The following is a 59,358-nucleotide window of genomic DNA, read 5'->3' on the forward strand; positions in this document are numbered from 1 at the left end:
TGCCCAGTATGACTCCTCAATTTCTAAATCAGGTCACTGGCTAGTGAGAGGCACATAGAGAATCACATGATAGCATAGAGTGAGATAAAATGAGTTATGCCTTGGATATGTTGAGGTTGAGGTGTCTGTGGGGGAATCCAGTGCTGTTAGCAGGCAGATGAATGTAAAAAGCAGGCTCAAGGGGCCCCTTGCTGGCTCAGTCATAGAGCATGTGACTTGATCTCGGGGTTTTGAGTTCAAGCCCCATCTTGGGCCTAGAGCTTATTTAAAAAATAAAAACTCTTAAAAAAAAAAAAAAAAAAGGAATAGGCTGTTGGATACCTAAGGTGGGAATTCAAAGGAGAAAGGTTTAGCCTGGAGAAATACATCTGGGAATTATCAGACTACTGCGATCTAGTATTTAAAGCCAGAAGACTACATGAAATCCTCAGGGGAATGTGTGTAGGCAGGACCAAGAACTGTGCCCTGGGGCATTCCAACATTAAGAAGTTTGGAGAAAAAGAGAACCAACTAGCAAAGAAGTCTGAAAAAGAACTGTGTGTGAAATGGGAGGAAATCAAAAGCCTGTGGTGTCCTGGAAGCCATGTGAAGAAAGTGGGCAAGAAAGCAATTAAATGGTCAAATGCCGCAGGTAGTTAAATAAGTTAAGGAATGAGAGTTCAGGGGTGCTTTGCTGGTTCAGCCCATAAAGCATGCAACTCTTGATATCAGGCTCAAGAGTTGGAGCCCCATGATAAGTGTAGCATTTACTTAAAAAAAAAAAAAAAAAGGAATGAGAGTTCGGTGTTAGATAAAGATGGACGTCATTGGAGATCTTGAAGAAAGCTGTTTCAGTAGTGCAACAGGCGCAAAAGCCTGATAAAAGTGGATTTAAGAGAGACTCAAAGAAAAGAAATTAAACAGAAAGCTCTTGAATTTTGCTGTAGCGATGAAGAGGAGCTCTGAAGAGATAAAGAGGGGCTCTGAAGTAGTAGATAGTAGCCAAAGAGAGTGGAAATCAAACGAGTTTTTTGTGTGTGGCAGGAAGGAGAAATAACAGCATGTTTGTGTGCTTGGGGAAACAACTCAGTAATGGGGGGTGGTGCAGAACTGAAGATGGAGGAGAGAGAGCACTGCTGGCATGGTGTCCTTCAGCAGGGGAAAATGTAAAGTTTATGCCCATAAGTTTAGGGATGTAAGTGTACGGACAGTGCAATTTATAGTAACAGAAGAGGAGGGCAGAGGATGCAGGTACTGATGAAGGCGGGTAGGGAAAGGAGGCAGTGGGGAAAATTCTCTTGATTTCATCAATTTTCTAAGTGAAAAAGCAAGCTGAAAGTGAGGAGGAGGAGAGAGGTGCTGCAGGTTAGAGAAGTTGTGAAATACTCATCTAGGACAGTAAGTGGACAAAGGAAACACAATGTGTTCGCTGGGTAGCAGTATGGACCTACTGGAAGTTTAGAATCATGATGGAGGTAGAGGAAGGTATGTCTGATAATTGTATATTTTTCTCCAGCCCTGTTCAGCTGCAGTCTTGGATTGATCAAATTTCTAGGTTTTACCAAAGCATAATGAAGAAAGAGCAAGCTAGGCAAAGGAGTAATTTAAATGGAATTTAAGCAGAGTAAGAAGGAAATCTCAATGAAATGGGGACAGTGAAAAGGTGGTAGAACAATGGTTCCTGGGTGGGATGGAGGGATTGCATTGCTAGAACTGGAGTCCTAGGAGCAAGCTGGAAAGATGAGGTGGTGGGGGTGGGGGGAGTGGTTAGAATAGGATCAATAAAACAGAATGATAGAGGGGCGCCTGGGTGGCTCAGTGGGTTAAGCCGCTGCCTTCGGCTCAGGTCATGATCTCAGGGTCCTGGGATCGAGTCCCACATCAGGCTCTCTGCTCTCTACTTGGCAGGAGCCTGCTTCCCTCTCTCTTTCTCTCTGCCTGCCTCTCGGCCTACTTGTGATCTCTCTCTCTCTCGCTGTCAAATAAAAATAAAATCTTTAAAAAAAAAAAAAACAATGATAGAGAAGGGTTGCATTCACTGGTGGTAACAAGAGTAACAGAACTGCTTAACAAACGTTGACTATCGAGGAAAAATCCTTTTCCCATGAAAATCAGCATTTTTCCCAGTACTGAGCATCTACTGTGCCCTAGATACCGGTAAAGCCACAGTATCTTACAAACATCCAGATCAGGGACGGAATGAAAGGCAAATTCCTTTCAGCATTTAGATAACCACAGCGAGTTGCATCAACGTTTTACTGAACGCACAGCGTTTCAGAACACCAGAATGCACGAATTCAGTATCTCTAAAAGATTCCAACACAAAAGATCTCCTTTCCCCAGTACTCGCCCTCTCCCCATCCCACGTGTCCCTGAAGGCCAGAAAGGGGACCAGCTAATGTACAGACCGCCACCCCGACGCAGAAAAGGGTGACCGCGAACCCGGAAGCCGGTAGAGGGCGCTCGGCCACCCGGACTCTCCGGACCTCGCCCCTCCCGGGAAGCTCAACCCCGCCGCCGGCGCCCGGGTTTTCAAAATGGAAACAAACCTGGCCCCGCCCCCTGCCCTGAGGACGCCGGGAAAAGGGTACCGCCCCCTGAGGGGATGTCCTAGCCGGCCAGGCTAAAGTTCCCGCAAGCAGAGTCGGTTCCCTCTGCCCCTTTGTCTTCTGGCTTCCTCCCTGTTCACTCTCGTTCTCCAACCAACTGACTGGAAGCCTCACAACGAACATACCCTCCTTCTCCGCAGGCTTCCTCACCTGTGCTTAACTCCATCCGCCCCGCCCCCGGAAGTGACGATGGCCGCCCGGCCTAGCTCGCGTCCCGTCGGGCCTTGCGGCGGCGGCGGGAAGATGGCGGCGGCGGGAGCCCTAGAACGGAGCTTCCTGGAGCTCAGCGGTGCTGAGCGCGAGAGGCCGAGGCACTTTCGGGAATTCACAGTTTCCGGCATCGGTACGAAAGCAGCCAAGGAGAACGCGATCCGATCCTTCCCCTCGGGCTCCTCTCATGGGTCCTTAAATCTCTGACCCCGGATTCATACTCCTCTAAGTCCACATGCCTCTAGCCCTGGGATCATAGCTTCCGTAGTGTCTTACTTCGTCCTGCTTTCTTCCCTTTCTCTTTGTGTGGATTGTCAGTCGTCACCCTCTGCTTTCTCAGCGCCCTCAGTCTCTGTCATCCCGAGAGAACCAGGTATGCAGGCTAACCACTCTCCTTTTGCAGGAACTGCAAATGCCTTGGCTGGAGCCGTGAAATACGGTGAGAGCGCGGGAGGCTTCTACTATATGGAAAGTGGCAAGTTGTTCTCCGTCACCAGAAACAGGTTCATTCATTGGTAAGTGCTGTGTTCGCCGAACCACCCTGGAAGGTCGGATTGTTCGGCTTTTGAATTTTCGCGGCTCTTGGCCAGAGTGTCCTTCTCTAAGGCAGTAATGGACAGTCAGGAAAAAAGAAACACTGTTTTCTTTTGATTTCTGAATCAGGAGAAAATTAAGGAGACACAAAGTTCTAGGAGAGGTGCCCTTCCAGGCGGCACTAAAAGCAGAGGAAATGAAGCTTATGGGATAAAGCCCCGAAGACGAGTTTTGTTGTTTTTTTTTTTTTTAAGATTTTATTTATTTATTTGACAGAGAGAGAGATCACAAGTAGGCAGAGAGGCAGGCAGAGAGAGAGGAGGAAGCAGTCTCCCTGCAGAGCAGAGAGCCCGATGCGGGGCTCGATCCCAGGACCCTGAGATCATGACCTGAGCCGAAGGCAGCGGCTTAATCCACAGAGCCACCCAGGCGCCCCCCGAAGACGAGTTTTAAACTTGAACTCAGTGTGTTCTCATTGTATTCTACAGCTTCTTCCATTCATGGAATACATTTGAGCTTCTTCATGTCATGCACTCTGCTGAGTTTACTAGAGATGAAGTGATGAACAAAAACAACCACTATTTCCATCATGGAAGATGTAGCTGCCTGACAATAGATATGGAGCCATCTTTCATGGGGCAGTTTTATGAAGGAAAAAAATCACGAAAGGGACCACAACATAGTTGTATAAACATGAAGTTTTCATACTTGGCTCAGAGAAAAAGTATAGAGGCTGTGAGAGGTTTATGAGAGGACCAGTGTTATTGGTGGGACAGGGAAGGTCTTCACCGATATCACATTTAACTTGAGATCTGTAGGATGAAAAGTTGCCGAGGCAGGTGGTTGGAGAGAGAGTGGTCCACATATAGGATCACCATATGCAAAATCTGTAGGATAGAAAGACCTGGGCAGATTTGAGGAACTGACTGGAAGTCTGTGTGGCTTAAGTGCAGTGGGTGAAATGGAAAGTGATGTGAGAGATGCTGAGCCTGGGGGATGGCAGGGGTGGTAAGCAGAACTCAGATCCTTCCTAAGGACTTTGGATTTTTTTTTCCCAAGTACCTTGAATAATCATTGAAAGGTCTTGAAGAGTTACTAACTCTTGGGGCACCTGGGTGGCTGAGTGGGTTAAAGCCTCTGCCTTTGGCTCAGGTCATAATCTCAGGGTCCTGGGATGGAGCCCCACATGGGGGGGGGGTCTCTGCTCAGCGGGGAGCCTGCTTCCTTCTTTCTCTCTGCCTGCCTTTCGGCATACTAGTGATCTCTGCCTGTCAAATAAATAAATAAAATCTTTAAAAAAAAAAGTTATTAACTCTTTACTAGCATAAACCAAATTTCATAAAGAAAAAATCTGTTTACTTCATGGAAAATGAATTTGAATTAGATAGATATTATACAAAAAAAGATCTTGCTCTTGCTCTTACCGAGTAAGAGATGCTGGTGGTTCAGTTGTGGGAGTAGTTAGGAAAGGAGAAATAGATGGATTTAAGATCCATTTAGAAGGTAGCTTTACTAGGGCTTGGTGATAGACTGAACGTGGGGTAAAAGATGGGAAGGGAAATGGAGGGAACAAAGACAGTTCCCTGGTTTCTGGTATCACCAACAAGATACTGAGTGGCGGGGTTGCATTTCACTAATATACAGAAGACAGAGGATGGATTTTGGAGAGATGTGAATAATTCTTTCAGATATATTAAATTTGAAGTACCCATTATAGCAGCCCTTCCAAAATGTCATGTAGGCATTGAAATTTATAGGTCCAAGGCTCAGAAGAGAGACTTATGTTAGACATACAAATCTCATTTAAGAAATACTTTTTAGGGTACCTGGTTGGCTCAGTTGATTAAACAGCTGCCTTCGGCTCAGGTTATGATCCCGGAGTCCCAGGATTGAATCCCATGTCAGGCTCCTGCTCCACGGGGAGTCTGCTTCTCCCTCTGACTTTCTCCCCTCTCATGCTCTCTCTCTCTCTCTGTCTCTCAAATAAATAAATAAAATCTTAAAGAAAAAAGAAAAAGAAATACTTTTTAGTGCCTGATATGTTCTAGTCAGTGCTTAGGGACTGAGAATACAGTAGGGAACAAAACAAATTCCATGCTCTCGAGGCAGATAGTAAACAAGAGGAATCCCCCAAAATAAGTAAGTTTGTCCAATGATAAGTGGAATAGAGAACAGGGATGGAAGGGAAGGGGGATGCCTGCAGGAGTTAATCTTTTATTTGGGAAAGACCCAGTGATAAGTTGGCATTTGAGCAGAGGAGGTAATCTGGGGAATAAGATTTTCAGGTAGAACCTTCCAAGAAAAAGGAACCAAAATGCAAAGAACCTTGAGACAGGAGCTTGTTTGTTATGTTAAAGAATGGCAAGGGGCCGCAGGAGTCTGCCCCTGAGTGATCAAAGGATAGATTATAATAAAGTAGCCAAGGGTCAAATCAGGGTTTTGTTGGTGATTTTAAGGCTTTGACTTTTACAGAGTTAGATGGCAAGAAGCCATTAAAGTTTTAAGTGGAGGAATGACATGATCTAAGTTGTGTTTTTAGCGGATTGCTGTGGCTGCTGTGGTGAGAACAGCATATAGCCGGGAAAGTTTGGGAGCAGAGAGACCGATTAGGTGGTTGGTGCCACATTCCAGACAAGAGATGATGGCAGCTTAGACCAGGGTGGTATTAGTAGAGGCAGTGAGAAATATTCTGGCTGTGGATATGCTTTAAAGATGACTTTGTTAGGGGGCACCTGGGTGGCTCAGTTGGTTAAGCATCTGCCTTTGGCTCAGATCATGATCCTGGGGCCCCAGGATCAAGCCCCTCGTTGGGGTCCTGGGATAGAGCCCCAAATTGGGCTCCCTGCTCAGCAGAGAGCCTCCTTCTCCCTCTGCCCCTCACCTGGCTCCTCGTGGACATGCATGCTCTCTCTCTCTCTCTCTCTCGAACAAATAAATAAAATCTTTAGAAAGAAAAAAGATGAGTTTGATAGAATTACCACCGGATCAGATTAGGGTATACAGAAAGAGAAGAGTCAAGGGTGACCTCAAGATTTTTGACTTGAGCAACTGGAAGTTACAGAGATGCCAATAATTGAGTTGGGAAAGAGTGCAGGTGACCAAGTGTTTTTCAGGTTTGCTAGTCTAGGCATTCTGTTTTGGACAGTTTTCATTTGAAATCCCTGTTAGATATCCAAATGGAAGTGTTAAAGCAGTAGCCAGTCCATTGGAAAGTTTGGGCTGAAGCTACAGATTTGGGAATTACTGGCATTAGATGGCATTTAAAGCTGTTACACTGAATGAGATCACCTGCTGTATTGGCATTTGGGGCCAGAAAAGTCTTCATTGTGGGGGGCTGTCCTATACATTGTAGGATATTGAGCAGCATCCCTGGTCTCGACCCACTTCAGACCAATAGCATCCCCCTCCCGGTTGTGACAAGCAAAAATATCTCCACGTAACTGTTAAATGTCCTTAGGGAGTAGGCTAGAAGAGCCCTCTGTTGAAAACTTGTGTGGATGAGAGAAAAGAGGTCTGAGGACTAACCACTGGGTCACTCCAGTATTTAAGAAGATAAGGAAACTGGGAAGAAATAGCTAGGGAAATAAAGAGTTGAAGGAAAAAGAGAGTGGTATCCCAGAAGCTAACGGATATATTTCAAGGAGAAGAATGAAAAACTGTTAAATACTGCATGTAAGTCAGAGAAGTGAAAATAGACCTTTGAATGGTGGAGATCATTGGTGACCATGCTAGAAACTGCTCCTATTGTGGTACAAACACCCGAAGTGGCTGAGCTCTGGAGAGAAGAAGAGGACAGGAATTGTGAGAACAGAACAGGTCTCTTAAGGAGCATTACTGTGAGAGAAGCAGAGGAATCAAATGGTAGCAGGAAGACAATGCCAGGGTGTGGGAGAAATATACCAGTGTATTTATATGCAGTCGAGGGCAATCACTAAAGGAGAGGAATTGAAGAAAGTGGGATATTTGAAAAAGTAAAGATATGGCAGTGGAAGTATGGGAGAGAGTGACTGAGCAGGAGCGAGGCTTCAAGGACTGAAAGAGGTCTATAGGGAACTGCAGTGGGCAAGGGTCACAGGTGGTTTCTAGTTGAACACACTTGAAAGCTGAGTGGTTTGGGCAGAGAGGGAGGAACAATGACCCAGTATGGCATTGGGGAGCAAGCAAGACAAATATGCCTGACCTTGAGGCCCCCCCCTAAAGGTACTGTGGTAGAGAAAGCTTACTACCATTAGGGAGGGCTCCAGGGGCTCAGGCAAGATCCAGGACCCAGCTTTAACCATAAGGCAGGAAGGTGAAGCAGTTGTTCAGAGATGAGGTTGAAGATCCAGAAACTTGTGCTAATGACATACCATGAGTTACCAGAAGAGAACCCTAGGAAATCATCAGAATTCACATGGCGGGCGCCTGGGTGGCTCAGTGGGTTAAGCCTCCGCCTTCAACTCAGGTCACGATCTCAGGGTCCTGGGATCGAGACCTGCATCGGGCTCTCTGCTCAGCAGGGAGCCTGCTTCCCCCCACCTCTCTCTGCCTGCCTCTCTGCCTACTTATGATATCTTTCTCTCTCTGTCAAATAAATAAATAAAATCTTAAAAAAGAAAAAATTCATATGGTGCATACAACTTTGGGAGTGGATAAGATGTGCTTCAAGAGAATGCATACAGTGAGCAAGTAAGATGACCCAGGATCAGGGTTTGAGAAATAAAAAGTAGGCACCCAGTCAAAGAAGAGAAGGAGTACCTAGAGATGGGGGAATAAAAGCAGAAGAGGGTGGTATCATAGAAGTCAGGAAAGAGACTTTTCAGGACAACATGGTCACGTGTGTGGAATGCTGCAAAGAGGTCAAGTGTAAGAGCAGAACTGAGGAATCCATTGATTGGAATTGGTGTGGTGACCTTAGTGAGAAGAGGGCGGGTTGAAGAGTATGAGGGAGGTGAGGAAATAGACAAGCTGTGGCCATGGAGGGGAAAGGAGAAATTGGAATGGCCGATAAAGGCAGGAACAGGGTGACAGAAAGAGAGAGGCCAGGGAAGAGCATATCTGAATGTAGAGAGGCGGCTTTGGAAGAAGGAGAGATGGAAGCAGGAGGAGTATACTTGGGAAAGTTAGAGATTGCCCTTGAATTACTGGAAGGAGACTTGCTCTTTGGAGGCAGATGCAGGTGGTATGGTAAACAGGTGATGAGAAGTTAGGGCTTTCCCAGCATGGTGTTTTCTATGATCCAAGGCTACCATATGGCAGAGATGTGCCTGAAGAAGTCTGCCCTGCATCCTGCCTAGCAGGAGCTAGTCACAGAAGTCACATTTATTAAGGTCACTATAGTATGATGCTGTGGTACTAATAGTGGAGGCCACATTCCACTGCAAGTAATGGGGGATGTGGTGTGAATTGTCTTTATAGTGGAGCCTAATTGTGTTGAATATCATTGTTCTAAATAAACGGGTCATCGAGTTTGGAAATGCCTCCATTGAACAGAGAATCATATAATAAGATTTGAATTTTATATTGTGCTGTGTTTTGTAAATGAACATACTGTGATGGTTTGGATTGTAAAATTGATCTGAATTTGTTTACCCAGAACCTTCAAATTGGGAAAGTTCACTTGGAAACTATTCCCATATATTTCAAAGCAAGAGTCAATTAGAAAGAAAAGCATAAACTTTGTAAACAAATGTCTCTTTTTTAATAGGAAGATCTCTGGAGATACATTGGAGCTGGTGGAAGAGTCACTGGACGTAAATCTGTTGAATAATACAGTTCGCCTCAAATTCCAAAATTGCATCGTCTTACCTGGAGGGGTTCATGTCTCTGAGACTCAGAATCATGTGATAATCTTGATACTAACCAATCAAACAGTGCACAGATTACTTTTACCACACCCTTCCCGGATGTATAGGAGTGTAAGTTGGTTAAGGGTAATATCCCTTATTTCTCAGACTACCCTGGCTATCAGAAATTTAATGTTGGAGCAGTGTCCTTTAGAAATTGAAGGAAAATTGGATTTGTTACCTCTCACCAAATGTACTTTGATAGTTACTATTTAAAATGATCAGACATATTTTTAAATTGAAGAAATAATTTTTACCTAAAAAGATAGCTTTCCTTTTAGGATCAGTCATTTCTTACTTTAAAAGACTTTTGTAGGGGCGCTTGGGTGACTGAGTGGGTTAAAGCCTCTGCCTTCGGCTCAGGTCATGATCCCAGGGTCCTGGGATCAGCCCCACATCCGGCTCTCTGCTCAGTGGGGAGCCTGCTTCCTCCTCCTCTCTCTCTGCCTGTCTTTCTGCCTACTTGTAATCTCTGTCTGTCAAATAAATAAATAAAAATCTAAAAAAAAAAAAAAGCCTTTTGTAGGGGCACCTGGGTGGCTTAGTCGATTAAGCATCTGACTTTGGCTCAGGTCATGATCTCGGGATCCTGGGATTAAGCCCTACCTCAGGCTTCACCCTCATTGGGGAGTCTGAGTCTGCTTCTCTGTTTCCCTCTGCCCTTCCCCCTGCTCCTGCTTGAGCTGCCTCTCTCTCTGCCTGTCTTTCTGCCTACTTGTAATCTCTGTCTGTCAAATAAATAAATAAAAATCTTAAAAAAAAAAAAAGCCTTTTGTAGGGGCACCTGGGTGGCTTAGTCGATTAAGCATCTGACTTTGGCTCAGGTCATGATCTCGGGATCCTGGGATTAAGCCCTACCTCAGGCTTCACCCTCATTGGGGAGTCTGAGTCTGCTTCTCTGTTTCCCTCTGCCCTTCCCCCTGCTCCTGCTTGAGCTTACGAGCTCGCTCTCGCTCTCTCTCTCAAATAAATAAAATCTTTAAAAAAAAAAAAAAAGGTTTTATAGCAATTGAAAGGAACTGAGCAAAATTCAGCTTATTTCGATTTAACAGGTTTTTCTTTTTCATTACCCCACAGGAGTTGGTAATTGAAAGTCAGATGCAGTCCATATTTACTGACATTGGAAAAGTTGATTTCAGGGATCCTTGCAACTCTCAATTAATTCCAGCTGTACCTGGACTCTCCCCTAATTCTACCACCTCAGCAGCCTGGCTTAGCCATGATGGAGAGGCTCTGTTTGCTCTACCATCTGCTTCTGGGGGAATCTTTGTTCTTAAACTACCTCCTTATGACATACCTGGTAAGAATGGGACCCGAACTTGGATGTAACTTTAAGCAAGGAATGTTGGCACTAAAACCTTAGAAGTCTATGCCCATCAGCCGTGGCAAGAACTGCTTCCCTACCACCCTGAAATGATCATTCAGTGTTGCTTGCCTAAGGAGTCTAATGCTTTTACTGGTTTTTTTCTTTTTCCTGAGAAAGTAAGATTTTATACAGTGGATGAGGAATTGTAAACCTTTTTGGAGCGTGGGAAGACAGATGACTACAAGATAGCCTATTCTAAGGTCTATAGTAGAGAGGTGTTGACTACTTAACCAACTTCAGGTTAAGGTTCTATTATTAAAATAAGTTAATTGATGCAAGGAAATTCAGCTGCTGATAACCTCCTCCAAGTCACCACTGTCTCTTGCCTGGATTATTGCATTAGCTTCCTGAGTACCTCTCAGACCTCTCCCTAACCTCTCTACAGAGACTTCTGGGACAGACTGGTACATTTAAAACCTTAGTAGAACCATGTCACTCCATTGCTCAAAGCCCTTGGGTGAGGGTTTTTTCTTCAGATGATTCTGAATAAACCCGAAGTCCTTACATTATCTTACAGTGACCCCCTGCTGCCTCTCTAACCTCAGCTTCTCCACCTACCCCCCCTTCACTTCTATGCACCAGTCTCCTGCCTTCTTGATGTTCCTTGAACATATTGGGCACACCCCCACGTTAGGGCTTTTGCCTGAGATAGTCTTTCTCCAGCTACTAACTTGGCTCATTCCCTCAACTCCTCTGTGTCTTTACTCAATGATCCATCAGTGTGAGGCCTTCCCTGACCGCCCTTTTCAAAATTGCACGTACACATGCACCACCCCCAACACAGCATTCACTGTACCCTTTCTGTTTTCACCTATTACCATTCTGCTTAATATAGTCTAATGTTTCGGCTTCTGCCCTCCTCCCTGTGGAATATAAATTCCATGCGGACTGGTATTTTTTATATTTTGTTTACTGCTACATCTTCAGCATCTGGAACTGTGCCTGGCATGCGAAAGGAAACCAGTGATTGTTTTGGAAAGAATGATTGTTCTGAGCACCAGTAGAGTTACTGTTGGTAAATGGCAGAGTTTTCCCTAGGAATGTGTTAGTGCCATTTTTAATTGATCCAAGAATGATTCCAAGTATTTTAAGAGGTATGTATGTGGATAGGCTGCATCCTAAAACTTCTTCACATAGAAATGCAGAAACCTGTCACCTGTTATAAGGACCTTATTCATGGCTACATCCTTGTTGTTGGGTTTCTCTGAGTCTAATCCAGAGGTGCCTTTGATCTCATTGGTCTGTTTTCAATCTCATAGGGATGGTGTCAGTTGTGGAGCTGAAACAGAGTTCAGTAATGCAACGACTGCTTATAGGCTGGATGCCAACAGCTATCAGGTAAGTGGTGTCTGGTGGGTAAATCAGAGGGCCCAAGAATGTAATTTTTGCACTGGTCAGCACCTATTAGTAATTCCAGTCTTACTCTAAGGCAGATAAGCATTATACTGAAAAGGAGAAGAGTCTGTAAAACATCACATTCTATCTGAGGAGAGCCACATCTTGGACACCTTGATTGCAGAACGTGATTTTCTGTAAATATTCTCACAATACTCCATTCGGTGCTCTTCCCTGACTTACCAAATCTGGTTTTATAGAATACTAGGAGTGGGAAATTTTTGATGATTAGAACTCTATTCCTGTCTTATGTAGAGCCTTTTAAAATGTATCATAGTGATTGATTGTAAATCACTGGAAAATACAATTATCTTATACCAGTATATAAATTCTTGGCTCCTTCTTTTAAGAGTGTACGTTTATAACTTCGTTTTATCTTTTTAATTACAAATTATAATCCAATATTTATAACACTGAAACCCAAAAATTGGGCCTTATGTTTTTAGAGGTGACCAGGGGCTTTCCGATCGTCCCTTCGCTCTTGCTGTTCATTGCGTTGAGCACGATGCCTTCATCTTTGCTCTGTGCCAGGATCATAAACTACGAATGTGGTCTTACAAGGTAAATGCTACATTTATAGTTACTATAAATTAAAATAGGACTGTGAATTGTAAGAAAATTGAAATCAATCTTGCTGTTTCTCTCAAAGATCATTAAGATCACTTATTTGGAAATCACAGGCCATTTCTAGACTCAGTTCCATTTAGCTTTATTTTTCACACATTTCTATGTATATATCTCTCTCCCTCTTTTAAATTACGAATCCTACAGAATTAAAATAGTGCAGAGAATGCTCTTCACTTAAGAGGAAAAAATGTTTTTAAAAAAGGATTAAATGTGTTTTTTAAATGCAGGTTGATAAGATAGTTTTGTTTATTTTTCTTTTTAAAAGGTGAAGTGAAAGTTTATTAAGTGAAGGTAAGAACAGAAAGGAAAGAAAAAAAGCTGTCTAGAGAGAGAGGGGTCCTGAATGGGTTGCCCAATAAAATAGTTTTTAAGATTCATAAAAAAGTTGATGGCTTTATTTATCAGACTGAATAGATATTTTCGTCTCAGAATTTAAAGAAAAACAAAACAAAAAACCTGTAGTGTCCTTCAGCAGATAAAAAAGAAAGAGTGGTAGATGTAATGGATATACCTCCTTTTGAAAGGGAAGGAGTTTGTTTTTCTAGCTTGGATTTTCTTTGACACTACTTGTTGATTCATCTTGGGCAGGACCAGATGTGCCTGATGGCAGCTGACATGCTAGAGTATGTTCCCACGTTTAAAGACCTTCGGCTCGCTGCTGGGACTGGATATAAACTACGACTTGCTTACTCCCCTTCCATGGGACTCTACATAGGGGTGTACATGCATGCGCCCAAACAAGGACAGGTAGGAGACAAATGAGACCTCCATCAAGCTATGCAGTAGGTACCAATATGGGGAGGGAGCTATAGATTCATTGTCTGTTTAAGCTCTTCATACCAGCATAGGTGTTTCAAGTGTTGTTTCCATGGAGATGATGGGTTTTGTGCTAATATGTGAATTTAAAGATCTTGAAGAAGTTAGGATTAAAGGGAATAGAGCGTTTAAAAACATCTAAAAGGAAAAGTTAACCAAAGCTGAACTAGAAAGAGCCAATTTGGACGTCTGGGTGGAAAAATGGAGTTATGAAAGGGAGGTAGGTGTTACTAAGTGGTTGGAGGGAAGTAAATTTTTAGAAATAATTTTGCTCATCTTCCAGGCACTAGTTGTTGTATGTAGATGAGGTATTTAGGGCATAATACAACTGTGTAATCGTAGAGTAAACAGCCATTTGTCGGATACTCTGTTTGGCATGATGCCAGGCCTCTTAAGTACATTAATAGCAAATGCTTGGACTGTGCTTACTCTGGGCTCACATACTTGACACATATTATCCATTTAATCCTGATAACATTCCGGTGAGGTAGGGTTTTTCCTCAGTGTGCTGGGTCGCCCATTTGGGTGCCCCTTTCACTTCTCTTGGGCTCTGATGCCCAACTACAGGTTGCTCCTCCATCTGGATGCCTTCTTTATCTGGGCTGATTCTCTGCCACCCCCATTCAGTGGACACCCTCCTCCCCTCCTTGGGCTCTAATCACCAACATAGACTGCTCTGTCTGGATACCCTCATCATACATCCCACCCTTCTACCTATGTGTGGAAGCCCTCACCCTGCTCATGCACCTAGACTCTAAGCCAAATGTGGATACTCTTTTTACTGCCTTTGGCTCTTTTTTTTTTTTTTTTAAGATTTATTTATTTATGATTTGAGAGAAGTTGGAGGGGGCTGTCAAGAGAGAGAGAATCCCAAACAGACTCCCTGCTGAGTGCAGAGCCCAATGCAGGGCTTGATCTCACCACCCTGAGATCATGACCTGAGCTGAAACCAAGAGTCAGACATTCAACCAGCTGAGCCACCCAGGTGCCCCTTTATCCCTTGGGCTCTTGATTCATCCCATGACCCTATCCTTGGTCTCAGTTTCCTGGAGTAGCCTACAGAACTCCGGGAAATACTAATTAACATTTGCCAGTTTACTGTATGATGAAGGATACAGATGAACAACTAGAAGAGGGAGTATAGAGGATGAGTCCAGAATGGTCCTGAGTTCAGGGTCCTCTGTCCCTGTCATGTTGGGGCGTGCCACCCTCCTGGCACATGGCTGTGTTCACGGCCATTAAGTCTAGAAGCTTTCCCTATACTGTACTTCAGGAATTTTTATGGAAGCATCATGACATAGACATGATCCATTATTAACTCGATCTCTAGCCTCTCTCCCCTCCCCAGAAAATGGGCTTGGGACTGAATGTTCCAGACTTCTAATCATGGCTTCATTTCCCTGGTGACCAGCCCTTATCCTGAAGCTATCCAGGAGGCACCTCATTAGAAAAAAGGTGTTTCCAGAGCGCCTGACTGGCTCATTCAGTAGAACATGTGACTCTTGATCTCTGGGTGAGTTGGAGCCCCATATTGGGTGTGGACCCTACTGTAAAAAAAAAAAAAAGGGCATCACCCAGGAAATTGGAAAGGATTTGGGGGCTCTGTATAAGATGCTCCTATCATTTCCATCACTTAGGAAAATACAAGCTTTTTTTTTTTTTAAAGATTTTATTTATTTATTTGACAGAGACATAACAAGAGAGGGAACACGAGCAGAGGGAGTGGGAGAGGGAGAAGCAGGCTTCAAGCTGAGTAGGGAGCCTGATGCGGGGCTCAATCCCAGGACCCTGGGATCATGACCTGAGCTGAAGACAAACACTTTATGACTGAGCCACCCAGCCACCCCAAATACAAGCTTTTTTAGCTCAGGATCAGGAGCTGGGACAGAGACCAATATATGTCTTATTTGACAGATTCTGAAAGAGATAACGTTGGTTCTATGGATAATATTGGACAGTATTTCCATCTTAGCAATATTAAGTCTTTTGGCCCATAAACAGGGGATGCTTTTCTATTTATTTAGATCTTTTTAAATTTCTTTTTACAATGCTCTGTAGTTTTCAGAGTATAAGTTTTGCAGTTCTTTTGATCTGTTTATTCCTAGGTATTTTATTCCTAGTCTAAATGCTAGTGTATTTTATTGCTAGTGTAAATGAAATTATTATTTTCTCAATTTTATTTTCAGATTGCACAATGCAAGTTTATAGAAATACATTTGATTTTTATATATTGATTTTGTATCTTGCAATTGTATCTTGTATCTTTTCTATTTTTTTTTCTTTTCTAATAGTATTACAGTGGAGTCCTTAGAATGTCTTATATACAAGATAACCTCATCTGCAAACAGTTTTATTACTTCCTTTCCAATTGAGTCAGTTGAATGCCTTTTTTTTTTCTTAATTGCGGGGGATAGATCCTCCAGTACAATATTCAATAGCAGTGCGAAGAGCTTATATCTTTGTCTTGTTGCTGTTCTAGGGGAAAAAGATTTCAATGTTTCACCATCGAGTATGGTGTTAGCTGTGAATTTTTCATAAGTGCCCTTTATCATGTTGAGGAAGTTCCTTTCTACTCCTAGTTTATTGAGTATTTTTATTATGAAAGAGTGTTCAGTTCGGTACCGTTGCCTTGATACATGTTAAAACACCAACAGTTTTACCCTCTATTTAGGCTTTTGCATCATCAGTGCAAAAATAACATGGTGAAAAAGGATAATGTAATATTATGAAAAGACTTTCAGGGATGCCTGGGTGGCTCAGTCAGTTAAGGGTCTGCCTTCAGCTCAGGCCATGATCTCAGCATCCTGGGATTGAATCCCAAATCGGGTTCCTTGCTCAGTGGGAAGGCTGCTTCTCCCTCTGCCTGCCACTCTCCCCGCTTATGCTCGCTCGCTCGCTCTCTCTCCCCAACAAGTAAATAAAGAAAAGCTTGAAAAAAGAAAAAAGATTTTCAGCCTCACGGTGGGGCTGGGTGGCTAGCTGGCTCAATGAATAGATGCATGCGACTCGATCTCAGGGGGGGTGAGTTTGAGCCCCACATTGAATGTAAAGATTACATAGAAAAAAAATTCTAAAGAGGAGGGTTTCAGCCTCACTGATGCCCTGAAAGAGCTGTGGCCTACATTTTGAGAAGCACTCCTCTAAAAGATTCAGAATTGAATGTAGGAGTAGTGTCAAAATGAGCAGAACTTCTTTTTTTTTTTAAGGTTTTATTTATTTCTTAGCATGAGCAGTGGAGATGGCAGAGGGAGAAGGACAAACAGATTCCCCGCTGAGCGTGGAGCCCCATTTGGGGCTGGATCCCAGGACCCTGAGATCATGACCTGAGCCACAGACAGCACTCAGCAAAGCTATTCCTTCATTTTAAGCATTGTGGTTCTATTAATGAAACCTAAAAATGCAGCTAGGCCTATTCGGGTCATAATGAACTTGTAATCCTTTCTTTCCCCTTCACAAAAACTGCTCTTCAGCCTGTTTTTTCCCTTAATCTGCACAGTCGATGTCTCTTTTTCTTTTTCTTTTTTTTTTTTTTTTCAAGATTTTATTTATTTATTTTACAGAGAGAGGCATAGCGAGAGAGGGAACACAAGCAGGGCAAGTGGGAGAGGGAGAAGCAGGCTTCCTGCTGAGCAGGGAGCCCGATGCAGGGCTCCATCCCAGGACCCTGGGATCATGACCGGAGCTGAAGGCAGGCACTTAATGACTGAGCCACCCAGGTGCCTTGACATCTGTTTTTCTTTTATCTGTGATATCTTATGTCCATTCCTATTAATTTCATTTGTGTCTTATTTTCATTTTGGTTCTTTGTATTCTAATTCTTAAGTAAGTATATTACTTTGGTCATTCCCAGCATCTTGTTCTCATTGATATCATCAGCTTGTTACCTGTATTCCAACTAAGACACTAAGACAGCTCTGTAACAGAAGTCCTGCAGACCTGTGGTGTGTGGTCTGTGGACTGGTCCTGGGCCAGGAATTCTTGGTTACTGGTTTTCAGTAAAATAACTACAGAAAGTGAAAGGAAGGCTTTTAGAGACATTTTTATTGGTTTGACATTGCTACAGGCATCATATTCAAGGTTTCTGTTTTTTATAAAAGTATCAATCTACAACAGGTTGGAAGTTTAAAAAAAAAAAACAACTGGCCCTTTACTACAGGTAGGTAATTTGAGAAGCACTATACTAGCCCATCATTTTTCCAACTTGTTTTTTGTTTTTTTTGGCTAGTATCTGTAATAAGAAATACCTTGCTTTACTGCCTACTATACACATATGTGATGATTTACACGTAACAAAAAATTTTCATGAAACATAACCTTTACTAGGAGTGATGAACTGATGAACTCTGATACTTTGGTTTTTTTGAATGATGACTGAGACCCGCTAAATTAATTTATATCCCATTAAGGGGTTGAGATCTACAGCTTGTAAAATATAGCTCTAGGTTAGGATGAATATGAACAATACATGTATTTTTCATATTTCATTTCATATTTCATTTTCATATTTCATATTTCATTTCATGCTATTTTTTTCCCCAAAAGGGACTCTCACTGTATATTTTCTTTTAGTACTTCCTTGTGGACAATTGCTTATGTTATAAAGATAGAATCATTGTCACACATCAATATATAGTGAATTTTCTTTATCCAAAAAAATTACTTAAAATATACATTAAATATCGTTTTTCAGTTTGAAATATTTTGTTTTGGCAGTAGAGTTAAATACTTCACTTCAAGGGTGCCTGGGTGGCTCAGTGGGTTAAAGCCTCTGCCTTCGGCTCGGTTCATGATCCCGGGGTCCTGGGATCGAGCCCCGCTTCGGGCTCTTCTCAGCGGGGAGCCTGATTCCCCCTATCTGCCTACCTCTCTGCTTACTTGTGATCTCTGTCCATCAAATAAATAAGTTGTTTTTTTTTTTTAAGATTTTATTATTTATTTGACAGAGATCACAAGTAGGCAGAAAGGTAGGCGGGGGTGGGGGGGAAGCAGGCACTCCGCCGAGCAGAGAGCCCAATGTGGGGCTCGATCCCAGGTCCCCGAGATCCTGACCTGAGCCAAAGACAGAGGCTCAACCCACTGAGCCACTCAGGCGCCCCAATAAATAAAATCTTCGAAAAAAATACTACACTTCAGTTACATAGTTGAATTTTTAGTTAAGGTTAACTAGTGTCGATTTGTATTGCACATATTTTTTTTTTTTAAGATTTTATTTATTTATTTATTTGACAGAGAGAGAGAGATCACAAGTAGGCAGAGAGGCAGGCAGAGAGAGAGAGGAGGAAGCAGGCTCCCCGCAGAGCAGAGAGCCTGATGCGGGGCTCGATCCCAGGACCGCGAGATCACAACCCGAGCTGAAGGCAGCGGCCCAATCCACTGAGCCACCCAGGCGCCCCTGCACATATGTTTTAAATTATCTCTAATAACAGGGCTCCTGGGTGTCTCAGTTGGTTGAGCGGCTAGCTCTTGGTTTTGGCTCAGGTCATGATCTCATGTGTCATGAGATCAAGCCCTCATCAGGCTCCACACTCAGTGGGAATTCTGCTTCAAGATTCTCTCCCTGGCTCCCTCTCTGCACTTGGGTACACAAGTGCTCTTTCTTTCTCTCTCTCTCTCTTTTAAATTAATTATCTCTGGTACTTTAGTAAAAATATAAACTTAAAAACAGTTTTCTGCCCATAATGAGATACTACCTCACACCCATGGGATGGCTACTATCCAAAAAAAACCCCAGATAATAGTGGGGTTGACAAGGATATGGAAAAACTGAAGCCCCTGTGCACTGCTGGTGGAAATGTAAAATATTGCAGCCACTGTAGAAAACAATATGGCAGTTCCTCAGGAAATTGATCATAGCATTACAGTGTTCTCCAGCAAATCCTACTTGTGGGTATATACTCCAAAGAATTCAAAGCAAGGTCTCAAAGACATATTTATACACCCATATGCATAGCATTATTTATAGTAGCCCAAACAGCCCATGTTCTTTGACAGATGAATGAATAAACAAAAATGACGTATACATAAAATGGAATATTATTTAACCTTAAAAAAGGACATTCTGACACATGCTACAACATGGATAGACCTTGAGGATCTTAAGCTAAGTGAAGTAAGCCAGTCACAAAAAAAGAAAATACTGTTAAGATTCTACTTATATTGCGGGTGGGAGGTTGGGGGAACCAGGTGGTGGGTATTAGGGAGGGCACGTATTGCATGGAGCACTGGGTGTGGTGCAAAAATAATGAATACTGTTACGCTGAAAGGAAATTTAAAAAAAAAGATCCACTTATATAAAAAGTGCCTAGAGTAGTCAAGTTCATAGCAACTGAAAGTAGAATGGTGGGCGCCCGGGACTGGGGGGAGATGGGAGTGTGGAGTTGTTTAATGAATATAGTTTCAGTTTTACAAGATGAGCAAAGATCTGGAGATAGGTTGCACAGCAATATGAATGTATTTAACACTACTGGATTATATCTTAAAAATGGTTAAGGGGGTGCCTGGGTGGCTCAGTGGGTTAAAGCTTTTGCCTTTGGCTCAGGTCATGGTTTCAGGGTCCTGGGATCGAGCCCCGCATCATGCTCTCTGCGTGGCGGGGAGCATGCTTCCCCCTCTCTCTCTGCCTGCCTCTCTGCCTACTTGTGATCTCTGTCTGTCAAATAAATAAATATAATTTTTTTTTAAATGGTTAAGATGTGGGGTGCCTGGATGGCTCAAGTGGGTTAAGCCTCTGTCTTCAGCTCAGATCATGATCTCAGCGTCTTGGGATCAACCCCCACATCTGGCTCTCTGCTCAGCAGGGAGCCTGCTTCCACCTCTCTGCCTGCCTCTCTGCCTACTTGTGCTCTCTGTCAAATAAATAAAATCTTGGGTGCCTGGGTGGCTCAGTGGGTTAAAGCCTCTGCCTTCGGCTCAGGTCATGATCCCAGAGTCCTGGGATCAAGCCCCGCATCAGGCTCTCAACTCAGCAGGGAGCCTGCTTCCGCCTCTCTCTCTGCCTGCCTCTCTGCCTACCTGTGATCTCTGTCTTATTTGTGATCTCTGTCTGTGAAATAAATAAATAAAATCTTTAAAAAATGGTAAGATGATAAATGTATGTGTATTTTACCACTTTTAAAAAATTGCTTTTTGGATGCTCATAACTCTTAGAAAAGTAGCATGTTGATTATTTCAAGTAATAAATGATTAATTTATGTTTCAACAGTTCTGCATCTTCCAGCTGGTGAGCACTGAGAATAACCGCTATAGTCTAGATCACATTGCCTCCCTATTCACTTCTCAGGTAGGTTGGATTATCCTTTGCATGTCACACTAGTACAGGAAAGAAGTATTGACTCACTCAGCTATGTTGTAAAGGGATGGAAATCTAAAAATGGAATATTTAATGATATATGCAAATAAAATTCCACTTGTGGTACTATCTTTTGTTTTTATGTTTTTGCCTCTCCTACTGATACAAATTTAAGTCACTCTAAACTATTGTCCTTTCTTATTTTAACCTCTTTTTCTCCACATTTCTCCCTAGGAGACACTGATTGACTTTGCCATAACCTCTACAGACATCTGGGCCTTGTGGCATGATGCTGAAAACCAAACTGTTGTGAAATACATCAACTATGAACAGTATGGATCACTTACCTCTGTCATCCTGCCTCACCCCAGGGAGTTTCATATTTAGAAAACAGAGCTTTTTATGTAGAACCAAAGTCAAGGGTTCACACTGAAAGGATTCAGCCCTGGATTTGCCTGTTATTAACTGTTTCCCAAAATTCCTCCTTTTGCATTTTGTGTCATTTCTTAATCTTTTGGTTTTAAAACAAAGGGTTCTTACGGTTTGAGGGAGATAAAGAAAATACCATATTTCTTGGAGAAATGGCACATACCTAAAATATTTCCAACTTGGGAGTTTTCTTTGCTTCTGAGCAGAATATTTCTGACAGCCACAACTTTCAAAACACACTCCAGACCCTTTGGGTTCTCAGTTTCCTCATCATAAGAAGAGACATTGATTGCACAAGTATAGTGTTTTTGAGACTTTTTAAAAATAGGAAACCCTTTTTTTCCAAAAATAATGAACTCCAGTATATAAAACTAGTGTTTTATGAGTATAAAATTTAACACAATTTAATATGTTGATAATCTCTAATATTAGGTATTAGGTCTCTACTACTTGTAATGTACATGATAATAGCATAAAATGTTTCAATAGTTAAAAAACACATTAAAAAATAATTTTGAATAAAACACTTGTTAACCCATGAAATAACCTGTGTAGGATTCCCTGGAATACAGCTTAATGTGAAATTAAACTAATTGAACTTTAGAGGTTCTTCATAACCTTCTCTTCTAGAACAGAATTAAAGAAATAGTTGCCCCAGACAGTTGAGTCACACCTCAAAAAATATGAGAGTACTCCTTATAGATAGAATTCCAGCAAAATGGTAAAAAGCAGAACTCTGTGTCAGATGAGAGTTTGAGTCCAGTTGTGAAACTGAGTAGCTATGAGATGCCCTAAGCCTCACTTTCTCCATCTGCAAAATGGGGGTAATACTTCCTTTAGAGTTACCATGGGCTTATAAGAGCAATACCCTTAACTGCACTTAGCATAATGTCTAATATATAGTAAATGCAGATAGCTATTGTTTGTAGATTTGTGGTTAGAGTTTTAATTTGTTTGTTAAACTGTTAAGAGTACTTCTCTAAAGCCAGACTGCTGAAAATAAATTTTATTTATTTATTTTTAAACTCTTAATAGATCAACAGCATAAGCTTTTAGTTATCATTTTAATGTAGACTGATGGTCTTTTTTTGTTTCTCTGTAGTAATGCTGCAGGTCAGTGGAATTCAGTTTTTATGCACTCTCTGCCAGAGGAAGAGATCATTCTCAGAGATGATCAAGACCCCAGAGTAAGCAACATTAAAATCTTATGTAATGGGATGATTTACTCTGATCATTAGTCTGAGAAGAATCAGTTATATTAGGCTGAATTCTTTCACCTGCAGGTGAAAGAAACCCACCTGAAACTGACTTAAGCTTAAAAGGAAAATGTATTGATTTGTGCAGCTGAGAAGCTGAGCGTTACCTGGCTTTAGCCATGTCTGGAACAATGCTTTCAGGGCTTGATTTCTCTTTTGTCTCTACTCTGCTTTCCTCCTTGTTCAGTTTATTCTCAGGCAGGCTCCCTGAGCCTGTGGGTTCTATGAAGTTACTAACTGCAATGGAAAGAGAGAACCTCTGTCCCTGGTCCTGAAGTAGCTCTCATTTACCTGGTTTGAACCATGTGCTGATTTCTGACATAGTCATTCTGAGCAGAAGGAATAGAATAATCTGACTTAGCATGAGCAACCTGACCAAGCTGCACCTTGCTTTTATGGAGGCTGTGAGGTCAGTTGATTATGGAAAGGTAGGGATTTGTTAGTAAAAGAAGGGAAATGGATCCTGGGCAGACATAAACACTATGTGTCCACTATACCAACCATGTTGGTACATGCATATAAACTAGAAGTCAGATAAATTTTGATACCAGTATATGCTATGAAGAAAATAACTTTAAATGGAAATACAATAGCGAGCAAAACAGGCCAGTCTCCCTCTTTTTCAGAGATACCATCAGGATAAGTAGAAGCAAAAGCTTTCGATGATACCTTCATGTTAAAATGCAATTGAAGATTATGGGCCCTAGGTCATTCCCCAGAACCTAGTAGGAGGAAGGAAAATTGAATGAAGGTCAGTCAGGTTTACTACTTCCTGGCAAATGTGATTTAAAAATTGGGACGGGGTGCCTGGGTGGCTCAGTTGTTAAGCGTCTGCCTTCAGCTCGGGTCATGATTCCAGGATCCTGGGGTCGAGCCCCACATCGGGTTCCCTGTTCTGCAGGAAGCCTGCTCCTCCCTCTCCCACTCCCCCTGCTTATGTTCCCTCTCTGGCTGTCTGTCTCTCTGTCAAATAAACTCTTTAAAAAAAATTGGGACCGAATAATTAGGCAGCATAAGACTTCCCATTTTTTTCCTCTCTACTTTATTTCCCTGCTAGTGACGACTTATTGCAGGCTTTTGTTTGTTTTTACATGTGTTGCCTATTCTTGGTTCCTTTTCTGTTGAGCCACTTTGTGGATGGTGTAGAAACCAGTTTAGTTTAGTTGTTCTCTTCCCAGTATGTATCATCAATAAATTGGGTTCGCCTTTTCCATTTAAGGTTGGCATTTGACAAGCTGCATTTTCCAGTGGAATGCTATGAAGTACTCCATGAGATACACACTGAGGGGCACCTGGGTGGCTCAGTGGATTAAAGCCTCTGCCTTTGGCTCAGGTCATGATCTCAGAGTCCTGGGATCGAGCCTCACATCAGGCTCTCTGCTCAGCGGGGAGCCTGCTTCCCCCTTCCCCCTCTCTCTGCCTACTTGTGATCTCTGTCTCTCTGTCAAATAAATAAATTAAATCTTTAAAAAAACAAAAAGAAAGAAACACTGCCTAGTTAATGCAGAGACACTACAATCTTCTCAATGTGAAAGGATAGAACTGCTCTAGTACTTGGTATTGCTCAAATATAGAAAGGCTATATTCATATAATGGAGACTCAAATGTTGGTGCTGATGTGGTGACTTCTTCCTTCAAATTTTCCCAAATTTTATCTATTTAGAATGACATTAATTTTTGTTTTCTATTCTAACAGGAGATGTATTTGCAGAATCTATTTACACCAGGACGATTCATAAAAGCAGCTTTATGTAAAGCTTTACAGGTCAGCAAGAAAAGAGTTAATGTTTATTTCAGACTATTTCTTATTTTGTCACTATCATTTTATAATTAATAATTACTATTTTTGTTGTTTTATGTACACTAAACACCAAATGTATTTTTGCAGTTGTAGGTACAAGTGCTCTTAGTGTAATTTTTTAAATGTTTTTTCCGTTAAGTGAGACTCCCAACAGGGAGATAGAGCTGTGAGTACTTTCCTAGTGACTAGTAGTAAAAAGAGAAATCTATGCCTACATTATTGTAAAAATATATCATAATATACTGCATGTAATCTCAGTACTTGAAAGAGATTTAAAATGTTTTCTTGGTTAGTCTTGATGGTACTCTATCTTTCTGTTAATACAATGAAGGTCTGGGGTGCCTGGGTGACTCAGTGGATTAAGCCTCTGCCTTTGGCTCAGGTCATGATCTCAGGGTCCTGGGATTGAGCCCCACATCTGGCTCTCTGCTCAGCAGGGAGCCTGCTTTCCCTCTCTCTCTGCCTGCCTCTCTGCCTACTTGTGATCCTCTGTCAAATAAATAAATAAAATCTTTAGAAAAAAAAATACAATGAAGGTCTGACTTAGTTCAGATTCCAAAAAAACCTTTAAAAATCTAATCTTCAAAGTCACATGCCTTAAGAGATAGTTAATGCTTTACAAAAGGATTCTCTACTTTTAAATCACTTTGGCTTACTTAAATTGCCATTAACTTTGTGGATTAAAAATAGAATAATACTCAGAGAATTGAAAGGTCCCTCAGAATCTCCTCACCTGACCTTCCACACAAAGAAATACCTTCTGAGGCTTTTCCAACAACTTCCAGTTGTCTCTACCTCCAGTGATCAGTTTCTCACTCGTCTTGTGTGAGTTATTTTTCCCAAGCTGTGTCATTAAAACCTCTTTCCAGGGGCACCTGGATGGCTCAGTCCATTAAGTCTGCTTTCGGCTCAGGTCATGTTCCCAGGGTCCTGGGGTTGAACCCCATGTGGGGTTCCCTGCTAAGCGGGGAGCATGCTTCTTCCTGTCCTCCCTGCTCGTGTTCTCTCTCTCTCTCACTATCCCTGTAAAAAATAAAAAATAAATGCTCTTTCCAGTATTGTATCAAATTTAGTCCCTGTCCTTTGGGCAGGTTCTCTCTTTTGGGACGTCATAGAACATGTCTCTCTTTTAGAAAGCAACTAGTCAAATATTTTAGGAATCTTTCCCTCTTGTCTTTCTCCAGATTAAATACACCCAGTTCCTTTCTGTCAGGTGATACCATTTCTAGACCCTTGACTTTTCTTTTACATACATTCTTAAATATCTGGATATTGCATGTTTCTGTTTTCTCTCTGCTAAAACTTCAGGGTGACATGGTCACTTTCTCCTAAGGTGTTTTTCTTTTCATCCCATGACTTCTTCCTTGTTAACAATTACATGTGTAAGTCTTATATTATCTCTTGCACACTGAAATGTTATATATTCACTAAGGCATTTATTAAATGCTCTCCTTGAGGAGTCATTCCTATTAGAGTAACCAGCCACAACACTACTCTAACTGGCTTTTGTGCCAGTCATGGGTGTGTATTTTTAGCATCATTTTATATCTTCCTTCTGGCTGAGTAGTAATAGCCTTTCAGGGTTTGGGGGATTTTTTTTTTTTTTTTGCTTTTTTGTAATCCAGCTTATCCTGTTATATACCCTATTATAATTCTGACAGATTCATAGATTTCTGTTGTTTTTTCTGGTCTACAGAAATAATTCTTTTAAAAAAAGAAAATTATTTCAAACTTGCTATGATTTTATATACAGTAATTTGCAATATTAGATATAGATGGGTTGTTCAAGCATGTTCAGTTTCTACTGTATTGGCCCAGTGCCTTCTACTCATGTATTTTTCATTTAGTTTTGGTTAGTATATAATGCTCTAAAATGTCTCTTTTAATTTTAGATTTTCTGCCGAGGAACTGAGAGGAATTTAGATCTTTCCTGGAGTGAACTTAAGAAAGAAGTCACTTTAGCTGTTGAAAGTGAGGTGAGGTCTGGGTAGAGAAAAAATGATAATCTCTTGGTACAAGGTAGATTGATACTGAGGAATTGTTCAGTTATTCACTGGACCTTGTTAGTAGGAAGTATAAATGTTTAAACCTTTTAATTTGAAAATTAAATATATAAAATATCTTTATATATATGTATATTGACTACAGATGTACACATATGTAGTCAATGGTGTGTAATGCATAAGGGATATTCATTGGATCTAACTTAGTAAGATGATATGAGACAGTTATGTTTCAAGGAAGAAAGATCCCAGTGTTATTAAGAATTTCTCTCTCTCTCTCTTTTCTTTTCCCACTTTTTCTTCTTTGCCAGCTCCAAGGAAGTGTAACAGAATATGAATTTTCCCAGGAGGAATTTCGAAGTTTACAACAGGAATTCTGGTGCAAGTTCTATGCCTGTTGTCTTCAGTACCAAGAAGCCCTCTCTCACCCTCTTGCCCTGCATTTGAATCCACAAACAAACATGGTGTGCCTACTGAAAAAAGTAAGGAGCTAAAGCATAGAGAACTCTTTTTTAGATGGTTCTGCAGATCTTTCAAACTATCAGTCTATCAAATGTTGTAGTTACTTTTTAGGACTTTGTATTTTTTTTTTCTTTTAGAATTATAGTTCATTTATATTTAGATAGTCTTCCTTAATATTTTTAATTTTCTTGCATTTTACTTTATTTACCTTATTATGTATTGAAGTGATTGTAAATTTTAAAGAGTTATAGGAGTAGCACAAAGAACGTTTGTATACCCTTCACCCAGATTTGTTAACTTCCATTTGCCTTCCTTCCTTTTATTATACATACATATTTTTCTTCTTAAGCCAGTTGAGAGTTAGTCATAGACATTATGCCCTTTTATTCTTAAATATTTTACTGTGTACCGTAAGAACAGTGTATTCTTACATAACCACATCACAATTTAAAGATCAAGTAATTCGTTATTTATATGATATTGTACTGTTACATTCTGATTCTACCACGTATGTCCATACTTTTTCCTCTTATCTAGGATCCAATCCAAGATCTTGGATATATTTGGTTGTCATGTTTATTTAGCTTAATCTTGAGCTTTTGTCAGCCTTTCTTTGTCTTTTGATGACACTGACATTTTTTGACGACCATACCTATTGTTTTATAGAGTGTCTCTTAGCTTGGATGTGTCTGGTGTTTCCTCGTCATAAGATTCAGGTCTCAATTTTTTTATACCTGTAAACATTCATTGAAAAAAGTGTAATTGGAAGATTTGTATTTCCAGGGGTACCTGTCTTTCCTTGTGCCTTCCTCCTTAGTGGATCACTTGTATCTCCTGCCGGATGAGAACCTTTTGGCAGAGGATGAGGCAGCTATATCTGATGGTAATAATACTTACTGTGTCCATATTTAAGTCCCTTCCTCCATGAGCCCTATGCTTTGTTTCAAGTGGATACAAAAAAAACTTCGATTGCCACTGTGACCTTTCCTAGTCAATTTACCACAGTATAGATATTGTGAGGAAAACTGAAGAGGCCTGAGCATCTCCAAGACCTCAGATAGATTCTTGGCGTTTAATAATTAATATTTTATTTTAGTATAATATTAATCGATGGCTCTTCATTGGCTTGAGTCATGAATGTTAACTCTCTCTTACTCGTAGATGTGGATGTTGCTCGGGATGTCATGTGTCTTATAAAATGCCTTCGGCTGATTGGAGAGTCAATAACTGTGGATATGTCAGCAGTGATGGAAATGAGCTGTTACAACCTACAGTCTCCAGAAAAGGCTGCAGAACAGATTCTGGAAGATTTGATCACTATTGATGTGTAAGGAGAATTTAGGGTAAAGTGCATTTCCTAATAGAAATTTAGCAAATTTTAGTGCCAGCATCAAGTTTTTAATTACATTCAAGTCCATGCAAAGTAGTGATTTGAAGTTAAAATGAGTTGCCGTAATTCTGAATAGGTGTCTCTGCTTTTAAACAAGAATTGTAACACATGAATTCAGATCTGGAAGCAGACTCATGGATTATGCTCTATTAACTACTAACTGAGCTATAAATTCTAAAACATATAAAAAAAATTAAAAAAAATTCTAAAACATAAAAGTATTTTCTCACATGCATTTTGTCTGTCATTTCTAAAAGAATGAGGAAAAATTTGCTATATGAAGTTAAAGTATCTTGTATGCCAGAGTGATTATGTCCACTCCCTTACTGCATATTTGGTCTTCCTGTTTCATAGAGCCCTTAGCTTATAGGATTTATAGAGTCTTTGTTACGTATTCTCAGTAGTAATAGTTTTCTGATTGTCCTTCCAGAGAAAATGTGATGGAGGATATTTGCAGTAAACTGCAAGAGATCAAGAACCCAATCCAGGCCATTGGGTTACTTGTGCGGGAAATGGACTATGAGACAGAAGTGGAAATGGAAAAGGGATTCAATCCAGGTGAATGACCACAAACGTGTCTCTTTGATTTAGAGAAAACGATTTAGCTCCTTTTAACTTCTTTTCCTTTTTTTCCCCCTCTTCATTATAGCTCAGCCTTTGAATATTCGAATGAATCTTTCCCAGCTGTATGGTAGCAACACAGCAGCGTGTATTGTGTGTAGAGGTGTGTGTAAAATTGCCAGTACTCGCTTCCTCATCTGCCGAGACCTTTTGATATTACAGCATCTATTAATGAGGCTGGGCGATGCTGTAAGTACTGCCTGAGGGAAACTTGTAAAACCTACTCACAAAGGGGCGCCTGGGTGGCTCAATGGGTTAAAGCCTCTGCCTTCGGATCGGGTCATGATCTCAGGGTCCTGGGATCGAGTCCCACATCAGGCTCTCTGCTCGGTGGGGAGCCTGCTTCCTTCTCCATCTCTCTCTCTGCCTGCCTCTCTGCCGACTTGTGATCTCTGTCAAATAAATAAATAAAATCATTAAAAAAAAAAAAAAAAACCTCACACAGAGCAGAATGTGCAGACTTTTGTCTTTGTTCACTGCTCTGTCACCTATATTTGACCTGTAATGAGTGTCTAAAATGCAGATTAAGAACATACATGCAGGGACGCTGGGGTGGCCCAGTCAGTTAAGTGTCTGCCTTCAGCTCAGGTCATGATCCTGGGGTCCTGGGATCGAGCCCCATGTTGAGCTCCCTGCTCTGCGGGAGCCTGCTTCTCCCTCTCTCTCTGCCTTCCTCTCCCCCTGCTTGTGTGGGCACACTCTCTCTGTCCAATAAATACATAAAATTAATAAATTAAGTAAAATCTTAAAAAAAATTAAAAAGAACATACATTACATGGGCCACCTGCTCACTCAGTCAGAAGAGCATGCAACACTTGAGTTTGAGTCCCATGTTGGGTATAGAGAGTACTTAAAAGTAAATAGGGGTACCTATTTACCTATTTACCTATTTACTGGTTCAGTTGGTTAAGTGTCAGACTCTTGATCTCAGCTCAGGTCTCGATTTCAGGGTCATGAGTTCAAGCCCTGCATTGCGCTCCACGCTGAGCATGGAGCCTACTTTTTAAAAAAATAATTAAGCTTTAAAAAAAAAAAAAGAACATACGTGAAGCAGGTTATTTTGCAATTAATCTTTGTATGTATAGCGGTGGGGAAATTTCCCAGGGTGGCTCTCCAAATTTTAGTATTGTTAGTAACTACTTTGCATGTGATAGTAGGGTACCATTTAGTGTGGAGGAGAAAGGAAGAAGAAAAGGAATTCTATTTCTGCATTACAAAATTTAGACTAAGCACATTCTTTTTTCGGATATATATATTTATTTGAGAAAGATAGTGTGCGTATGCACAGGTGGGGGGCTGGGAGGGAGAGAGAGAATCTCGAGGAGGCTCCATGCCCAGCCTGGAGCCCACCTCAGGGCTCCATGTCATGACCCTGGGATCACGACCTGATCAGACTCTTCAACCAACTGTGCCACCTTGGGGTCCTCCCAGCTCCATTCTGTGCTTCCTCTTCATCCTAATCTTAGGCCACCCAACTCTTGTCCCATACTACTAAATGTTCCATGTTTGGAGAATGCCTTTCTGGCAGAAGCTCCACTTGTCTCTCAGTTGATCATTTCATCCAAGTGTGACAAGGGAATAGTCTAGGTCACTAACTCATGTTAATGTAAAAAGAACTTCAAGGCCTTTGGAACTCCCAGAGCTATGTATATATTTCAAATCAGAATTTATTAACTCAAATATGTTGATAATGGTAGAATTTCAGGTAAAAATAAGGAGGACATTAGGAAGATGATTTGTTTAGGACCACTAGGGAGATACAGGGGCCTTTCCTGAAAGGCTGGTACTTAGGGCAGCCATTAGTGAGTTCTTTTCTGTCTTTGCAGTTGTACATTTCTTCAGGGGTTTTTATGGGGCTTTTTGTTTGTTTGTTAATTATAACCATTAGGATTTTTTTCTAAATATAGACTAGATGTTCATTATAGAACCCTTATATGTAAGCCTCTGTCTGTAAACAAGAAAAATTAAAACTCATCTGTAATCGACCCAGTGACAACTGGGATAACATTTTGGTGTAGACCCTTTTTTCTCAAACGTTTTCTTTATTTCTAGAATTAGGATATGCTACATGGTGTTTTTGTAATCTGATTGTTTTTATTCTACCTCACACAGCTAATCAGTATTTTCACACGTCATTAAGTATTCTACTACAAAATTATTTTTAATAGTTAACCTAGTACAGTTTTATTCAACCAGTCACATTTGTGGCCATCCAGGTTGTTGCCAGTTTCTTCCTCATACCTATAAATAACCATACACTTCTACGATATTTCTGAGATAAATTCTCAAAATTCTAATTGATTAGTCACAACCTATGCACATTTTTAAGGCTTTTGGTGGTATTTCCAAATTTTCCTGTAATGCTCATAACTATTTTTATCCACATAAGGAAGGGCTTAAATTTCCCTGTTCCTGTTCTTGAATTCTGAGCCCACGGATTCAGTGAAAGTTACACTTTCGTTTTCTCTTTCATCATCAGCATTTTTGTACTGTTAAATCTTTGGGTAGATATTTTTGCTACCCTAAAATTTAGGCGTGTGGCCTTTAGGTATATATGTTGCTTTTTGTTTGTGCCCTTTGTAACTGTGGTGTTTTTTTTTTTTTTTAATTTTACCTCCACCCAAACTTTAAGAGTTACCATCACTAATCGCTATGTATGGTTTCACCCACCCACCCGTCATGTACAGGTGATCTTGGGAGCTGGTCAGCTCATTCAAGACCAGCAAGACCTACTACACCGAACAACTCCTCTACTCTTGTCTTACTATCTCATTAAGTGGGGAAGTCAATGCTTGTCAACTGATGTTCCAGTTGACACACTGTGAGTTTCATTATTCTGGTTATTTTTAAAATAAAGTACGAGTTTGGTTATTTTTTTCATTGTCTTAAAAAAATTTGTAAACATTATGCAGTTCTATGATTTGCCTATAAAATTCAAAGCGTTTAGCTGCTTCAATTTCCAAAGGTTGAAGGCAGTTTATAAAAAGGATCAAAATACTAGAAATACACTATTATATTTGTGGTTTTCTGAAAAGAAAAAATGTTTATTCTTAAGTGGAAATTGAAAACATACACAATTTCTAAAATTTGTTTTTTCTAAGAAACTGTTAGAGTGTTTTTCACTAACCACCCATTTTTTAACGCTTTTTCTAAAATTGACGTAGAGTTGACACAAAAATGTTACATGAGTGTCAGGTGTACCATTATTATGTGTGCGTGTGTGTTTAATATAAAGATAAATCCTGTTGAAGGCCAAATAGATGAGGTCACAGGGCAAGTTGGACCACACACAAAAACATACTAGTTAGGAAAGGTAGGCCAAGCTGCTTTATAACCAAAAGAAAAAGGAGAATCCATTACCTACAAGAATTACACTTTCAATAAGATAAACTATCCTCTTTGGTAATAGGCTTTCCATAGAGCTTTTATGTGCAACTTACTAACAAAGTCATAGTAATATTTGTGTAGAACTGCTGTCTTTTTCTCTGTTCTCAACAGGGAGTCCAATCTCCAACACTTGTCAGTGCTGGAACTGACAGACTCTGGTGCTGTAATGGCAAATAAGTTTGGTAAGGACTAGACTGTATGCATTTGATTTTAAATTTGGCATTTATTGGGTATTCATTAAAGAGATCCTTTGCCACTTCTGCTGCTTTCATTTGGGGAGGTTCATAAGCAAGCTGTGGCCTGAGGGTTGCAAAAGGGAGTCCATGAAACCCCAGGCAGCCCAAATCAGGCATAAACTAAGGGTATTGCATATATAAATATATATATGGGGGCACCTGGGTGGCTCAGTCGTTAGTCTGCCTTTGGCTCAGGTCATGAACCCAGGGTCCTAGAATCAAGCCCCACATCAGACTCTCTGCTTGTCTGGAAGCCTGCTTCTCCCTCTCCCACTCTCCCTGCTTGTGTTCCCTCTATCACTATATCTCTCTCTGTCAAATAAATTAAGATCTTAAAAATATATATACATATGTATGTATGTATTGCTGCTTTCTATTGCATATTGAATGCTCTGGTGATTAATTCAACAAAATTATTTTTAAAATTTACTAAGTTCATGGTAGCTTTTGTAATCTTGTCTTAATAAATGTTTAAAAGGCATCGTCTCTCATATTTAAGAACCATTCTGGAGAATTTGCTTTGCATTATTTCGGTATATAAAACTTGGAATCTGGAGACCATATTTAGAGTAAATACTCCCAGAGACGCTTAGGTGTAGTAAAATCAGTGAAAAGAAAAAGAAATGCGTGTACTGTTGATTTAGATGGCTTTTTATTGCATTTGTATAGTACTTCATACTGTATAACTGCTTTTACTTATATTACTGTTGCTTACACATTTTATATTTTGAAATAATAATGTTATTTATTAGAAGTGTAAAATGAATTAGTAGATCATCTTAGTTGAAAATCGACTCCACTATCACAAATTGACGATTGTCATAACCTTTTCTTTTTAAGTGTCTAGCCCTCAGACAATTGTGGAATTATTCTTCCAAGAAGTTGCAAGAAAACATATCATATCTCATCTCTTCTCTCAACCAAAGGCACCTCTGAGCCAAACTGGGTTGAACTGGCCCGAGATGATTACTGCAACTACCAATTATTTACTGCAGCTTTTGTATCCTTTTATTTAAAAGCTAATTAGGGGCTTCTGGGTGGTTCCATAAGTTGGTTAAGTGGCCAGCTCTTGACTTTGCCTCAGGTCATGATGTCTGGGTCCTGGTATGAAGCCCTGCATCAGGCTCCGCCCTCAGCAGGGAGTCTACTTGAGGATTCGCTCATCCCTGCTCCTACCCTGACTCACTCTCTCTCTCTCTCTTATAAATAAATGAATCTTTAAAAAAAATCATAAAAGCCAGTTAAAACGTGTTTTCTGTCTAAATAGCCTAAGGCTCTTATTCTCCCTGTATAATGAAGATTCTTAATGAGATTGGGTGCTTAAAACCTAGATCTCTTTTGAAACATTTTATGTTCCTCAAGTATTTATGGAATGGCTCTGTATGTCAGACACTATGGTAGATGCTGGGCATCCAGTGGCGCCACCAGTATGTGCAGTGTATCAGAGTTGGAAGCGGTCGCCCAGGGATGAAATACATGGGTTAGCCCATAGTCAATTGAGTTCTGAGTTAGGTGACTAGGCTTCTAGTATATAACCTTCAAACCATATTTGTCTAATATAAGAACATGTGCTCTGCCACCTTATCTTTACCTTCTTTTTTAAAAATTAAGTCAATTTAGGGAGGATATGTACTATGGTGAGTGCTGTGAAATGTGTAAACCTGGCAACTCACTGACCTGTACCCCTGGGGCTAATATTACATTATATGTTTATTTAAAAAATTAAACATTATTTATAAATAAATAAAAATTAAGTCATTGCATGGACTTTGATGTTCAATATGTGTGTGTATACACACACACACATATGTATGTTTGCCAAAAAAGTAAAAAAAATCTCCTTATCCAGTGACTAGATGGCCTAGCAATCCCGGATGTCTCTTTCTGGAATGTTTGATGGGAAATTGTCAGTATGTACAATTGCAGGTGAGTGCTATTGAATATATCAGGTTCAATCATTCTGGTAAAGAATGGGATTTCAGAAATTTTTTTCTTTGTAAATGTTATCTGCATTTTAATTGGCTAATAATAAGAACCACAATAATTTAAACCTGAGTGCACCAAAACATGCCCGGAGACATTTTCTTTACTTCTTTCTTGACAGTCATTCCTAATGTTTTTTTTCTAGAGTATCTTGTTTTGCTTGTTTAATCCTGTTAGGTTCTCTTTATACTAAAACATACCATTGTCTTCATATAAATCCTTTAAAGGAATCTAGTCATTAAAACAGTAAATACAAAAGTTGAAAACTGTTAAGTCGGAAAAGTGTATGTGTGTTTACATGTAGTGGTGTTATTAGAGTCCTGTTTGCTTTTTTTTTTTAAGTGTCTAACCTAATACAAGAGTAGGTTAACAGGATTAGATTTTAATTTCCAGATGATTTCAGGAAATACACCTTTTGTGTTGACCACTGTTGTCCTTACCTCTTTGAAGAACTTGGGAATGGTTATCTACTTATATTTATTTTCTAATCAGAAAGCACCTTTTATGCCTTTAAGGATTATATTCAACTGCTACGTCCCTGGTGTCAAGTCAATGTTGGTTCCTGTCGATTTATGCTGGGACGGTGCTACCTGGTTACAGGAGAGGGACAGAAGGTAAATTGCATTTGAATGATGAACCAACTTCAGTGCAAAGAGGACACAGTCTCCATTTAACTAGGTTAGAGGGATGGGAGGCGTGGAATCCTCTAGATAAGAATAAAGATGATTAGTACCAGCAAGAGCCATATGGGGATTGTTCAACTTTCATGTGCTTTGCAAATTAGTTAGAACATGGGAAAACATGAAGAAGAAACATTAAAACCCTTTTGCCTCTGTGTTGGTGTTTTTATATTACTCAGTTACATGTTTTCATCATATACTTTTTTTTTTTTTTTAAGATTTTATTTATTTATTTGACAGAGAGATCACAAGTAGACAGAGAGGCAGGCAGAGAGAGAGGAGGAAGCAGGCTCCCTGCGGAGCAGAGAGCCCGATGTGGGGCTCGATCCCAGGACCCTGAGATCATGACCTGAGCCGAAGGCAGCGGCTTAATCCACTGAGCCACCCAGGCGCCCCCATCATATACTTTTTTAATTTTATGCTGCTTTCTCACCCTCATTATGGAAGTTTACCTTTCTTTTTTTTTGTTTCAAGATTTTATTTATTAGCCAGAGATCACAAGTAGGCAGAGAGGGAGGCGGGGCTTCCTGCTGATCAGAGAGCCTGATACGGGGCTTGATCCCAGGACCCTGAAACCATCACCTGAGCCAAAGGCAGAGGCTTAACCCACCAGGCCACCCAGGCGCCCCAAAGTTTACCTTTCTAATTTGTTCCCTGACATACTGTTTATGTAAATTTTCAAACATGCAAGAAAGTTTAAACACTTAAACAATCATATACTCACCACTCAAATTCTGCAAATGTTAACATGTTACTATGCTATTGTATATTTATCCATCAATTTTCTTATTAAAGTTAACTTTTTAATAGCATTTAAGTTAAAAAGAGATAAGTTAAAGAAAAATATTAAATAATGTGTCAAATAGAATTTAGAATGGCAGACATTGTAAATGTAGCCAAGTCTTAATTTTTCTTTTTTGGCTTTCCTTTACACTGAAACCAGGCCACCCTTCCCCCGCCCCGTCCTCCCCTCCCCCGTCCCCCACACCCGTGACTTTTAAGCAGCTAGAACAGTTCATTGTAAGTCATTTTGTATTCTTTTATTTCTCCAGGCTCTGGATTGCTTCCGCCATGCAGCATCTGAAGTGGGCAAAGAGGAGTTCTTGGATCGCTTGATTCGCTCAGAGGATGGGGAGATTGTGTCCACCCCCAAGATGCAGTATTATGATAAGGTACATTATGATGTGGTTTGGTCCTTCTTAAACCACCCTTCAGTAAAACTGATTTCTGTAAAACTGTATCTGAAATCATTGTTTTGATATTTGGGGAGAAAAGAAATGTAAAAATTTAATTGTTCCCTGAACTTTCAAGAGAAGGGAAACGAATTTGCCTGGAGAAATTAAAGAAATGTGTATTTTAATAAAATGGGTAAGTGTTTTTAACTTAATTGAAATTCCCATCATGATACCAGTTTGTTAGCCTGGTCATCGGAACTTTATTGATACTAGTCTTGCCTAAAGCTCAAGGAATTAACTTGGAATGCTGTATTTAGCCTTAGTTTAAGATTTGGACCTCAGTGTCCCTCCTGACCTTTCTTTCCGTCAGTTTTTTCTCTGGTCATTCAGTTCTAGAAAGAGGGGTGTGCTTACTATCTCATGCAAGCCAGGCGTACACTCTGTTCCCCTCAAGACCTTTCTACCTGCTCTTCCCCTTTTCCCCGAGAGTTAAGCCTCAAGCCTCATTTCATTGAAGTCTCTGTATCTGTCATCATCCATAACATTTAACCATGCTTGATGTTTAGGCTTTAGGTAACTATTTGTTGTTACCTGAATTTCCCACTAAAAAGAAAAATGCAACAGAGACAGTCATAACCATTTTGTTCCTTGCCTGTAAAAGAGACAAATGATTTTTTTTTTTTAAAGTGAGCTCTACACCCATGGTGGGGCTTGAATTCATGATCCTGAGATCAAGAGTTACATGCTATACTGACTAAGCCAACCAGCACTGCAAGATAGATGAATTTTTACTGAAATAGATTTATAAGCTCTTAATAACCATCCACATCCTTCTGATGAGAAAATTATTTTCAATTCAAAGGATTTTTTAAAGATTTTATTTATTTATTTATTTATTTTGGAGAGAGAAAGCACATGAGCAGGGTACGGAGAAGGAAAGAATCTTAAGCAGGCTCCACGCTCAGCATGGAGCCTGTCAAGGGGCTCGATCTCACGACCCTGAGATCATGACCTGAACTGAAATCAAGACTTGGTCACTTAACTGACTGAGCGACCCAGGCACCCCAGGTTTTTTTTTATTTTTAAGTAATCTCCACACTCACTGTGGGTCTCAGACTCAACAACCCCAAGATCAAGAGTTGCACACTCCACCAATTGAGTCAGCCAGTCACCCCGAATTCTAAGGATTTTTAATCGAGGCTGGCTAGATTTGAGGAATTGGTAAATCCCCTGAAATTGTGTGCAAAATGCTGCTTGTATTTTTTCTTTGGTGAAGTTCTATAGCTTTCATCTGAAGAAACTTACTGATTCAAAAAACATGAAAAATCACTGCCCCAATGGACTCCAAAGCTGGCCTTGGGAAGAAAATACTAGAACTCTCACAGAAGAAATAAATTAAGATATGCTAATGTTTGGGGCACCTGGGTGGCTCAGTCAGTTAAGCAGCTGCCTTCGGCTCAGGTCATGATCCCAGGGTCCTGGGATCGAGCCCCACATCGGGCTCCCTGCCTAGCAAGCGGAAGCCTGCTTCTCCCTCTCCCACTCCCCCTGCTTATGTCAAATAAATAAAATCTCTAAAAAATATATATATATATGCTAATGTTTAATATAAGGATCAACTCTGGTGCTCTTATGTGGTCCTTTACCACGTGGTCACTTGTCATTTAGTCTCAAGGTAGATATCTGAAGGGGCGCCTGGGTGGCTCAGTGGGTTAAGCCTCTGCCTTCGGCTCAGGTCATGATCTCAGGATCCTGGGATCAAGCCCCGCATCGGGCTCTCTGCTCAGCGGGGAGCCTGCTTCCCCCTCTCTCTCTGCCTGCTTCTCTGTCTACTTGTGATCTCTCTCTGTCAAATAAATAAATAAAATCTTTTAAAAAAAAAAGAAAGAAAGAAAGTACAAGCAAATGAGGACAATATAGGGCTGATACTTCTCCCTTCGATACAGGCTCTTCATCAGCCATATTGCAAGGTAAAAACAGTAACAGTCTATAATCAGAACTGACAAGAATCAGCTGATAACAGCTGGACTTCTCAGGAATGCTATTTTAAAATCTAAGTAAGTGTACCTTGAATTAAAATGTCAACTCAAGATAATATGAAACCATGAAAATTATTGGGCACATGGGTGGCTCAGTAGGTTGAGTGTCTGCCTTTGCCTCAGGTCATGATCCCAGGGTCCTGGGATCGAGTCCCACATCAGGCTCCCTGCTAAGCTGGAAATCTGCTTCTCCCTCTCCTTCTCCTTCTCCCCTCTGCTCCTGCTCTCTCCCAAATAAATGAGTAAATAAAATCATCCCCAAAAAAAGAAGGAAAGAAAATTATCAAGGCATTAAATGTATCCAAATCACCTGTAATGGAGTATAAATTGGTTACAACCACTTTGAAAAACTGTTGGGGGGGTGCCTGAGTGGCTCAGTTGGTTAAGCATCTGCCTTCAGTTCAGGTCATGATCCCAGGGCCCTGGGGTCCATTCCTACATCAGGCTCCCTGCTTAGTGGGAAGCCTGATTCTCCCTCTGCCTGCTGCTCCCCCTGCTGTGCTCTCTCTCTCTCTCTCTCTCTGACAAATAAATGAGTAAAATCTTTAAGAAGAAAAACACTTAATATTTACTAGCTGCAATCATTGATATACACTATGACCTAGTTACTCCAATTCTGAATATATCCAGAAACATGTACATATTTACCAAAACGATGTGTAATTATGATCCAAGCAGGTATTTATAAAACTCAATACACTGGAAACCCAAGTGTCCATTGACTGAATGGATCAATAAATTATGGTATAATCTTTGAATGGAATACCACAGCAATGAAAGGAAATCCTGCATATAATAACAGATCAGTCTTATAAACATGTTAAGCAAAGTAAGAGAAACACACAAAAAAATATATACCATAAGATTCGATTTCCATGAAATTAAAAACAGAACCAGTAAAAGTCAGAAGTGGCTGGAAGGAGTCACCTGGGAGCTTTGGAATGCTGCTATGTTATAATTCTTATTTTAGGTGCTTGTTACATGGATATGTTTACTTTGTGAACATTCAATCAGCTGTGTACCTAGGATTTATGTACATTTCTAAATATATATTTCAAGAAAAAGTATAAAATAAAAATTAAGCACCCAAAACAAAAAGATGTTTTATACTATTAATAAAGAAAAGAATAAATAAGTACTAATAAAAATAATTCAAAACTATTTTTATCTATTTCATCTTCTATAAATTCATATGTTGTGTGTTAAACATAAATTAGAGAGCTGTGTGTACATAAGTAAAATAGATGTGCACATGTGTACACAGACATTGTTAATAGAGTGGACAATCAAAAAAGTTTGAAGAGCACTGTCCTATCTTGTTTAGAAGTGGATTATCTCAAACATTATTCTCCTCGGGTTTATAAGGCTAAGGTGGCAATTTATTTTCTGGGCTTTAAATTCATCTTTGACATAAACAGTTACTAGGAGTTACTAGTTTAGTTACTAGTTACTAGGAGTTACTAAATAGTTACTAGCAGTGAAATATAGTGTGTTCCTTCAACAAATACTGAGTACCCACTGTGTACTAAACATTGAACATGAAAGACCAATAGGAAATTTTAAAGCCTGTTATTTGACAGTAGAATCTAAAGGAAAGTCTTTTTTATTTTATTTATTTATTTTAAGTAATCTCTACACCCACCATGGGGCTCGAACTCACGACCCCGAGATCAAGAGTTGCATGCTCTTCCGACTGAGCCAGCCAGGCGCCCCTAAAGGAAAGTCAAATAGTAACCAAATAATCTTGTCTTGTACTCAATGTCTTTGATTTAATCTTCATCTTAACTAGGTATCTGATTAATTCCTATTTCAGTTTGAAGTGCACTACCATATTAATTTTAATGGAAACTCCCTGTCTCTCCTCAGGTTTTGCGACTACTAGATGTTGTTGGCTTGCCTGAGCTGGTTATTCAGTTGGCTTCATCAATATTAACTGAAGTAGGTGGTGACTGGAAAAGTCAGGTAAGAACTAACTATAATCTAGTTATTTCCCTTCAGATTTGGCATGGATGTGGCATTTTAATTGCCATTGTTCTTTTTCCCTCTATTTGACATTTAGGCTACCTTGAGGACATGCATTTTCAAACACCATTTGGATTTGGGTCACAATAGCCAAGCATATGAAGCCTTAACTCAAATTCCTGATTCTAGCAGGTAGTCAAGCCCAGTCTTTTTTAAAGACAATTTACCTGCCTTGTTTAATCGAATGAGACAGTTTGTCCTCACATCCCTTTTTTTTTCCTCGTAGGCAGTTAGATTGTCTGCGGCAGCTGGTGGTAGTTCTTTGTGAACGCTCACAGCTACAGGATCTTGTAGAGTTTCCTTATGTGAATCTGCATAACGAGGTAATTTTAGTTGTCCACTGATGACTGGACACAGCTGTGGTGGTTGTCATGCTCCCTACTAACTTTGATATCTGATTGCTTCCCCTTTGTTAGGTTGTGGCAATAATTGAATCACGCGCACGAGCTGTGGACCTTATGACTCACAATTACTATGAGCTCCTCTATGCCTTTCACGTCTTTCGCCACAATTACCGCAAGGGTGAGCAGTTGAAGCCAATGGTCTTTGTTAGGGGCAACCTTAGCAGTTTAATCATGTTTTATAAAAATGCTGTTTGACTTAAGAAATTTTTACTTTATTTTCACCACTGAATGAGTGTTCTCTATATGCGTTTGGGGAAATCATGTTTAATTACAAGATTAGCTTCACCCTTTCGAGGATTACGTGCTAGCCTTAAAGACGTGCACTTATCCCATTCTAGAACATTCTTCAGGAATCTTCAGTGAGATGTCATTCTACCTATATCTTCTGTCTGATATTAAAAGAAATGAACTTTTACTAGAGGCATCTGGAAGTCTTGTGGCTGGTTTTGAGTTCTTGTGCCAGCTTGCTATTGCCCATTTCTTATTTCTGATTGTTTTGAGAGTAAGTTGTAGACTCTTGTTTCGATGTATAAATGCTTAAGATGCATTTGCTAAGGACATTTTCTTAGATAACCTCAATACAATTACCAGATTAAGGAAATATAACTAATTTCATGAATTAACTATAAATATGCTACTGTGGTTTTTTTTTTGTTTTTTTTGTTTTTTTTTTTTAAAGATTTTATTTATTTATTGGACAGAGACACAAGTAGGCAGAGAGGCAGGCAGAGAGAGAGGAGGAAGCAGGCTCCCCGATGAGGAGAGAACCCGATGCGGGGCTCGATCCCAGGACCCTGGGAACATGACCTGAGCTGAAGGCAGAGGCTTTAACCCACTGAGCCACCCAGGCGCCCCAGCTACTGTGTTTTTTTTAATAGCACATTCCTCCCATACCGTCCTTACCCCTGATCCAGAATCACATATTGCATTTATTTGTCATGTCTTTAGTCTCTTTTAATCTGGAGCAATTCTTTTAGCTGACTTTGCCTTTTGATGTCGTCATTATTTTTGAAGAGTACAGACAGGCCAGTCATTTTTGTAGAATGTATCTTAGTTTGGACTTGTATGATGATTAATGAAGTCTTTTATCAGAACAGCTAAAATGGGGGCACCTGGGTGGCTCAGTGGGTTAAAGCCTCTGCCTTTGGCTAGGGTCATGATCTCAGGGTCCTGGGATCGAGCCCCGTGTCGGGCTCTCTAATCAGTGGTGAGCCTGCTTCCCACCCCCCGCCTGCCTCCCTGCCTACTTATGATCTCTGTCAAGTAAAATCTTTAAAAAAAAAAAAAAAAGTAAAATCTTTGAGATGGAAAAAAAAGAACAGCTAAAATGCAAAGGGATTGTATGTCTGTTTTAAGATCACATTTTACGAGATAACCACTGTGGATTTCCTTTGGAATTAGTAATATTTTTTACCATTTTCACTCAGAGAACTTTTCATAAGGTTTATTACTGATTTTCATTGAAAGAATAGATGGAAGTAATTAATAAACCTGTTCTTAATTTTCCTAATGGTAAAACATGCTTGCATGTTCCTTATATTGTTTTTTTTTTTTTTTTTTTTTTTTTTTTTTAAGATTTTTTTTTTTATTTATTTGACAGAGAGAGATCACAAGTAGGCAGAGAGGCAGGCAGAGAGAGTGAGAGGGAAGCAGGCTCCCCGCCGAGCAGAGAGCCCGATGCGGGACTCGATCCCAGGACCCTGAGATCATGACCTGAGCCGAAGGCAGCGGCTTAAACCACTGAGCCACCCAGGCGCCCTGTTCCTTATATTCTTGACTCATACAGACAGGGACATGTAGATGATTAAAGATCTCTCACTGTTTGTTTTTACAATAGCAATATCCATTACATCAACTTGGTTAAGATCACTTTAGTTGGAAGTGCCTGTGTGGCTCAGTCAGTTAAAGCGTCTGCCTTTGGCTCAGGTCACAATCTTTGGGTCCTGGGATGGAACCCTACATCGGGCTTCCCACTCAGCAGAGAGTCTGCTTCTCCCTCTCCCTCTCTTCCTCCACCCCTGCTTGTGCTTTCTCGCTTTCTCTCTCTCAAATAAATAAATAAAACGTTTAAAAAAAAAAAAAAAGACCACTTTAGCTGAATTAATGTTCAGATCTTTCTGGAGGAAGACTTGTTCTTCTAAAAAAATGTCTTAATCTGGCAGGCACTCGGAAACATTGTTGGCGGGAGAAAGTCAAGTCAATTTCATTTGTTTTTTTAAGATTTTATTATTTGACAGAAAGAGAGAGCACAAGCAGGGGCAGTGGCAGGCAAGAGGAGAGGGCGAAGCAGCCTTTCCGCTAAGCAGAGAGCCCGATGCGGGACCATCCCAGGACCCTGGGATCATGACCTGAGCCAAAGGCAGATGCTTAACTGACTGAGCCACCCAGGCGCCCCATCAATTTCATTTTAAGTAAAATTATATGAATTTTAAAACTGTTGGAATGATGGGGCGCCTGGGTGGCCAGTGGGTTAAAGCCTCTGCCTTAGGCTCAGGTCATGATTCCAGGGTCCTGAGATTGAGTCCCGCGTTGGGCTCTCTACTCAGTGGGGAGCCTGCTTCTCTTCCTCTCTCTCTGCCTACTTGTGATCTCTGTCTGTCAAATAAATAAATAAAATGTTAAAAAAAAAAAAAACTGTTGGAATGAAAAATAAAAGAAATGTTAAATGCTATTTGGTTTCTGGAGTCTCGTGCTGCCTCAGAACAAGGTGTTTTTCAATATCTCATTCAGCCCATGTGACTCAAGTATTGTAAAGATAATTCATTCATGAGCAGAGCATCCAAACATTTCTTGGTTGCACTGGGTGGAATTAGGTAAAAATGTGGCTGAAACTAGCACTCTAAACTAGTCTTCTGTACTATCTGGGAATGTAATATCTAAAAGTTAGAAGTAGGGGCACCTGGCTGGCTCAGTTGGTAGAGCTTACAACTCTTGATCTCAGGATCATGAGTTCAAGCCCCACGTTGGGTGTTGAGATCACTTTCAAAATGAATGAGTGGGGTGCCTGGGTGGCTCAATTGGTTGAGCGACTGCCTTCAGCTCAGGTCATGATCCTGGATTCCCAGACCCTTTCCCACATTGGGCTCCCTGCTCAGCGGGGAGCCTGCTTCTCCATCTGACTTTCTTCCTCTTGTGCTTGCTCTCTCTCATTCTCTCCTCTCTCTCAAATAAATAAAATCTTTAAAAAAAATAAATGGGATGAATGAATGTCAGAAGTAACATTTACAGATTTTTTTTAATTGTAATAAAATCCACATAAATAACAACCAGTTTTTAGTGTTCAGTAGTGCTATGTATATTCACGTTACTGTGTAACAAATGTCCAGAACTTTTCATCTTGCAAAATGGAAACACTAAACTCATTAAACAACTTCCCATTTCTATCTCCTGCAGCCCCTGGCAACCATCATTCTACTTTCTGTCTCTGTGAATTTGGCTGCTGGAATCATATCTTATTTGTCTTTTTGTGACTGGCTTATTTCACTTAGCCTAATAATCTTCAAAGTTCATCCATGTTATAGTATGTGACAGAATTGCTTCCTTCTTCTGTTATATGTATATGTCATATTTTGTTTATCCATCCATCAATGGACACTTGGATTGCCCCCATCTTGGCCATTATGAGTAATGGCTGTTGTGAACAAGGGCATACAAGTATCTCCTCAAGACCCTGCTTTCAGTTTTCAGGCTTTATGCCCAGAAGTGAAATTGCTGATCACAAGGTAATCCCATTTTCAATTTTTTGAGGAACTGCCAAACTGTTTATATAGCCGCAACATCAATTTACATTCTCACCAGCAGTGTACAGCGGTTCCAGATTTTCCACATCCTCACCAACACATGACTTTTATGTGGTTTTAAGTTAAATCAGTTTTGTTTTATGTTTTAATATTTGGTAAGTATAACAAATTTTCTAAAACCCTTTATTTTTTAGATTTTATTTTTTGAGTAATCTCTACACCCAACATGGAGCTGAAACTTAAAAGCTGTATGCTATTCCGAGCCAGCGAGGTATCCCTCTAAAACACATTTTTGAAATTCTGATGTTTAATTTATTATTGCCTCCTAGCTGGTACAGTGATGTTTGAGTACGGAATGCGTCTTGGCAGAGAGGTTCGAACTCTGCGGGGACTTGAGAAACAAGGCAACTGTTATTTGGCTGCTGTTAACTGTTTACGACTTATTCGTCCAGAATATGCATGGATTGTACACCCAGCATCTGGTGCAGTGGTATGAAAGCTTTCCACCTTGGAGTTTGGGGATCATTTCACTTACTTGGCTTGGTCCTTTTGAAACTATCACCTTGTTTTCTTTCGTTTTGTTTAAAATTTCCGCTGAAATATTTGTGAACTTCATCTATTTTTGCAGCAATTCCTTTGTTATATATTACCACCCCTTTAGTCTCAAGTTTAGAATTATTGTAGGAAGAAGTACTTGCAGAATGGTTTCAAGTTAGACCTAACTTCAAGCAAATTACTTAATTTTTTGCTACCCAATTATCCTCTTGTATAAAATAGGGAGGATCATGGTGATGATGATATCTGCCTTATAGGATTGTTTGGGTATTAAATGAGGTAATTCATGTAGATTGCTTAGAACAGTGACAGTGCCTGGCCTGCAAAAAGTGCTCAGTAAATGGTAGCTGCTTTTATTTCATTCATTTTTGTTAATTCCATCTACACATAACTGTTTTACACTTTTAAAAAATGCTGATGGCGTCATATATATGCAGCTACTCATGTTGTATATCATTCGTGCATGTACTAGGCTGTTTCCCAAGGTCTGTGGTGGAGAATATAACTCTGGAACCAAGGAACGTCAGGGGGTTTATACATCCTTAGACCCAGTAACTATTAGAACTAGCTAAGTGGGCCAATTGGCAAACAACTCCATTCCTTTGTCTGATAGTTACAGTACCTTTGTACGTGCCATGCTAGTTGAAATAAACATAATTTATGTAGAGAGAATTTAAGCATGAAAGCTCTGGATCACAAATATTGAGTTAGTAATATCAAAATTAGATACAGATGACCCTTGAGCAACACGAGTTTGAACTGCGCAGGTCCACTTACACACAGTTGTCTTCAATAAATGGAATAATGTAGGGGCGCCTGGGTGGCTCAGTCAGGCGCCAGACTCTTGATTTCAGTTCAAGTCATGATCTCAGATTCATGGGATCGAGCTCCGCGCTGGGCTCAGGACAGCATCTGCTTGAGATTCTCCCTCTCTTTCTCCTTCTGCCCCCACTCACACATGCTCTGTCTAAATAAATAAATTTTTAAGGAATCTTTTTAAAAATGTAAATGTGTTTCTCTTACAATTTTTTGAATAACATGTTCTTTTCTTTAGCTTCCTTTATTGTGAGAATACAGCATATAATACAGATAACATAAAAATATATGTTAATGAGAGTTTATGTTCTTGGTAAGACATCCAGACAACAGCAAGCTATTAAGTATTAAGTTTTTGTAGGAGTCAGAAGTTATATGCAAATTTTCAACTATGTAGGGCATTGGCGTTCCTAACCGTCATGTTGTTCAGGGGTCAACTATACTAGCTTTTCAACTTTTCATTAACTTTAAATCACTTGTTTTTTCTTCTCAGTATGATCGTCCTGGAGCATCCCCTAAAAGGAATCATGATGGAGAATGCACAGCTGCTCCAAGTGAGTTGGGGGTCTCCTGTGGATTCTTGGCTTAAGCAGTAATTATGTAGTTGTGTTATAGTATTATCTGTATTAAATGTGTGGTTTTATATAGTGATTGTAATATGTAGAGCAATGTAAAAATACTGTAAAGTTTCTTTTAGCTTATTTTCAGTATTTTAATCTGCTAGAAGTTGTCTGGTTGCTCTTTGAAAACTTTGTATGGCTGTATGAGAAATGAAAACGCTTTAAAAAGAGTGTTGTTTGCTGTATTTAAATCAGCATAGTATCAAACTTGTTTTAGCAGGCTCCTTGGATATCACCATGGAGACATGATATTCCCCCTTAAAGAGCTTGGGCTCTAGGACACACCAACCCTAATTCTGCCCTAGGGTTGGACACACCAACCCTTAATTCTGCTTCTCTCACTGTGGGCATGTTCCTTTCTTTCTGACCCAATAACAGCATTTCTGAGTTGTAGGAGTTAAATGAAATCTGTGTAAAATACATTTTAGGCATCTCCTCAGCTGCAGCTGTTGTTACTGGAGTAGCTTGATTTAACTGAGCTGCATGCTGGAAGCAGGGCTGTTGCTTTATTTTTAAATTCACTTTTATGGAGCCCTCCTTCCCCACGCCACCCCCCACCCCCCCCCCACCCCCGCCATTTCCTTCTGGTGCCCTTGGAATTGACATTGAACTACTTAATGCGTAGTGGGAATTGACAGGCTGAGTTAATAGGCAGTGATGGGCACTTCCTTTGCACTTTGGGAATCAAACATATTTTCCTTTGGTTTCTAGCCAATCGGCAGATTGAAATTCTGGAACTGGGCGACCTGGAGAAAGAGTGTTCCTTGGCCCGCATTCGCCTCACTCTAGCTCAGCACGACCCATCGGCAGTTGCGGTTGCAGGTAGTCATGCGGCAGTCTGGGGACACAGACAGCAGGCTAGACACGGTTGCTAGACCAGCGTGCCAGACGGGCCAAGCACCTCTCCCTGCTCCTTGGGGAGACCTGTCCCCAGAGGCCGCTTCGGGTCACTGGCAGGTACTACTTACCACTAAATAACTCTTTTTGATTTCTACAGGAAGTTCATCAGCAGAGGAGATGGTCTCTCTCTTGGTTCAGGCCGGCCTTTTTGACACTGCCATATCACTCTGTCAGACCTTTAAGCTCCCCTTAACGCCAGTCTTCGAGGGACTTGCTTTCAAGTATGTATGAAATTATCTTTCTTTTGACTTCATTTTCTAATGCAGAAATATTGCACTGCTGCCCAGTGTGAACCAGTGGTCACAGCCAATTGTGCTTTAAAGAAGTGTTTTTTCTAGCCCACCATGGTGACTTTTTAAAATTTCTTTTAGTTAGTTACCATTTTTTTAAAATCTTGATTTATAGCTTCTCTTGAGAAGTCAAAAATTTGACATCCCTAGGCCCACATTCCCACAAGATAGCAGGATATGTGGCCTAAATAGTGGTGTCCTTTTCAGAAAAGGCATATGTTCTCTTCATTTTTAATAATGCCTTGTACCTAAATATTAAACTTTCAGAATTTTTCCTTTGGAAGTAAATGCCCTCTAACACCAGTGGCCTTGCAGGTCATCAGTTGTGTGGTTCTGAGGAAGGTGCGGCAGACTGGAGCTAAAGTTATCATCTCATCTCTGGTTTTAGTAACCAGAGAATGTGGTTCTTTTCAGCAAGTCAGTTTACCATGTGTGAAAACGTTTTCATTGCAGATGCATCAAGTTGCAGTTGGGCGGTGAGGCGGCTCAAGCAGAAGCGTGGTCCTGGCTAGCAGCCAATCAGCTCTCATCTGTCATCACCACTAAGGAGTCTAGGTACAGCCCTGGTGCTCATCCGCCCCAAAAGGGCTTAACTCCAAATACTTCCCTCGTGCACCCAGTTAGTGTCTACTGAATCTACTAAATGCACTTCCACTTCTTTAGAATCCTTCCCTAACCTTCACCTTCAGAAAACTTCCCTTCCTTTAATCAAATTTACGTTTTCTGTTGCACAGCTTGGTGCTTTAGAATTGGAACATTTTACAATTTGGAGGTGCTCTGACATTAGTTTTCAATCCCTAAACTAGCACACCAATATCACTACTAAAATACAGATACATCACCCTCATCTTCTAAATCAGAACTTCTACATGACTCTAATGCTTGATTGGGCTTGGAAACAGTGATCTGAGCCAGTTTCTTTGATCTGGAACAAAGAAGTTAGTCGAATTGTATAGTCAAGTAAAGATGTGGTTAGTGGGAGAGAAATAGAATCCAAGTCATTTGGCTCTAATACTATCCCTAAACCACAATGACCCTAATAAGTTGCCATTTAGTTATATTACCAATTCAGTTGTGAGTCTCTAAAGATTTTTTTTCCTTGTAAATACATGCTTTGAATGGTGCTGTAAATATCTGTTAAAAATCTAGAACTCGGGGGGGGCGCCTGGGTGTCTCAATGGGTTAAAGCCTCTGCCTTCGGCTCAGGTCATGATCTCGGGGTCCTGGGATCGTGCCCCACGTCGGGCTCTCTGCTCAGCAGGGAGCCTGCTGTTCCCCCCCACCCCTTCTCTCTCTCTGCCTGCCTCTCTGCCTACTTGTGATCTCTATCAAATAATTAAGTAAAAATCTTGAAAAAAAAAAAAAATCTAGAACTCGGGGCACCTGAGTGGCTCAGTTGGTTAAACCTCTGCCTTCAGCTCAGGTCATGATCCCAGGGTCCTGGGATCGAGCCCCACACCAGGCTCTCTGCTCTGTGGGGAGACTGTTTCTCCTTCTCCCTCTGCTACTCCTCACTGCTTGTGCTCTCTCTCTCTGTGTCAAATAAATAAGTAAAATCTTCAAAAAAAAAAAAAAGAATCTAGAACTCATTAGTCCTTTCTGCTTTCTTCAAGTGCTACAGATGAAGCATGGCGACTATTATCAACTTACTTGGAAAGGTACAAAGTCCAGAATAACTTATATCACCACTGTGTAATCAACAAGCTCTTGTCTCATGGAGTGCCTCTGCCTAACTGGCTTATAAACAGTTACAAGGTAAATGGTATCTTAATTTGTACAGAGTAAGAAACTGATCTTTACAATTAAGAATAAATTTCATGAGATGATTAAAAAGAAAGGTGATAATTTATGGAAATACACTGACCTATGCTTTGGGCAGCTCCTCAGTGTTAGTTAAACACACTAAGAATTGCTTAACTTAATTCCATATGGAGTACTGGGTGTTTAGAATTAAAGTTCTGCGGGTTAGTGATTAAATTAATGCCTGCTTATTTGCTCACAGAACAATGAGTATATATTTAGAACAATGACTATACGTGTGACACAGTATTTACTGTTACTCAAAAATTTCATAGAAGTGAGTAGAGTAGTTTTCAAAACTGCAGCAGGGTTTAAGTTTTTGTCAAAATTGGATTTTTGGACTGCCTACCTCAGAATTAGTTGGGTAGTGGGCTTCTTCAAATACAGATTCCTGAGCCCCATTCCACACTTAAACATTCAAATTAGTCTGGAGCTAGGATCTGGGATCTGTATTTTAACAAGTTTGTAATTTGATACAATGCATGCTTAAGTTTGAAAGCTATATCTGAAATACATTGGGTGGGTTAGGGAAAGAGAATGTAAAGCTTAAAATCAGGAAACTTTATTTGCTTTTGGGGGGGTGTTATTTGTTTAAGTTAGAAAGTAGAAAAGGTAGTTAAGCTGGTAAAAGGACTGTGATCAAATCAGAATATAGAAAGTATTATTACCTAATTAGTAGAGCCCTTCCAAACCGAAGTTGTAATCACTTTTGTTTCACCCTGAGTTAAACAAATTTAACTCAGGTTTGGTTTTTTGTTTGTTTGTTTTAATTTTATTTATTTATTTGACACACAGAGAGAGACAGTGAGAGACAGAGCACAAGCGGGGGCTGGGGGTGGCAGGCAGACAGGCAGAGGGAAAGGGAGAAGCAGGCTCCCTGCTGAGCAAGAAGCCCAATGTGGGCTCGCTCCCAGGACCCTGGGATCATGACCTGAGCTGAAGGCAGACACTTAACCGACCGAGCCACCCAGGCGCCCCTAACTCAGGTATTTAAAGTTGATAATTCTTTTTTATAATTTTTTTTTTTTAAGATTTTATTTATTTGACAGAGAGAGATCACAAGTAGGCAGAGAAGCAGGCAGAGAGAGAGAGAAGCAGGCTCCCTGCTGAGCAGAGAGCCCGATGCGGGACTAGATCCCAGGACCCTGAGATCATGACCTGAGCCGAAGGCAGCGGCTTAACCCACTGAGCCACCCAGGCGCCCCTAAAGTTGATAATTCTTTAAACTTCTTTTGCATTTGTCATTCATATATTTCTGAGAATAATGTGAATATATTGCTCTTTAGTATTCAGCATTTCTGAGAAGGTATGTTGACTTTTACTACTACTGTGGAAACTGAAGTAGAAAAGTGTTAAATAAAATGCGTCTAGGATGCCTCCGTGGCTTAGTCGGTTAATCGTCTGTCTTTGGCTTAGGTCATGATCCCTAAGGGTCTTGGGATTCAGTTCTGTGTTGGGCTCCTTGCTCAGCAGGGAGCTTGTTTCTCCCTCTCCCTGCTTGTGCTCTTTCTCTATCCTCTCTCTCTGACAAATAAAATCTTTAAAAATTTATAAATAAATAAAGTGTGCCTTAGATCACAAAACAGGGCAGGAAGGCCACTTAACAAGATAAAGTCTCACAAGGTACCCAGAAGTGACTGGGCTCTTAGGAATCCAGCCCTTATCCCAAGATAAGGAAACTCAAATGCTCATTTACTTATATTGAGAAGTATAAATGCCAGGGAATTAGACACACAGCATCCTTCAGTTATTGCCCAGGTAACATGGAAATAGGTAGATATTCTTAATCTCTGACTTTTTACAGAAGGTTGATGCTGCTGAGTTGCTCCGTTTGTACTTAAACTATGACCTTTTAGAAGAAGCTGTGGATTTGGTTTCAGAATATGTAGATGCTGTATTGGGGAAAGGACATCAATACTTTGGAATTGAGGTAGGCATGTATGCATGTTTCTTTTTAATTCTGACTTTATCATCCTAATAAAGTCAGGATGTGAAAGTAAATTGAACTATAGGACAGTGGATTTAACCTTTACTCTTTGTAGTTATATGACTAGTTTTCTCCATGATCAGGAACCAGCACTGTAGAGGTCTCCAGTTTCCTGTTTATAAAATGGGAATATATTTCATTTTTCTCCATTAAAGGAATGTAGCTTTAGTTAGTATTTGGAGGAGTTAAATAATTAAAAACAAAGTGTTCTTTTCTGTGTGCCAAAGACTGTTGAGTCTCTGCACATGTTTTCTTGTTTAATCCTTACAGCCACCTCTGAGAGATTGTTTTAACCCTTTTTTTTTTAAACGCATGAAGAAACAGACTCGGAGTTTAAGTAAGTTGCCAAAGTTCACAGAGATGGTAAATAGAAAAGCCAGGTCTAAAATCTAGGTCTAGTTAACTACAAAGCCAGGCTCTTAAGCTACCTCGGGAAAGTATTGAGAACTCTGAAAGGTGAGCTTTCTCTTTCTCAAAAATTTTTCCCCAGATAATTGGAATTAAGTTTCAGACTGTAAATAGTCTCATTCATTGACATTAAGAATTTTTTTTAGTGCATTTTTCCTCACTAGGCTCTTTAAAGACAAGAGGCGACATGAATTTTAAATACATATGAAGATAAATACATACATACATACATTTGATATAACTGAGAAAAGGACAAGTTTCCCAGTTGAAAAGAGAAGCGAGGTGGGGTGGGGTGGGAGTTGTACAATTGTGTGTGCGTGTAAGTGTATGTGCAATTTCTTATTGTAAAAAAAAATAATAAAGAATTTTATGTTATTCAAACCTGCAAAACTAATTGCCCGGAAGAAATGGTCTGCTTTTGAGATTTTCTTCAAATAGTCGATATTTTCTCTTTCAGTTTCCACTGTCTGCAACGGCTCCAATGGTGTGGCTCCCTTACTCTTCTATTGACCAGCTTCTCCAGGCTCTGGGAGAGAACAGCGCCAATAGTCATAACATTGCTGTAAGTCCGTCCTCTCGTGAGACATGGGTCTCCCGTAAGCCCTTGTACTGGCACTTAACTCCTAGAGCTTGCTCTTCAGTTCTCAAGGGTTAAGGGGAGAGCAGAAGCCAGTTGTTGCCCTTAACATGCTGGCCCAATCCCTTTACAAAATGATTAGTTAAGCCAGATGTAGCCTCTCTGGTTCTGAGAAGACAGTTTGTAATGCTTTTATTAAAATACGAGGGGGGGGGGTGTCACTGGGTGATGGGCATTTAGGAGGGCATATGCTGTGATGAGCACTGGGTGTTACGGGCAACTAATGAATCACTGAACACTACATCTGAAACTAATGATGTACTATATGTTGGCTAGTTGAATTTAAATTTTAAAAAATACTGGTGTGATTTGCATGTTTAGAAGACTCATTGGGGGCGCTTGGGTGGCTCAGCGGTTAAAGCCTCTGCCTTTGGCTCAGGTCATGATCCCAGTGTCCTGGGATCGAGCCCCGCATCAGGCTCTCTGCTCGGTGGGGAGCCTGCTTCCTCCTCTCTCTCTCTCTCTGCCTGCCTCTCTGCCTACTTGTGATCTCAGTCTGTCAAATAAATAAATAAAAATTTAAAAAAAAAAAAAAAAGACTCACTGGAATAACGGGATTGGGGTACTGCATTTAACAGAGAAGTCCAATTTTATCAGTAGTCACAGTGCAGACCCTGTACTGAATGTAAGTGAAGCAGAGCAGCGAACATCATTATAAGGGGGAGGCTGGTTGATGAAATCAAAATGCTTAAAAACGTCCATCTTTTTTTAGTCCTTGACCTATTCTATAATGATTCCCTTCTTTTCTCCTACAGCTATCCCAGAAAATACTTGACAAATTGGAGGACTACCAGCAAAAAGTTGATAAGGCAACACGGGATTTATTATATCGTCGGAACTTGTGATCCGGACGGTTGCTTAGCCTTTGTAACCGCTTGGTGCCTCTTAGGGCTTAAGACTTTACCCTACAGGAAGCCTGTACTCCAGGACAATTTTATACCTGTAAATGATGTATACAATATCACGTCTGCATTCTGCCCAAGAGAGGAGGGCAGATGACTCACAGAACCTGTGCTTGCTGGCGGTGCTAACACACAATTTCTGGTTTTCAATCTTGGTCTCAAACAGCTGCTTTTGTATATGATTCACAAGCTTTTTTAGAGTTTCTATTTTTTTAAACTACCGGAGACATTCTTTATCTGCAAATTAAAACCCACCCTCACTTTCCAAAATAGCCGATGGTGGTCGGTTGGTTGTAGCTACCCACCAGAAGCTGTCACTGCAAATCCTTCCATTCTTCCCTATCACTTTTTGTATTTCAATGGAGTTATTTTGGTCCAGAACTGACATGTATTTTCTGTATTGCAAACAGAGGCTAATGATTTTGCATACTCTTTTCATTATTTATTGTGGAGTTTTTGTATGATCTTCAATAAAGTATTAAATAATTTGCATAGATTAAACCTAAAATGATGACCAGCTGTCAAAGAAGATACCTTATTTCGAATCTGGTTCTGAGGCTAAAGTTGAGTAAACTCTTAGCTAAGAAAAAAATTGGAAATTTTATCTATAAGAATAACCAATTTTGAAGGTAAATTCTGTTAACTTCTATGATTTATGATAATCAAGCCGGACTTGATCATACTACTTGTGTAATAATGTATTGGGCCAAAATATAAACTTTCCTGGTCAGATTCAGAAGTCATGCCCGCAAATTTTGGGGAAGGTGAAAAACAAAATCTTGGATTTTATTCTGTATATTAAAATTTATCTTTTAAGGAAATGATCTGTATATTGCTTATATGCCCTTTGACCTTTCTTGAGTTTTCCATAGCCTTTACTTTTTATACTGTTAATACCATATTTACATTATATATTTTAAATAACAATGTGAGCTTCACTGTGGTACCATTTACTGGTAGATAACTGAGATGTATGGTTCTTCATTCATTTTAGCTCTGCCATGATTAATATGAAGTGTTTGATGAAATAAGCGACTGGGAAAGCCCTTATCCTGCCAGAGCCCTATAAACCTGTAGCTTCCAACTTTGGCAAGAAATACACATATATAACCAAATATACACATATAAAACCAAGAGAAAGATCTCACAGAACATGTATCCACACTCACTATGTGCCCTTATGTTTTCATGAGTCTAATGGACCCTAACCCATAGTCTGAAAAATAATCAAATCCTCTTTGAGCCGTTTTGGAAAACAAGAAGTATTTTAAGCCTGGTCCTGTTCCAGAAACTTACCCACTTGTGTTGTTCATCAGAGCAGTGGTTTCCATGGTGGCAGTTCACAGGACCCTGACCAGTTTTTCCTGTTGTCAGTATTTTGGTTCTGACCTAACCCATGCTGGAGCCAACCCAGCTCTGCTGTCCATTTTCTTCTGCCTTCTTCACTTTGGTTCCCAACCAGAGCAGAAGGTAGAGATTCTTTCACTAAACTTTTTTCCCTGCTTCAGGTCTGCGTTTTTGTTTTCCCAGACCATGTTGATATATTTTAATAGCCCATAATACCGCTATTCCTTGTTTTTTTCCACTTCAAAATTTTCTGATTACAAAGTGTTATTAAAAGAGCTCCCTCCTGTGGTCGCTGTGGCAGCACATAAACGAAAAATTGGAACAATACAGAGAATATTAGCATGGCCCCTGCTTGAGGATGACACACAAATTCATGGAGCAATCCACTAAAAAAAAAAAGAAAAAAGAGCTCCCTCCTTTTGTTAGTACTTAGCTACCATTACACATGCCTTCGTGGAGCTGCCAACTCTTGATCTCAGCTCAGGTCTTTTATCTCAGGGTTTTGAGTTCAAGCCCTGCATTGGGTCCCACGCTGGTTGTGGAGCCTATCTAAAACTGAATGAATGAATAAAAGATAAAAATAAACGGATGACTCTAAGAGGAAAACTTCAGTTTTTTGGGTTTTTTTTTAAGATTTTATTTATTTATTTGACAGACAGAGATCACAAGTAGGCCAAGAGGCAGGCAGAGAGAGAGAGAGGGGAAAGCAGGCTCCCCGCCAAGCAGAGAGCCCAGTGCGGGGCTCGATCCCAGGACCCTGAGATCATGACCTGAGCCGAAGGCAGAGGCTTTAACCCACTGAGCCACCCAGGCGCCCCAAAACCAGTTTTTAATGTAACAAGATACAACGGATAAGGTCCCCACCTTACCAACCTGTGACAATAAGATGGCATCGTTTCTGTGAATAATAGAATTTATGACAAACGAGTTTCATATTGACCATTCTTACCAGGTTTATAACTGATTTTTGTGACTTGCCAAGAAAGCCAATGTGTTCTGCAAACCATGTCGTGCAGTGTCCACAGTGCATTGTCACCACTGCTATTTGTCCTTGCTGCCACGCTTGATAGTCCTACACTTGAGGGTCAGCTCTCACCAGCTCACTACTGGTTTTTCTTTCCCCATTCTGATTCCCTCCCAAAGTCCATGCTGTGTTGTCTCCTAAATCTCCACTGAGCACTTAGGGGTAAAGAAAAACACAGACTTGGGCGCCTGGGTGGCTCAGTGGTTAAAGCCTCTGCCTTCAGCTCAGGTCATGATCCCAGGGTCCTGGGATCGAGCCCCACATCGGGATCTCTGCTCCGCAGGGATCCTGATTCCTCCTCTCTCTCTCTGCCTGCCTCTCTGTCTGCCTACTTGTGATCTCTATCTGTCAAATAAATAAAATCTTAAAAAAAGACACACAAACTTAAAAAGCAGATGTAAGAGCTGGAAGCTTATAGAAACCACAGACTGGGGCGCCTGGGTGGCTCAGTGGATTAAGCCGCTGCCTTCGGCTCAGGTCATGATCCCAGGGTCCTGGGATCGAGCCCCACATCGGGATCTCTGCTCGGCAGGGAGCCTGATTCCTCCTCTCTCTCTCTGCCTGCCTCTGTCTGCCTACTTGTGATCTCTATCTGTCAAATAAATAAAATCTTTAAAAAAAAAAACAACACAAACTTAAAAAGCAGATGTAAGAGCTGGAAGCTTATAGAAACCACAGACTGGGGCGCCTGGGTGGCTCAGTGGATTAAGCCGCTGCCTTCGGCTCAGGTCATGATCTCGGTCCTGGGATCGAGCCCCGCATCGGGCTCTCTGCTCCGCAGGGAGCCTGCTTCCACCTCTCTCTCTGCCTGCCTCTCTGCCTACTTGTGATCTCTCTCTCTGTCAAATAAATAAATAAAATCTTAAAAAAAAAAAAGAAACCACAGACTGTACTCATCCCCATAAATTCCACTCTTCAGCCACCTTTCAGTTGCCAGCCTGCTCTGGTGTGCCTGACACCAACATTCCTCTCTCAGAGAGAAATGTAAATTTAAATGGAATTTCTACTTAATTAGTCAACAAATGAAAAAGTCTCTCACATGGTAAGTCACAGAATTTACCCAACTTACCTCAACCCGGTACATTGTTTTCTACTACAACACAGTATAACAGAAGCTTCTAAAGTGTCCTTTAACCTTCACAGTTCTTTCCAATTTTGTCTGTACCTAGAAACTGATAGTCCTATAATAATGTTTTTTCATAAATTGAGACCTCATTGTAATAGGTAACTCAACCCCAAGCCAGAAGAACATACCTCTTTCCACATCTGCATGGAACTCCACCATCAAAAGACCAATTTTTTGTTCAAATGATCTGTGCCACCCTGTATAAACAAAAGTAGGTATCCCAGTAAATAAGGTTTCATGGTTTAAATGAACTTATTTCTATAAAACACACAAGATCAAATAATGTAGTATAATAATATTTTTGGGCCCCAGGTGGGCTCAGATAGTAGAGCATGTGACTCTTGACCTTGAGTCTAGATATGTGCAAACTTTACTGTAAAGAGCCAGGTAATAGTTCAGGCTTTGTAGTCTACATGTGGTCTCTCTCATATATTCTTTGAAATTTGTTTGTAGAATCCTTTAAAAGGCCTGATTTAGCTATAATTTGCCCACTCCTCCTTAAGATCCTTAACACCTTCTCTGAGGCCAATCATAGCAAAATATGTCCCCTTCAAAAGCCACTGGTACCCAACCCTGGCTAAGCATTAGAATAATCTAAAGAGCTTTTATTTTCTTTTTTAAAGACTGTATTTATTTAAGAGAGAGTGAGCAAATGAGAGACAGGGAGGAGGAGCAGGGGGAGGGAGAAACAGACTCCCGCTGAGCAGGGAGCCTGACATGGGGTTCCATCCCAGGATCTGGGATCATGACCGAGCCAAAGGCAGACACTTAACAGACTGAACCACACAGGTGCCCAGAATAACCTAAGGGCTTTTTCAAAAATAATTGATAGGGGTGCCTATCTGGCTTAGAGGAGAATGAGACTCTTGATCTCAGGTCCTGAGTTGCAGACCCACGATGAGTGTAGAGATTATTTAAAAAATAATAAGTAGGGGCATGTGGCTGGTTCAGTCAGAAGACCTTGCAACTCTTTGACCTCAGGGTGGTGAGTTTTGGCTCCACACTGGGAATAGAGATCACTTAAAAACTTAAAAATAGGGGCGACCTGGGTGGCTCAGTCAGTTGGGCATCTGCTTTCCACTCAGGTCCTGGGATGGAGCCCAGCATTGGACTCCCTGCTCAGTGTGGAGTCTGCTTTTCCCTTTTCCTCTGCCCCCCTTGCTCGTGCTCTCTCCCACTCTCTCAAATAAAATCTAAGGGGGAAAAAAACTTAAAAATAATAAAAATAAGGGGAGATAAACCATGAGAGACTATGGACTCTGAAAAACAACCTGAGGGTTTTGAAGGGGCCGGGGGGTGGGAGGTTGGGGGAACCAGGTGGTGGGTAATAGGGAGGGCACGTATTGCATGGAGCACTGGGTGTGGTGCAAAAACAATGAATACTGTTACGCTGAAAAGAAATTTAAAAAAAATAAATAATAAATAATAAAAATAATAAACTTTAAAAAAAAATAACAGTTGGGGCACCTGGGTGGCTCAGTGGGTTAAGCCTCTGCCTTCGGCTCAGCTCATGATCCCAGGGTCCTGGGATCGAGTCCCACATTGGGCTCTCTGCTCCGCGGGGAGCCTGCTTCCTCCTCTCTCTCTCTGCCTGCCTCTCTGCCTACTTGTGATCTCTGTCTGTCAAATAAATAAATAAAAATATTAAAAAAAAAAAGCCTCTGCCTTAGGCTCAGGTCATGATTCCAGGGTCCTGGGATCAAGCCCCGCATCAGGCTCTCTGCTTGGCAGGGAGCCTACTTCCCCATCTGTATGTCTGTTTCTCTGCCTACTTGTGATCTCTCTCTCTCTGTGTCAAATAAATAAAAAATAAAAATAAGAATTAAAAAAAAGAAGAGTTTAGGGTACTTGGGTCGCTCAGGTCATGATCCCAGAGTCCCAGGATCCAGCCCATTGTCAGGCTCCTTGCTCAGCCAGGAGTCTGCTTCTTCCTCTCCCTTTGCTCCTCCCTCTTCTCAGCTCTCTGTTGCGCTCAAATAAATAAATAAATAAATCTTAAAAAGATATCTTTAAAAAATACATTTTATTTATTTATTTGAGAGAGCATGAGTGGGGGTGAGGAGGAGCAGAGGGAGAAGCAGTAGCTGGATCCCAGGACCCTGAGATCTGGACCTAAGCTGAAGGCAGATGCTTAATTGACTAAGCCACCCAGGTGCCCCTAAATAAATACACTTTTTAAAATAAATAAATAGATAGATAGATAAACCAATGCATGGGCTCGATCCCAGGACCCTGGGATCATGACCCGAGCTGAAGGCAGTTGCTTAACCAACTGAACCACCCAGGATCCCCTGGCTTGTGGTTCTTGATCTTGGGGTCCATGATGGGCATAGAGCTTATTTTAAGAGAAAAAAATTGATAGGGGCTCTGTACTCCCACCCCAAATCCTGATATAGATTTTTATACTGCTTTAGCATTTGCTCTCCAGATGGTTCTATGAACAGTCAGGGTTGAGAACCCTGGTTATAAATATTACAGTTATTTCAGTCACCTCCAGAAATGTAAGTTTCCCTCAAGGGAAAAAACCTTTCCCGTTTCTGTGCACTCTGGTTTAGCTCATGATCTCAACTTGGTTCCAGCCAGTTATATAATAGCATCTAGACTTCTGTATAAACAAAAGACTCATTAATAGTAATAATAGCTGGGGTGCCTGGGTGGTTCAGTGATTG

The 59,358-nt window shown here is 40.6% G+C and overlaps 1 protein-coding gene and 1 non-coding gene across 2 annotated transcripts; both read left to right on the forward strand.

Moving 5' to 3' along the window:
• The first annotated feature begins 2,770 nt into the window (after positions 1-2,770).
• NUP160 (nucleoporin 160) lies at positions 2,771-54,013 on the forward strand. The gene is made up of 36 exons (XM_046017145.1): positions 2,771-2,931; positions 3,202-3,313; positions 9,019-9,229; positions 10,235-10,457; positions 11,783-11,861; positions 12,365-12,479; positions 13,134-13,292; positions 20,563-20,640; positions 20,884-20,981; positions 22,181-22,265; positions 24,031-24,099; positions 26,028-26,111; positions 26,450-26,620; positions 27,384-27,483; positions 27,762-27,927; positions 28,421-28,548; positions 28,640-28,800; positions 31,299-31,432; positions 32,110-32,180; positions 33,075-33,234; positions 34,091-34,160; positions 34,733-34,831; positions 35,950-36,069; positions 39,978-40,073; positions 40,171-40,265; positions 40,360-40,456; positions 40,550-40,655; positions 44,607-44,767; positions 46,142-46,202; positions 46,980-47,090; positions 47,266-47,389; positions 47,912-48,013; positions 49,072-49,213; positions 51,063-51,188; positions 52,111-52,215; positions 53,046-54,013. Exons 1-36 carry the CDS (start codon positions 2,778-2,780, stop codon positions 53,133-53,135), a joined length of 4,263 nt encoding a protein of 1,420 aa, XP_045873101.1. The 5' UTR covers positions 2,771-2,777; the 3' UTR covers positions 53,136-54,013.
• An 811-nt stretch (positions 54,014-54,824) lies between these two features.
• LOC123950145 lies at positions 54,825-54,932 on the forward strand. Its single transcript, XR_006820146.1, has one exon. It is a non-coding gene; the product is annotated as a U6 spliceosomal RNA (small nuclear RNA).
• Positions 54,933-59,358: the final 4,426 nt, after the last annotated feature.

This window comes from Meles meles, chromosome 8 (genome assembly GCF_922984935.1).
Source record: "Meles meles chromosome 8, mMelMel3.1 paternal haplotype, whole genome shotgun sequence".
In the NCBI taxonomy this organism is placed as follows: domain Eukaryota; kingdom Metazoa; phylum Chordata; class Mammalia; order Carnivora; family Mustelidae; genus Meles; species Meles meles.

Bases quoted from the DNA above. Each gene is read 5' to 3' on its own strand.
- NUP160 (XM_046017145.1), top strand. From the start codon at position 2,778: ATGGCCGCCCGGCCTAGCTCGCGTCCCGTCGGGCCTTGCGGCGGCGGC. The intron at 20,641-20,883 runs GTAGGTTGGATT...ATTTCTCCCTAG, and splicing joins CCTCCCTATTCACTTCTCAG to GAGACACTGATTGACTTTGC. The intron at 24,100-26,027 runs GTCAGCAAGAAA...TTTTAATTTTAG, and splicing joins CTTTATGTAAAGCTTTACAG to ATTTTCTGCCGAGGAACTGA.